Genomic DNA, 58,140 nt, shown 5'->3' with positions numbered 1-58,140 from the left:
GAATTGTGATTTATTTACCTCAACACACAACAATGTTGGAATAAGACTGGGTGGCTTCCAGCGCATATAAAAACATTAGAAAACTTTTTTTTTTAAACTTCCTGATACTGTATAAGAGGATTTGCATCTCAACTACGTAAATAAACTTTTAATACCGTCGCTTGTGCCTATTGTTGCTTGTTTCCTGGACCAGGTGCAAAGAAGCACCTGTTGTATATACATTATTACTATATGCATTATTCCTTCCTTCCTTCCTTCCTTCCTTCCTTCCTTCCTTCCTTCCTTCCTTCCTTCCTTCCTTCCTTCCTTCCTAGTGTGGTACATAAATGCATTTATTTTATTTGAAGTGTGGTACATCAAGTGCAATTGTTCTACATAAATAAATAAAACCTTAGTCCTACATTTAACTTATTCATTCATTGATTGTCTTTGACAATCAATTGATTTGACAATCAATTGATTTCATTGATTTGTCTTTGTCTAAAGGCCAGGCCTCCTCCCCGCCCAAGCTGGAACTCGCCAGAACCGGCCCCTCTCAGATGGGCGCCATTGCCGTTCTAAGAGAATGAGGGAGGCGTTCATGCTGAGTCCCAGCACCTCTTTTCCTAGAAAAATATATAGCACTTCTCAAGGCAAAATGGAATAAAAACAGCTTTAAAAATCAGTTTTAAAAACAGCACAGAAAGCAGATAAAAACAATACAGTGGTACCTCTGGTTACGTACTTAATTCGTTCTGCAGGTCCGTTCTTAACCTGAAACTGTTCTTAACCTGAAGCACCACTTTAGCTAATGGGGCCTCCCGCTGCTGCTGCGCGATTTCTGTTCTCATCCTGAAGCAAAGTTCTTAGCCTGAAGCACTATTTCTGGGTTAGCGGAGTCTGTAACCTGAAGCGTATGTAACCTGAGGTACCACTGTACAAGGGAAACACCCATGGCAGAGACCTATATTCATCCAGAAATGTCTTCAGTTGTTTCTGGGAAATGCAGAAAGTGTTGTTTAACTTACCCGTCAGTATTTCATGAGGGAAAATAGAAACATTTGTATACTTCCAGCACTTATTTCTATGCCAGAGTTGGGGAACCTTTTTCAGTTCAAGGACTCTCAGTTCTTTCTGGGCAACTTGATAAGTCATAACAGGTAACAGAAGCTCAGAGACAGTAAACCTCTCAGCAGCCAAGAATTGGGGACAAAAAAAAAAAAAAAAAGGTTGTGCCTTGTAGACTTAAGATGAAGTCCAGCCTGGCAGGGTTCCTTATTTTAAAATCAAACCAAGCAGTTGCTATGCCAATGGTTCGCTAAATCAAGCAAAGAGTATTATTATGAAGCCAGTCTTGTAATTTTATACTCAGCAAAAATCACTTCAGGCGACCTACTTCTGGATAAGACAGAGCACACGCTCAAACTGCTTTTTAACAATCACCATCACCAACGCATAGTAAACATAGATGAAGAAAAGTATCAGTTAAGAGGAGTTCCCGTGTATGGGCACTGCCCAGGTATCAATAAGTCGCCATTCCCTGTGTTTTTAACGGAAGCCAATGCGGTGAATTGTTTTGTGCAGTCGGTGTTAAGCCACACAGCAAGCAGCGTTGTTATTATCCCTTTTGGACTCCTCAAATTACAAGCTAGGCTGGCTTAGCTAGAAGAGAAGATCACCGAGTCATTTGGCAGAGCCACTCTCTGAGTCACAGCATTAACAGCCAATAATTTAGTGGTCTGGAACATAATGGCGAGTCCTAATAACCAGGAAGTTCATCTAGCTTTAGCAAACAAGTGTTGCTGATACAGGTTTTTGGGAAAAGATGCAGAAGGAAGGAAGGAAGGAAGGTGCTGACTGTGTGGTGCTTGCCGAAGATGGTTTGCTGCCTAAAGCTACGCCCCAAAGCATGTTTTTTCCCTGCTAGGGACAACACTTAGACAAGTCTGGCTGCACAATTTGGGCACCGATTTCTATCCCAGTACATTTCCAAGCACAATTCAAAGTGTTTTTGCTGACCTTTAAAGCCCTAAATGGCCTCGGCCCAGTATACCTGAAGGAGCGTCTCCACCCCCATCGTTCAGCCCGGACACTGAGTTCCAGCTCCGAGGGTTTTCTGGCGGTTCCCTCCTTGCAAGAAGCGAGGTTACAGGGAACCAGGCAGAGGGCCTTCTCGGTAGTGGCGCTCGCCCTGTGGAACGCCCTCCCATCAGATGTCAAGGAAATAAACAACTGACTTTTACAAGACATCTGAAGGCAGCCCTGTTTAGGGAAGTTTTTGATGTTTTATTGTTGTTATTTTTTAATATTCTGTTTGAAGCCATCCAGAGTGGCTGGAGAGGCCTGGCCAGATGGGCGGGGTATAGGTAATCATCATCATCATCATCATCATCGTCATCATCTTTCTTTGTGATGTCAGGGCTACTCTGGACTGTGTGTGGATATGCCCTCCACCACTGAACACAGGAATCAAGTTGGGGATGGGCTAAGTTGATTTATTTTACAGACCCTTCAAGTGTCCCTATTTTCCAGGGGCAGTCCTGGATTTACAGACACATCCTAGTTTCTGATTTGATCTCAGGATGTCCCTATTTTCATCAGAGAAATGTTGGGAGGTATTGAATTATGTGACACCCCCCTCCCCAAGCCAAGGAGATCAGTTAACTATACAGCCTTTAGAAGGCAGCTGAAGGCAGCCCTGTATAGGGAAGTTTTTAAATGATTAATGTTTTATTATGTTTTTATATATGTTGAAAGCCGCCCAGAGTGGCTGGGGCAACCCCGTCAGATGGGTGGGGTATAATAATAATAATAATAATAATAATAATAATAATAGGATGTACCTATTTTCATCTGAGAAAGGTGGGAGAGTATGCTTTTACACAGAAACACAGACACCTTCATCTTCCAGAGGCCAATACAGGAATGTGCAAATACAAAGAACCACCGTATTTCCATTTAGTGAATAATAATAATAATAGTAAATTAATCGCTTTGCCAACTAAAAAGACTCAAAGTGACTTACACAACAGCCACACAGTATTAACAATAAAACCAATTACAGCAAACAAACAAACAAACAAACAAACAAACAAACAAACAAACACCCCATACAAATAAAACCCAGGCTTACAGAACTCACCCCACTAATAGTATTTAAAAACCTTCAGAACCAAAAGGCCAGGTAAAAAGGAACTTTTTGCCTGGAGCCTAAAAAACAGATAAAGGTGGTGCTAGGTGAGCCTTCGTGGGCAGAGCATTCCACAAGCGGGGGCGGGGGGCCACCACCGAAAAGGCCTGTTCTTGTGTTGCCATTCTCTGGACTTCCCATCGAAGGGGGCACAAGAAGAAAATAATCACAGGGTCCAGCTCTGGGTCAGCAGACTTTCCCTGCTCCTTGCTCAACTCCTTGTTTTCTTCTAAATAAGCTCTTTTCCAATCTCTGTATGCTTTCTTATGATGTGTGAAAAGAACTCCAAACGGGAAGCAAAACTGCTGAAGTGCTTTTTCCTCACACGTTAACCTAAGGGCATTAACAGAGATTGCAGCATAAAATGAAGAAGAAGAAGAAGAAGAAGAAGAAGAAGAAGAAGAAGAAGAAGAAGAAGAAGAAGAAGAAGATAATAATAATAATAATAATAATAATAAGAGATATATATGTATCCGCATGCAACAAGCGTTCAGCCTCAGACCAAGATGGCAGGTGTATATGGTCATTTATAGAAATGTGTTCTCCCTTTAGCGCTTGTGAATGGCGGATGTATCGGAGCTGGTCTTATGTATATTGTTAAGAAGCAACAGAAAAACTCACAGGAGTCCCAGAAACAGTGCACGGAATGTGATATATCCACTGCTTTTTCTTGCATTTGCCGAACTTTGGGCTTCATTTTGTAATCCTTCCCAGACTTCTTAATTCTTATTGTGACCCAGAACCCTTTCTTGTTCATACGAGAACAGGAATAATTGTGGGAATGATCTCTCTCTGATCTAAGAGAAGTTGAGATCATGGGGAAACAGTCCCATCAGGATTTGTTGTACTGGGGCATCCAAGCACTTTATTCTACATTAATAGTGCAAACCTAAGCTAGAATTTTGTTGGCCAAAAATTGGCAATTACAAGAAGTACCAACAGTGGAGGAATGGCAGATGAAGATGATGGACTTTTGGGAGCTAGCCGACCTGACCGGAAGAGTCTGCGACCAGAAGGAGGAGGAGTACCAAGAGGAATGGAAGAAATTCAAAGACTATTTAGCTAAATATGTTAAGATAACTGAAATAGAACTACTTGCGAGTATCAGATTGGCCTAGGATTTACATATGTGATGTTGTAGAATACTATGTCAAAAGTTAAAACGAAAAGAAAGAAAGATGTTAATCGGCCAAGTAAATTGTATGTGAAAATAGTTTTGGAAACTGCTACAATGATTTATATGGAAACTCAGCCAGGGGGACTCGAGGATGTCACCTAACAATGTTAACAAAAGTGGAATTATTACAGTTAGGATAAATGTTTGCTTGTTTGTTTGTTTTTTAATGTTTTCTTTTTATGTTTGTGGATTTGTTTGTTATAAATTTGGAAAACTAATAATTTTTTTTGAAAATAAAATAAAATAGCACAAACCTAAAGATTTGCACTTGAATCCTTCCTACACAAATAGTAGCAGTCTACAAGCCCACATCCCTTAGTCTTTTCCTTTGGGTACCGCAGACCCTCCAAGTGTCCCTATTTTCCAGGGACCGGGCTGGAGGAAGGGGGGGTGCAGTGGGGGCGCCGAGTGTCACCACTGAGGGGGGTGACAAAATGCCTGGTTGCACTCACCCCGGGGTGTGATGGCCTGGGATTCGGACTCGGAGGCTGAACCTGAGAAATCCCAGCCTGCACAGGAGTCCCCGCCTCCAGAACCAGCTGAGCCGGGGCTGGGGCTTGAGCCTGAAGGGTCCTCACCTGTGCTGGATCCTCAGATGCAGGCATCAGCTGAGTCTGCTCTGGCCCCTGAGGTGATGGAGGACCCATCGCCTGCAGTTGCTCCACTCTCAGCCCCATCAGGGGAAGCTGAGGTTGCCTCTGGGTCCGGTAACCCTCCAACCTCTCCTGAGCTGCAGAGGCTCAGGGCAGAGAGGCAGAGGGAACTAAGTTCCCACAGGAGGAGTGCTTGCCTCCAGGCCAGGAGAGGCAAGTCACCTGTGGACCGGGGCCGCCCTATGCCTCGGGGCAGAAAAAAGCTAGCCAGCCCCAGTCCAAAGTTGCGGGAGCAACATTGTTGGTAGCCTGTTCCTGCCTGCACCCTGTCCTGCTCTTCTGCCAGAGTTCCTAACCTCACCCGACTCCCTGCATTGGACCCAGCTTCAGCTTTGACGGACAGCCTCCATACCGCACCCTCGACCTCGGACTGGACTCGGACCTCGCCTCATGGTTAACCCTCGGGACCAGCACACAGGGCCTGCAGCACGCCCAAGCCATGCGTCTCTCCTGGGAGTGACGTGGTGGCTTGGGCACCCACAGGCTCTGTGCTGCCCCAAACTGTCCAACCGCCGCCTCCCCCTCAGCTGTAGGGCGGCTGAGTGGGAGGTTGCAGGCAGACTCTTTGGAGGCCCTGTGGAGAGTTCTGCCCCAGCTCGCCCCGCCCCACGGGCTGCTGTTCCCACCCCTGGGCACAGGGCACATGCGCCGCCCCAGGCGCCCAATCAGCTTGCTCTGCCACTTCCAGGGGCGTCCTTGTTTTTGAGAAGCCATTCCGGTTTCTGGTTTTATCCCAGAATGTCCCACTTTTCCTTGTTGTTGTTGTTTAGTCGTTTAGTCGTGTCCGACTCTTCGTGACCCCATGGACCAGAGCACGCCAGGCACTCCTGGCTTCCACTGCCTCCCGCAGTTTGCTCAAACTCATGCTGGTAGCTTCGAGAACACTGTCCAACCATCTCGTCCTCTGTCGTCCCCTTCTCCTTGTGCCCTCCATCTTTCCCAACATCAGGGTCTTTTCCAGGGAGTCTTCTCTTCTCATGAGGTGGCCAAAGTATTGGAGCCTCAGCTTCAGGATCTGTCCTTCCAGTGAGCACTCAGGGCTGATTTCCTTCAGAATGGAGAGGCTTGATCTTCTCGCAGTCCATCACTTTTCCTTAGGATGTCCCTATTTTCATTGGAGAAATGTTGAAGGGTACGGAGCTATCTGACCCCCTGAGTCATCTGAAGGCAATCCTCTATAGGGAAGTTTTAAAAAAATGTTTACTCTTTTATTATGTTTTTTATATATGTTGGAAGCTGCCCAGAGTGGCTGGGGCAACCTGGTAAGATGTGGGGGGGGGGGGGGGGTATAAATAGTGAAAGTATCATTATGGAATGGGATGTCCCTATTTTCATTGGAGAAATGTTGGAGAGTATGGGTGCCGTGATACTACAAGTTGTTTTGAACTGCTTAAAAAATTGTGTTGTCATGTTGTGCTGTAATGTTGTAACCCATCCTAGGACCTCAGGGTGAAGGGCAAGTAATAAATTAAATAATTCTCATTTTAATAAAATGTTTACAGTGGTACCTTGGTTCTCAAATGCCTTGGTACTCAAACAACTTGGAACCCAAACACTGCAAACCCAGAGGTAAGTGTTCTGGTTTGCGAATATTTTTCGGAAGCCAAACATGCTCCGTTTTGAGTGCCATGCTTCCATTTTGAGGGTTACGCTGCAGTCTATCTGTTTACGCTATTTATTTTGTGTTTTTGTTTTTGTGGCTTTTTTGTTTTGTTTTTGTGACTGTGTGCACTCCATTTCATCTACTGATTGATTGATTGATTGTGTGACTGCAATACATTGTTCATTGCTTTCATTTTATGGATCAATGGTCTCATTAGATAGTAAAATTCATGTTAAATTGCTGTTTTAGGGGTTGTTTTTAAAAGTCTGGAACGGATTAATCAATTTTGCATTACTTTCTATGGGAAAGCGCTCCTTGGTTTTGGAATGCTTTGGTTTTGGAATGGACTTCTCAAATGGGTTAAGTCTGAGAATCGAGGTACCACTGTACCAGATAATCAGATTGTGTAGCTATTTGTTGGTTGGTTAAGTGCTTAAAAGAGCAGTATGCTTTGTACAAGAGTTGGGGGGAAACACAGATCTTTGCTGAAACAGGTCACAATCAATGGAGGATGATGCAAAAGGGCGAACAGTTGCACCATGATAATCCTTTTTACCTCATAGGGTAATCTGTGACAGACAAGGGAGGCCATTTATTTGAATTATTTTAACCACATACCTTTCTGTGCTTTGCCACTGGAGAAAAAGGTCACACCACAAGAGGCTGCAATTATTCCACAAGAGGCTACAATTATCATTGTGAAAATTACATACATAAAACCATGGCCACTATTGCTTTGCATTATATTGCAAAAGGGCGTGAAGAGTCGTTTAATAGCACCAGAACAAATATTTTGGTGTAGGCCTATATTGCTGGCAAGGCATGTGCGTTAAACATGAGTCATTTTCATGCACCTCACATGCGTCTTCAAAGCACTCTAACAGCTTGGATTGGGAACAGTGTGGTTGTATGACTGACTCCACAGTAACATGAAAAGGCAACAGAGATTTCCCTGGTTGTTGTTTTTTTTAAAAAAATGAATAGTTAAATGCTGTTAAAAGTAATGTGGGCCGAAACAATTCAATAATAGAACTTACATACAGTGGTACCTTGGGTTACATACGCTTCAGGTTACATACGCTTCAGGTTACAGACTCCGCTAACCCAGAAATATTACCTCGGGTTAAGAACATTGCTTCAGGAGGAGAATAGAAATCGTGATCTGGTGGAGCGGCAGCAGCAGGAGGCCCCGTTAGCTAGAGTGGTGCTTCAGGTTAAGAACAGTTTCAGGTTAAGAACAGACCTCTGGAACGAATTAAGTACTTAACCCGAGGTACCACTGTATGTAGGTTCTCATAATGCAAGAATTTGGAGCATCGGTTTCCTTGGCTGTCCTCAAATTTGTGTAAAGCTACTGGAGCAAAGGAAGAGTTCATTACAGATAGATAAAAAAACCAAAATGCAAAGCAACTTCCAAATATCTAGTACAGTGGTACCTCGGGTTACAGACGCTTCAGGTTACAGACTCCACTAACCCAGAAATAGTACCTCAGGTTAAGTACTTTGCTTCAGAATAAGAACAGAAATCGCACAGCGGTGGTGTGGCGGCAGCAGGAGGTCCCATTAGTTAAAGTGGTGCTTCAGGTTAAGAACAATTTCAGGTTAAGAACGAACCTCCAGAACGAATTAAGTACTTAACCCGTGGTACCACTGTACAGGGGTGAGGAACTCCAAGTCCACTTAACCCCAACCAGAAAGACCAGTGATCAGAGATGATGAGACTTGGTAGGCCAAACAACAACTTGAGGGACACACAGCTTCCTTCCCTCTGGTCTAGTGTGTGGATGGCATGCCTGATCTGCTGCCAGACACTGAGTCCTTGGAGGATGATTCCACAGGTTAAGGACCATGAGGAGCAGGCAGGGTCTCTTGGGACCAGTGCTGAGGGACCTTCTCGTGGGAGACCAGCTGAAGAACCCTTGGAGCTGTCAGAGGAAGAGGTGGAGGAGCCACCCCACAGTCCTCGAGAAGGCCTGCACCAAATGGTCTAGGCCCAGGCCAAAGAGCAACAACACAGCATGCGTCTTTGGAGCCAGAGTTGTCACGTAGTCATGAGTAAGTGGTCTACTTGTGAGCAAACAATCACTGGAATTCCTTTACTAGCAGCAATATAGGAGGCCACAGTATATAAGTTCTTTAACAGCACTTGAAAGTTACGCAGAACAAGGTATTAGATTGAGGTGTAGACTTCTGGACGCCATCTTTGTTATCTTTTTGATGGCAGGTGAAAACTTTTTAATTTCCCATGGCCTCTTAGTAGTTTTACTGCCTCTGAAACTTGGTTTACACTGTTTCTAATGCAGCTTTTATACCTTATGTAGCTAGGTTGCCTAGAAGCAAGCCCCATTTAAGTCAGTGGTTCACAAGTGAGTAGATATAAGTTCTGCACTCTACTGGATTGTAATATAAATGTATGGGTTGTATTTGATATTTGCAAACCACCCTGGGGAAAATCTTTTTGAATTATGCGTTTTATGACAAATTAATATTAATAATGTTGATAGCCAACAAGCCAGGAAGGCACTTAATCACATTCTTGAGATCTACAAAACTGGGTAGTTCACTTAAAATTAAGCCACTAAGCTTAATCTTGATGGATGCTCACACTTTGTTAATGATGAGCATGTGCTTCCTGCTTAAGGCTTAGTGCCATAATTGGTCGTGCATTTGATGGGTCACTTGGCAAGTTTTCTCTCCTCACAAATGAAAAACGATGAGTTGCGCATTTCAAAACTAAAGATGCTAGGTCATAATGTAAACCAACCAACCCAAACACATACATGTTTTGGGTCCTTTATAATTCACTTCTGTGAGCTGGGCAACTGGTGTAGTGGTTAAGAGCAGTAGTCTCGTAATCTGGTGAACCGGGTTCGCATCTCCGCTCCTCCACATGCAGCTGCTGGGTGACCTTGGGCTAGTCACACTTCTCTGAAGTCTCTCAGCCCCACTCACCTCACAGAGTGTTTGTTGTGGGGGAGGAAGGGAAAGGAGAATGTTAGCCGCTTTGAGACTCCTTAGGGTAGTGATAAAGCGGGATATCAAATCCAAACTCTTCTTCTTCTTCTTGTGACCTCAAGATTACACCAGAAGTAAAATGTAAGCTGGAGAGCTCCAGCAAATATACATAGGTATGCTATAGCAGTCCTTTTTGAGCGTTGCCATCGGTGCAGCAATCTTGGGCTCTAATCATGCTCTCTCCATGCTTAAATTCCAGACGAGGACTAGTGAATGTCCCAAATATGGTGAAAGTTGAAAGCAAATGCTGTAAACAACTGGAAATTCATGGACACATTGGTGAAAGTTACACTTTGAGCAAGTGCTCTCCAGAGGTTTTGCTGGCAACTTACATCAGCCCCCAGCCAGCAAATAACAAAGAAATAATAACTTATTTACTGATGCTGCCGCCACATATTATGTATGTATGTAATGTATGTACAGCAGTACCTTGTTGTGATTCCGCCCCGTTTAGCGTCCATTTTGTGGAACGTCCATGGCAAACCTGGAAGTACCAGAATGGGTTACTTCTGGGTTTGCCGCTTGCACATGTGCAGAAGCGCAAAACCGCTCATGCGCGTGCGCAGAGCATCGCTTTGTTGAGCGTCCCTTTCGTTGAGTGTCCAGGGCTCCGGAATGGATCCTGGACTCAAAACAAGGTTCCACTGTATAAAAATATATAATATTTGTAAAGCCAATGTGAATACCAAGTTTTTATAGAAAGGCAGAATAGAATACAGTGGTACCTTGGCTTCATTCCGGAGGTCTGTTCTTAACCTGAAACTGTTCTTAACCTAAAGCACCACTTTAGCTAATGGGGCCTCCTGCTGCCGCTGCGCCGCTGCTGCATAATTTCTGTTCTCATCCTGAAGCAAAGTTCTTAACCCGAGGTACTATTTCTGGGTTAGCGGAGTCTGTAGCCTGAAGCGTCTGTAACCCAAGGTACCACTGTAAACAATATCATTTCATAAAATCAGTGTACTGGAAGGTAAGTGGGATGGTCCTCAATGAAAATATTACAGGAGGTGTGGGTGTGTCACTGATGTGCACACACAGTTTATTATTGTTGACATGAATTAATGGAAACAGCTATTGTCTGGAAGAAGGGGGGGGGGGGCGGCAAATCAACAAAGCATTAAAAGTTCAGTAATTTATTATGCCTTGGAAACCCAGTTATGAACACATTCAACACAAATGTCCTGGCATGGTATCCAAAATATTGTGCTTGGCAATCTGACTGGAGCCTGGAACAGCTTTTGCCCATTAGTTGCTTCTTCCATTTCAGTGCTCTGTCTGCTGTGTGGGCACTTTAAATCACCGCAGCAGGAACTTCAGTCATGAGTTTTGGCATCTGCCTCAGCTCAACCACCTGAATTGCTAGAAAGGCACATATTGAGGAACAGCTGCTCTTTTTTTCCTTCGTCAGCGGAATCGATGTGCTTACACAAATGTTGTAGCTCAGAAGTATTGGCTCTTCCGGGTTAGCGCCAGCGTCTAATGGCGGATTCCCTCCCAGCTCCAGAGGGAATCGGCTCAACAGGAAGTATTGAAGTAAAAAAAAGTAAAAAAAGTAAGTAAAAAAAGTAGTATTGTTCTTTTGTGCAGAATTCTCTTCTGTTAATAATACAGTGGTACCTCGGGTTAAGTACTTAATTCGTTCCGGAGGTCCATTCTTAACCTGAAGCTGTTCTTAACCTGAAGCACCACTTTAGCTAATGGGGCCTCCTGCTGCCGCCATGCCACCACCACACAATTTCTGTTCTTTTCCTGAAGCAAAGTTCTTAACCTGAAGCACTATTTCTGAGTTAGCAGAGTCTGTAACCTGAAGCGTATGTAACCCGAGGTACCACTATAACTGCATCCACAAATAAAAGGGAGATGGGGGTAACTTCATGCCAATGTATTTTTATAGGGTGATATTCAACTAAACAGAGGGACGTGGGTGGCGCTGTGGGTTAAACCACAGAGCCTAGGACTTGCCAATCAGAAGGTCAGCGGTTCGAATCCCCGCGGCTGGGTGAGCTCCCGTTGCTCGGTCCTTGCTCCTGCCCACCTAGCAGTTCAAAAGCATGTCAAAATGCAAGTAGATAAATAGGGACCGCTCCGGCAGAAAGGTAAATGGTGTTTCTGTGTGCTGCTCTGGTTCACCAGAAGTGGCTTAGTCATGCTGGCCACATGACCAGGAAGCTGTCTGCAGACAAACGCCGGCTCCTTCGGCCTATAGAGCGAGATGAGCACACAACCCCAGAGTCGGTCACGACTGGACCTAATGGTCAGGGGTCCCTTTACCTTTACCTTATTCAACTGAATAATTGCACTAGCACAAGGATTAGCAGTAGTGCAATGGGACTTTCTCCTTCTCCTTGCACCACACTGTCCCCACATCTACTCTGGAGGGTTGGGGGAAACGCGTGAATAGATTTAGGGGGTTCATAGCGGAGAAAACATTCCATTGTGCAAGGAGAAATCCTTGTTCTGATGGCATGATTTGATTAGCACTGCGGTGACTACAATCCATAGTGGGCTGGCCATATCTATGCTGCTGGGTTTTTTTATTATTATTATTATTTAAGTTAAATAAATATTCCCAAACTAAAGCCCTGTGGTGTAGACTATCTTTTTTTTTTTAAGATAATAAATGACAAAACTGACTAAAAAGTCACAAAATTGCATGCAGAATGAGAGCTGCAGACAGGCTGATTTCACAGGCCATGTTCAGTAGGTTCCCATGCTACTTGTGCATCCATATTCCACATGGTAAGTCACAGTATATTATTATTATTATTATTATTATTATTATTATTATTATTATTATTATTAGCTGCATTTCTGGAAAAATGCTTTCTCAAAATGGCTTACAATAAAAGCAGTGCAAAACTGATAATTTTGAAAACTTAACACTACAGTTCAACCATACATGGCATTTTATATTTCGAACAGAACCAACATAACAGAGAAGGACCACCATTCATCTAATCAACATCATGCTTGGAGCCAGTAAGGGGGCAAGAAAGCCTCTGGGGCCTTCTGAAAAAAGAGCAGTGTAGAGATTTTGTGAAGGTCCGATGAAAGGAGGTTCCATAGCCAAGAAGACACCATACTTCTGAAGAAGAAGAAGAAGAAGAAGAAGAAGAAGAAGAAGAAGAAGAAGGGGAGTTTGGATTTGATATCCCACTTTATCACTACCTGAAGGAGTCTCAAAGCGGCTAACATTCTCCTTTCACTTCCTCCCCCACAACAAACACTCTGTGAGGTGAGTGGGGCTGAGAGACTTCAGAGAAGTGTGACTGGCCCAAGGTCACCCAGCAGCTGCATGTGGAGGAGCGGGGACGCGAACCTGGTTCACCAGATTACAAGTCCACCGCTCTTAACCACTACACCACACTGGCTCTCTTGTGGCAACCCACCTTCCTGACTGAAGGAATGAGAACACCAGGGCAGTCTTTGAAGCAGATCATAAGGAGCAGGCAGGATGGGATGGGTGCAAGCGGTTCAATAAACTGTTTAGGGCTTTAAAGGTTAAAAACAGCAAACTAGACCCCAAAATGCACTATTAACCAATAGAGCTGATACAATAAAAGGTGCTACATAGGCTGACTCTCTTGGCCCCAGAAGGACTCTAGCATCTCCATTCTGAACTAGTTGGAGTTTCTGAACTGTCTTCAAAGGCAGCCTCATGGTCAACGGTACTGAAAACCACTGAGAGATCTAGGAAGACTTATGGTGCATCCCTGTGTGGAGAGCCAGCGTGGTGTAGTGGTTAAGAGTGGTAGTCTCGTAATCTGGTGGACCGGGTTCACGTCTCCGCTCCTCCACATGCAGCTGCTCTCTGTGAAGGAGAACATGCTTCACTCTCCTACCTTCAAGGCCTGCCAGGTTCTGGGAGATGGCGGACCTAGAATGCTTTCTAGTGATAGTGTCAGCCAGCTGCTCTGGCTCTGCCTTCTCCTCCGCCTCTCCCATTATTTCCCAATTTCCCCCCTCATCTTCCTCTAAGCTGTGACCTTCCCCAAACCCCTGTTGTAATTCTGAACTGTCTCCTTCTTCTCTGGAAGAGTCAGGCTGGGGAGGCGGTCTCCACCATTCCTCCTCTGCCCAGTCCCCGACAGCAGGTCATAGGTCTTGCCGCTCCAAACAGTTTGTCCACCTCCTCAGGCAAAGCAAACTGAAAGTTATCTGTCCTAACAGTTTTAGATGGTATCTTGGTCCCATCCATACCTCACTCAGTCACAACAACAGCATCAAGGTCAGCCAATTTATCTGTGAAGCGCATAGCAAATTGGTCAAAGCAGCCCCTCAAAGATTACAGATGTTGCTGCTGCCTCTGATTGTTGATCCTGTCTCTGATGGTCTTGTGGCCACCTTATATTTGCCCACACACTCTTCTTGTACCAAGTCGGAACGGTCATTTTGCAACGCAGAGCTTTTCAGGTAAAAAGCCTTCTTGGTGCTGTTGGCTGAAACAAACAGTGCATTCACTTAAAACAACAGATTAGAAAGTCAAACAAATGGGATAATTTTCTAAAGAAAGTAGCTTAAAAGTCACAGTGCCATAACATCCAGCCCATAACTGACCCATGCCCAGCCTCAGAACTTCACTCGACAAAGTTTTATTTCACTGTGTAGCAACTCTGATAGCCACTATGTGGCAAGATTCTGTTAGAACAAATTCAATGAAGGATTGTGGGGAAGACTCTCTTACTGCCATGCTTTGGCTAGATAAGCCATTAAGATCTTGCTTGTTGGGTACAGAGTCCACTGTTGGGTTTGACTCTGTTGAAGAACTCAGTTTAATGAAGATCTCACCTATATAGCGAATACAATATACGAAGGCATGGGAAAATGCCTTAGGGGTTGTAGAACCTGTGGCCTTTCAGGTGTTGACGGACTCCTGATGTTGACTAGAAATGATGGGAGGTGAACTCAAGCAACATCTGGAGGACCACAGGTTTCTCACACCTGACAGAAAGAAATAAGTCCTATTGAATTGAATGGGACTTTCTCCCAAGTTGTGCTTTAGAGCCTAAGGAATGATTTTGGGTGAAGGCATGCTTCATAAACCTTGCTCCACTGTTTGAAATCCTTATTTCAGCCAGAAAAACTAATGCATGATTCCTTTTAAACATTTAACATGGAGAACATTTGCCAGGATAAGTTTTTAAAAAGCTTGTGTGGTAACTTCACTGTGGGCAAACATTTTTTAAAAAATCGGCTGACAGAAAGACCTGGAAAGTTTAAAATTGTCATGTTTCCTATTAAACAAGGACTTTGATTCATAGTGTGGCAGGATGTACTCTATTGACACAGAAAAATTAAGACCATCCCAGGAAAAATCTGCTTACCTAGCTGTATTTGGCCTAACCACAGACATCCAAGAATTTATTTTAAGTAGACCCAGGTGAGACACACCTGTTTCACTGGGTAGCACCTAGTATTTTAAAATATTGATTAATGTTAACATTTAGAACATTCTTACCAATTAAATGAATACATTATTTGTAACATGCTGTCAAGTTGTTAAGACTGTCTTTATTGGGCATAGAGAAATTCTTGGTAGCCTACCAATGATTTTACATAGTCCTCTTCTACATTTTGAATTCAGGTTACCATCATTTTTTTGCACTAAATTGACACCAAGGTTTCTTCAGTGCTGGCTGTGAAATGCAGATTTCAGTATAGTGGTACCTTGGTTCTCAAATGCCTTGGTACTCAAACAACTTGGAACCCAAACACTGCAAACCCGGAAGTAAGTGTTCCGGTTTGTGAACTTTTTTTGGAAGCTGAACATGCTCTGTTTTGAGTGCTATGCTTCCGATTTGAGTGCCACACTTCTGTTTTGAGTGATATGCTGACCTCTGTCTGTTTTTGCTATTTATTTTTCATTTTTGTGGCTCTTTTTGTTTTGTTTTTGTGACTGTGTGGAACCCAGTTCAGCTAGTGATTGATTGATTGATTGATTGATTGTGTGACTGTAGTACATTGTTTATTGCTTTCATTTTATGGATCAATGGTCTCGTTAGATAGTAAAATTCATGTTAAATTCCTGTTTTAGGGGTTGTTTTTAAAAGTCTGGAACGGATTAATCCATTTTGCATTACTTTCTATGGGAAAGCGTGCCTTGGATTTGGAAGGCTTTGGTTTTGGAACGGACTTCCGGAACGGATTAAGTTTGAGAACCAAGGAGAAATATACACGAGAGCTTTCAGATTCTTCCTCCATCCCCCCTCCCCAAAAAAGTTTGTTTCAAAATTTGCCACTGCAGTTTTCTCCAGTTTTATCACTGGCTTCTTTCGCCTCCTCTTCCGTTTTCCTTCTTTGTTGTATTCGCCAATCGTTGCCCATCAGTCATAGCTTGAAGAACAAAGTGTATATACACAATGTGCATTTTAAAACTCTCTTCTTTCTTTGTAATTTTATAGAGCTTGTGTCTGCAGTATTGTTTCAAAAGGAGCGACTAATGACAAGATTAAAGATTAGTCTCAAGCTTAGATACTGGTCGTTGGTGTTGTGTTTTTTTAAGTCATAATGTTTTGTTGCAACATTTCAAGTTGACAGGTTTAAATTAAGCCACAAGGTTTCCTGTGACTCATCAATGGCAGCTGATTTGTGCTACAAGGCGCCCAAAAATTATGTGACTGAAAAGAACGTCCTACAGTTGCTAGGCAATCATGACATGCTTCCCTCCACAAAGGAGTCAGGTGCTTTGAATCTGAAATGGCGATAGCAAAATAAAAGGGGGAAAGTTAGGGCCAATGTTCAGCCTCTGTCCAACAAACCAGACCATTGTGAGAAGGATTCAGTTAATATGGACTCTTTCATATTTTAACAAGGCTACTTGTATCAAGATTCTGTTCTTTTCTTGTATTTTCTTGCAAAGTTAGGAAACTTTATGATTATTACTATTATTTCTTAATAGCTCACCTACTTGCTGATTTAGAAGCAGACAGGCACCATAGTATCTGAAGAAGTGTGCATGCACACGAAAGCTCATACCAAGAACTAACTTAGTTGGTCTTTAAGGTGCTACTGGAAGGAATTTTTTTTGTTTAGGCACCATAGTGTTATGTGTGGATAATATGGGGAAAAGCAATTGCAACCACTGAACTTGACAACTTTTACCAGTTCGTGCTGTTGCGGCTAACACCCTGGCATAACTTCTAAAGCAGTAACATCATGGCTTACTTGGAATTCCTTAATCCTCCTGGTGTTTATGTTGAGACGGTGTACTGTGGAAAGGTTTTGCCCTTCAGTCGAAAATCCAGGAAAAACATTGCCTTCTCTGAATTTCAACAAGGGGGGCATTTTTTGAAATAGCCCTGAAATGTTATTCATCTTTGAGATGAGGGTAAACTGACCACATGCAAAGGAAGTTAAGTCTTCTCCTGTACTTTTAATAATTGGGTAGGAGAGAGAGAGAGTTCTGGCAGGTGTGGCTTGTCTATCAGGAGTTATGAAAACTGTAAATGCTGGATTTCTTTCTTCTGTAGCATTATTAGAGATGCAGATGTCTTGCACTCCTTTGCTTCTGTGTCCTCAAATAAAGGGCGAAATGTTCAGACCCTAAGAGGGGTCCTTGAGAGTTTTGTGAAAGGAATTTGTTAGGCAGAACTTATCCCCATTGTATTGGAAAAGACACACTTGGAGCAATTCTCTTTTTTCTGTACAACTCTTAAAGGTGCAGGTACTTTCTTGACGATTAGACCTGATCATGCTGTGTCAAAAAATTGGAATCAAAAAATTGCATTTGGGGGAAATGTACCAGAGGAAGGGTACGAAGCTTGCTGAAAATGGTGCCAAGTACAATGGTACCTCATGTTAAGTACTTAATTCATTCCGGAGGTCCGTACATAACCTGAAACTGTTCTTAACCTGAAGCACCACTTTAGCTAATGGGGCCTCCTGCTGCTGCCGCGCCGCCGGAGCACAATTTCTGTTCTCATCCTGAAGCAAAGTTCTTAACCTGAAGCACTATTTCTGGGTTAGCGGAGTCTGTAACCTGAAGCGTATGTAACCTGAAGCGTATGTAGCCCGAGGTACCACTGTATTATAACATGCTAAGAGTTGAGTTTTCTTGTTGGCCTAAATCAAGTCTTAGTGGTTGACACTAAGAAGCTATTTTAAACATCCCCTGGAATGGAAGAGAGGTCTGCTTTGAGACATCAAATTAAAGAAATCAAATAATTTAATATAGCTGAGATTGGATACAAATGTGTCCCATTCAGTAAAAATAAGTGAAAATTGGAATCCCATATTGTATGAATGAAAGCGCTTTCCAGTAAGGCAAAGTCAACATCAATCACAGCCTGCAATTTCTATATTCTCATCCATTTATTGTCATGTGTCTATGGTTTGCTCTTTCCTCAGCAGTAAATTCTGCCAGCTTTCTACTAGTCATATCAAGCTTCAGCACGGGGCTGTTTTTATAAAGTTATTTGTGTCAATTCGTACAGTATTTTCATCGTAGCCCTCTGGAAAAGCTCTGAACACAACCTCCTGCAATGCAGCTGGGTTATTATTACCTCTTTTAGCCTCGACTCCATTAACATGTGACGGATGGAAAAATAAATTTTGTAGCCCGTGCTGTCAGCAAAATCTGGCACTCACACTCTTAAGACAAATATGAAGAGGGAAAAACTGACCTCTAGAAGGAAACAGCAGATGACCGAAATTAAAATGACAGGCTCTTAACATACTGTCTTTGTTGAGACACTAGATATGCACAAATGGCCACAAAATTCTCCCCTATTTGTTGACAGAGAGATTTTACTGAATTTTTCCGTGGCAAAGATAAATTCTCCAACAGTGTCTTAGGGGTGAGACTCAACATTAGCCGAGGCAGTAGCACAGCTTCTTTCCTACCCGCCCCCTCGCCAAGACCTCCGTTGTATGTGTGTGTGTTTGTGGTGTTCCAGTAACTATCTTGTTAGTCCGGGGCACTGTTTGCACTGCCTGTTTTGCTTCATTCTGAGACATTGTGCGTGGGTAATGGCAAATGCCACCCCAAAAATGGAAGGCAACTATTTAGAGAAAATCCTGTAAGGTTGCTTTTTTGGAGGGAACTGTGTTGATGAAGACACACACACACACACACACACACACAGAGAGAGAGAGAGAGAGAGAGAGAGAGAGAGAGAGAGAGAGAGAGAGATTTTTCAGGAAAAAAATATTCTGAAGAATTTTGGTTCAGTTCTATTTGAGACATCATCTTTAACCTTGGCTGAGCTTTCTCCAATACTCAACAAAAGAAGATGAATTGAAACTGCAGTTTTGGGGTATGCAGAAAGGGTTTTGAAACCTCTGTCACTATCCTGTGAGGTTCAATACTTCAAAATAAGGCAGAGTCTTTGAAAAGGCTATGAAGCGGGCCTTTATGAGACTATATCACCTCTGAGTGCACACCAAGGAAAAACACTCAGCTGCTCTTGCACAGAAAACTATTGTGTGAGGTAAATAAATTCACCAGAAAGCTTTAAAAAAATACGCAGTGTGTGTGTGTGTGCGCAATACACACTTAAAACAACAACAACATTTCAAGGCGTTCTACAACATATGAGAATAAAATGAACCAAAAGTCCCATGCTGCATGGGTAGTTACTTGAGGAACAGTAAATGGCATTTTTTGGAACCTGTTGACACATACTGTATTTTTCGCTCTATAACACGCACCTGACCATAACACGCACATCGTTTTTAGAGGAGGAAAACAAGGAAAAAAATTCTGAATGAAACAGTGGATGTATCATTTTTGTGCTTCATGCTGTGGCCACAGACATGTGATCTGATGGTGAATTTGGGGTAGCTCAATGCAAAGATCCTGAAGATCCATGTGGATCCATGCTTTTTAAACACATTTTTGCACCATTGCAGCCCCAGGCAACAGTGGGTGTGTGATTTTTGGGGGGCAGGCTGCTATGTGATCTGATGGTGAATTTGGGGTGGCCCAATGCAAAGATCCTGAGGATCCATGTGGATCCATGCTTCTTAACCACATTTTTGCACCATTGCAGCCCCAGGCAACAGTGGGTGTGTGATTTTTGGGGGGCAGGCTGCTATGTGATCTGATGGTGAATTTGGGGGGGCCCAATGCAAAGATCCTGAGGATCCATGTGGATCCATGCTTTTTAACCATGTTTTTGCACCATTGCAGCCCCAGGCAACAGTGGGTGTGTGATTTTAGGGGGGCAGGCTGCTATGTGATCTGATGGTGAATTTGGGGTGGCCCAATGCAAAGATCCTGAGGATCCATGTGGATCCATGCCTTGTAACTACATTTTAAGTGGGGAGTGAAGGAAAAACACAGAAGGGACAAGAGAGCGGTGTGCAGAGAAGCAGCTGGCTAAGAAAGCAGGAGAGGGATTTAACGGGAGGGAGGAAAGAAAGGCAAAAGTTTCCCCAAACCGAAGCGAGCTCTCTCTCTCCTCCTGCATGTTTTCTGGCTGCCTGCGAGGAGCACGGAGAGGAATTAGAAGGAAGGACTCAGCTTTCCCCTCTTCTTGCCTGGAGGGGAGGGGATTTGCCTGCTCTTTGTTCCGTTTCAGCAAACACAGCAACGAAACAGAGGAGGGTGGGCAGTAAGACCCTGAGGCAGAATGCAGGAAAGCAACCACTTCCTCTTTTCAGGTTTCCCTCTCCGATTGATTTTTGCTGATTTTTGTTCCTGCGCTCCCCTAATCGGCTCCAGGGACCCCCCCACATTCGCTCCATAACACGCACAGACATTTCCCCTTCCTTTTTAGGAGAAAAAATCTGCGTGTAATAGAGAGAAAAATACGGTAAATGGCAATCTCCCTTGCTTTAACAAGTAGAAATCAAATCATACTTTTAAAATTCACCCACATCATCAACTTATGGCGTTTACTGCATTTCACAAACATCCATGTTTCAGTTGCAGTCAAAACTGAGAAACTAGTAGGTTTTTAGCTCGATAAGTATCTACAAGGGCGTTCTCCAAGCATGATAATTGTGTGTGTACTTATTAATGTATATAATATATCTCAGTATTTGCAGTACTTAAAAGGTGGTGGAAGTCTCATGCAGATGAAGGAGAAAGATCCAAGAATGAGGAACACTATTAAGCATCTTTTTTTTCTTGCTGGCTATATCATATACAGAGTTTCATTGATAATATGCCAAATTGCTGCATTCAAGACCAATCCAAAAATCATTAAATTTCTAAAGAGCGTTTCATGTAAATACTCTCCTGCACTGCTAGCGACTGAAGCAAAGGAACACACCAGAAAAACAAGTAGATAATGACAGACAGCCTGCAATTAGCTCAACACAACAGACACCACCCTTACAATTTCAATCGTGAGACCTGTGAGACGTTGCCAAATCTGTTAGCATCATGCTATTTTCTTAATTGCAGTTGTTTCAGTAAGCCCAGCAGAAGTTTGACTAGACCTTTGGATTTTTTGAGCACAGAAAAACAGATGAAGTAACCTCATGTACCCAACTTGTCTTATTGGTTTCTTCCTTCGCTTGCGAGTGTGAACCAATTAATAACACATCTGTTTTAAAAAGGTAAGAGAGGGAGACGTTAAGGAGAGCCACCCTGCCTTTTCTCCATTAGCATGGAAATTTTATTTGAGCTGATGGTTCCTTTGAATTAAGAGACTGGACATTACACACACACACACACACACACACAACTTTAGCCAGGGGCACAGAGAGTGATTTAAGCGTAGAGATTGAGCCAGGACTACTGGTGAACTCAAATGCCAAAATGCCATGCAACAATACGCAGCAACAGGGACGCGGGTGGCACTGTGGGTTAAACCAGAGCCTAGGACTTGCCGATCAGGTCGGCGGTTCGAATCCCTGCGACAGGGTGAGCTCCCATTGCTCGGTCCCTGCTCCTGCCAACCTAGCAGTTCGAAAGCACGTCAAAGTGCAAGTAGATCAATAGGTACCGCTCCAGCGGGAAGGTAAACGGCATTTCCGTGCACTGCTCTGGTTCACCAGAAGCGGCTTAGTCATGCTGGCCACATGACCTGGAAGCTGTACGCTGGCCCCTCGGCCAATAAAGTGAGATGAGCGCTGCAACCCCAGAGTCAGTCACGACTGGACCTAATGGTCAGGGGTCCCTTTACCTTTACCTAGCAACAGAGAAAGTGGTTTGAAGCGGAAAAGCAGAGAAAAGTGGTTTTAAACTTTATGTGTCACTTCCCTTCCCCACTTGCCCACAACTATTCCCACAAGTGAGGTTCTAGACCTGTCAGGTGTTTTGTGCTACCATTTCCACCAGGCCCAGCAGCTAGGGTCGGTGTATTGAAACATTCAATGCATATACTAATGATCTTTTTCTCCTTTTGCATGTCGGTAGCAAAATGCTATCTACTTCAGCGCATACCGTTTCTTTCCTGCTTTGACAATAAGATCTCCGCATGCAAAGAGCAGAGAGCTCTTAAAATACTACTTTCCACAGAAAAAGGAGACCAGAATTATGAGGGTCACCAGAACTGCAATCTGAATGAGAGGAGGAGATCTGTAAGGGGCACAAGTTTTGACAAGTTGGAAACAAACCTAACAGGAATGTTCTCCAGCTTCAGCCATCAGTTAAAGCAGCTGTTTAAAGGAATGGGGAACCTTAGGCCCGGGCGGCAAATGCCAGTTTTTCTGGGACTTGGCACTCTGCCCAGGCCACCTCCCTTGTTGCCCCTACTATCACCCATTTTGCCTAACTAGAATGCCCTTGCTCTGATGTTTGCCTGGATAGTGTTTGTCGAAATTTGTTTCACCCCAGCTCTGCAGAGAATGCTAGTTTCTTGGGTTTTGCTTCCAAGTCTAGAGCCAACCCAGCCTGTCTATACCAGAGAGCAGGGGCTCCTGGGATGTAAAATTGGACACCCATCAGCTCTAGTGAGCATGGCCAATGGTCACAGGTGGAAGTTGTAGTCCTAAAGCTGGAGAGACACAGGTTAGCACCCCAGCTCTGAACATCTATGACTTAAAAGTGTTGAGGAAGCAAGTTATATCCATGTATTTTATCATCAGGCATTCCACCTGGACAGCCATGAGGTAAAGTGCTGGTCTAGATGCAGTTTGCCCTATTATACAGAATTGTCCATACTGAAATTATTTTCCTCAGAAACACTTTCCTCCATAGCAGCTCTAGTAAAATAAATAAGTATGAGCCAATTTGGTTGCTACTCATGGCTTCCTCCTCAACAACATTTCGTCGGTTTTAATATTGAGCTGTTGTACTGTTAGTACAGTGGTATCTCGGGTTACAAACACTTTGGGTTACAGACTCCACTAACCCGGAAGTAGTACCTCGGGTTAAGAACTTTACCTCAGGATGAGAACAGAAATCGTGCGGCGGGAGGCCCCATTAGCTGAAGTGGTACCTCAGGTTAAGAATGGACCTCCGGAACGAATTAAGTTCGTAACCAGAGGTACCACGTATTCCTTTGCTTGTTGTGTAACAGTTGTACTTAAGATAGATGCTTCTTCAGAGTTCAACAGCACTAACATGCATACCTATAGACACATGCACAGACACACACTGGATTTAGAGTTGTTTGGGCTTACAGAAGGGTCTTATACTAGCATAGTGGAACTGTTGACATTGCAGTTTATCATGGGAGGCAGTGTTGTTTGAAATGGTCCCTGGGGTCCACAGTATTAATTTCATTATTCTTTCATCTTGGTGAGCATGCATATAATTTCTCCCTCCCAATGCTTTCTACTAAAAGGTTTTGAGCAGGCTATTTTGAGAGTTCAGAAGTGACTTATTACCCAGTGACCTATTTAGCTCCCGCTGTCTGCACTGGACAAAAGTGGATTTGTTTTGCGTCTTGCATTTCAAATTCTGCCTCAAGCGCTCCTGGACGTCTTAGGAATGTAGATTAATAAATACTTCCATTTCGTTCAGCAAGTTTGCCGTCCCTCCTGAAGGACGGGTGTCTCGTGCTATGATTGTTCACTGTGCTTTCAGAAAACAATAATGGCAAATCTTCCCATTTCCAGAGCAACTCCCATTTCAAAACCTCAACACTTTGTAAAACCGGTTGGACCTTGGATAAAACCTAGAGGTAGAAGCATGCAGTTGTTTTGAATTGTTTCCCCTACAAAACCACATTTTCTGTAAATAAACCATAAAAATGCTTGCTTCAAAGACTTCACTGCGGGAGACACTTGTTACAATTTATTCCAAGAAGTGAAGAAGCATCCTGGAAAATTGCAGTCCTTTATTTGAAAGAATGACATCTTGTGGAATTATTGGTAAGAAATATAAATACATGTAGTCCACAATACTATGTGTCTAGAGAACAGATGCCCAGCTGTAGTCCAATTTTCTTAACTGGCGCAGGTTTTTTTCTTGTTCTTTTGACAATTTAGGTGGAATGTTGTCCTCCAAACAATCTGTCGCCTGTGGTGCCTCTGAGTCCATTTTAGCAACTTCCGTGTCCTCCTCCTCCGATTCATTCTCGCTGTCGTCGCTTTCCATTTCCACTTCATTGGCAACTTCACTAGTGCTATAAAAATACAAATGGAAGGATCAATAGAAATGTGCATTTGAGACCACTGAGACATTTATAACAAGTCTCAGAGCTAGAATATTTGCTGGGTTGTAGATACTTTTCTCAAGATTCTCATGAATATGGTAAGTAAGCTTTAGTATGACGGGGGACGTGGACTTCTTAAAAGTGGAAAAAAGTTTCCACACAAGTCACCAATAAGAGAATGGGAATTATAAGGGTCGCAGAATAATCTGAAGCAGTGGGAGATCAGCAGGAAACACAAATTAGGAGGGAATTAAGCTTTTCAATGCATCCTGACACAAAGAAAATACTCCGTAAACAGGCACGGCAGGGAAAGGCCCAGAAATGTTCCTGAAGTGTATAGGCAGTGGAGGTGCCTTTAAAACTAGCCTTTGCTAAGATTCAGTTTTACACACCTCTCATAATAATACACACTAAACCTATCAGTATTTTATAAAATAGTTATACAGTGGTACCTCGGGTTACATACACTTCTTACAGACTCCACTAACCCAGAAATAGTACCTCAGGTTAAGAACTTTGCTTCAGGATGAGAACAGAAATTGTGCTCCAGCGGCAGCAGCAGGCCCCATTAGCTAAAGTGATGCTTCAGGTTAAGAACAGTTTCAGGTTAAGAACAGACCTCCAGAACGAATTAAGTACTTAACCCGAGGTACCACTGCACTGAACATGCTGGGCCTAGCCACACAGGTCTCAGGCTGTGTTGAGACAGCACTTAATTCCATTTTCACAATGTTTCCTTTACAGTCGTATCTTGGAAGTCAAACAGAATCCGTTCCGGAAGTCCGTTCGACTTCCAAAACATTTGGAAACCAAAGCCTGGTTCTGGTTGGCTGCAGGAAGCTCCTGCAGCCAACCAGAAGCTGCAGAAGCCCCGTTGGACGTTCGGCTTCCAAAAATAGTTTGCAAACTGGAATAGTCACTTCCGGGTTTGCGGCGTTCGGGAGCCAAAACATTCGAGAACTAAGCTGTTTGAAAACCAAGGTACGACTGTATTTACATATCTTACGTGATCTTTCACATGACGTAAAAGCCACTTTTGGAAACCTAGTGGAATCTAGCTAAAGTTTAGTGCTAAATTCTGTGTTACCTGTTTCCAGAAAAAAATACGTTTGCAGCCCCAGTGACCCAGAAAACTGCAGTTTTGCATTGTAATTCCATGATGAAATTTTAGGCAGCGTTCTGGCACACTGTCCTTTCCAAACATTTAAAATTTAGTGTGACATGGCAGTATATTGATCAAAAAGGCAGTGTTCTCTAATGGAAGAAAGTTATGCTGTGTCAAAAGAATGTAAGAATTGACACATTACCATTAATGATCAGGAAATGATGAAATAATGCCCCGTTTCTGAATGTAACCTCAGACATGAGATTCTCTAGCCCACCAGATATGTGTCATCATACCAGGTTCCCAAATGGGAGAATTATGTTTTAATACCTTCTCTTCTCACTCATTTTTTGTGTGTGAATATGGCTGTGCCTCCTATAGGGCAAGAGTCATTTTCAAAGGACACCTTGGTGTAAATGCTTCCGTTTCTATGACAATGGTAACGTGTTAATGCCCTCTTAACTCAGCTTCACGGACAACCACCACCTCACAATGTGAGCGGAGAGGGGGAAATGTTGTGCGCGACCTTCTTTTGTTCTGTAAAGTTCAGTTTTATTGTCGTCTCCTTTCGAAAACAAACGTTTAAAAAACTGAGGGCTTCTTACCTTTTATTGGCTTTGGATATCAGCAGTGAGTTGATAAAAATGGGGCACAGGAAAGAGGCAGATGGTAAGACATGAGCTGGAGTGTGAAGAAGCTGGGGAGCAAAGACAAAAAAAAGACACAATTAAGAAGGAAAGCTTGTTAAATGGTAGTCAGTATTTGCATGTTCCTGAACAGGCATCGTGTTTATTCTTACTTCTTTGACAGCAGGCGATTCTTGTGCAAAGTTCTTCTGAATAGGGAGTCTTCCAGTTTCTGTAGCCTCTTTATTCTGTTGCTGGTGCTTTCCCAGTAGCAGGTAAAAAGGAGTCATGGGGAAGCTCTCTTCAACTGCCAACTAAAAAGTGGTGATGGAGAAAACAGAGCCGAGTTAAAGAACAGAATAGGGTACTTAATCCCTGCCTCCCAGCCACCTTGGTGTCCAAAGTTATTAAATTAAAGGAGGAGGGAAGTGCAACTGGAGAAAAGTCAAGCAAACCCCTAGAATGCCCAACTTTTGGCTTGGGGCTAATGGGAACTGGAGTCTAACAATTTCTGGAGGGGCACAGGATTCCTAGGTTTGTCCCCAATGGCTTCCTTACATGACTGGCTTCTCTCATCTCTCTCTCTCTATCAGAACCATTAGAAGTTCTTGAGGGCAAAGCTGCAACGAGAATCCCCCTGAATTCAATTACAGCACACTTTAACAGCAAGAAAAACCCAACAGCTTCTTTTGACCCCCCCCCCCCCAGCAATTATTAGTGGTTGGATCCAGCCATATGCTATTCAAAAGTTAGTTATGCTCCTTGTTGTTGGCATCCGTCTGTCTCCAAAGACAGTGGAGTGTGCCTCCAGGGGTGAAGTCAAACCGTTGACCTCCTGAACACTGCTGGGGCCAAATGTCCCATTGGCAGACAGATCTGGCACCATTTATTTCCTGGCCCACTGTATGGCTCTAGGTGGCTGTATAAGGCTTTATGTTGGACTGGTTGTACCTTTTTATAAATATTGGGGGGCAATTACAAAAATATTTTATTTTTGCAATTGTAAAAATTAGAAAGGCGGGTATCTTTTTTTCAGCTCGCTTCTTATTTATGATTAAAGCATAAACAGAATTAAGTGCTCACTTCATCCTTGCCTAGGTGGACATAATTTAAATTTGGGCGAATGCCAAAAGCTTAGTTTTTCATGCATTTCTGTACTGATAAAGCAGTTTAAAGATAGAACTCCAGCCCCCAAGTCCAAGTGTGATGCAGATATATATATATATATATATATATATATATATATATAAAATAAGTAGGTAAAAAGTGTAAAGGACCCCTGGATGGGTAAGCCCAGTCAAAGGCAACTATGGGGCTGCGGCGCTCATCTCACTTTCAGGCCAAGGGAGCCAGCGTTTGTCCACAGACAGCCTTCCGGGTCATGTGGCCAGCATATCTAAACTGCTGCTGGCACAACGGGACACTGTGACGGAAGCAGGCTCACAGAAACACTGTTTACCTTCCCACTGCAGCTTTTGAACTGCTAGGTTGGCAGGAGCTGGGTCAGAGCAACGGGAGCTCACCCTGTCGCTGGGATTCAAACCACCGGCCTTCTGATCAGCAAGCCCAAGAATCACCATGGTACAATTAAAAAAGAGGCCCAAACACTTGTGTTTTCACCCAAGATGTGAAAAAGTTAAGAACACAGGCCTGTCGTTTTAGGGATGATAGCAAGATTCCTGGCATAGCCCTAAGCTACTGACAAGAATCTCTTGAAATGGGAATCTAGTATGACAGAGTTGACTGGATATATTGGGCCCAAGGATCTATTCCAAAGTAGATCCCTACCCCTGCAGATGCACTGCACACTACTCAGAAGGGGATCTTTGGATCCGAAACTTAATATACGTCAAACCGATTTTCAATACAGGGCAGTTCAATCAAATCACACAGAATGGAATGTAGACTCTTTTAGAATTCCTGTTCACTTCTTTTAAAAAACCAGTTAAGAAACCAGAAGCTTTTCTATTGGGTATGTCCGGCCAACTGGTGTTAAAGAAGGATAGAACATTTTTTATGTATGCTACAACAGCAGCAAGAATACTTATTGCGAAATACTGGAAGACAGAAGAACTACCTACTGTGGAAGAATGGCAGATGAAAGTTATAGACTACATGGGACTGGCAGAGATGACAGGCAGAATTCGAGACCAGAGAAAAGAGACGACGGAAGAAGAGTGGAAGAAATTTAAAGACTATCTTAAGAAGTATTGTAAAATTGTGGAATGTTAAGACGATGTTGATTTTGAAATTAAGTGGTTGTTTGCTGTAACCATTATGTAAATAAAGCAAAAAATTTTAATAAGAAATTATGGGAAGGATTTGTTGAAAAAAATTAACTTGAGATTGGAATGCAGTAAGGGGAGGTATGAGGAGGTCGGGAAAGTAAGGTTTAGGAGCATAAAGGAGTGAAATTATACATGTGTTTCTTTTTTTGTCTTTTTTTTGTCTTTTTTGTATGCATTGTTGTTTTTCTTTTTTGTGAGATATTGTTTTTGTTATTTTGCTGAAATGCCAATAAATATTATTTTAAAAAATAAAATAAAAAACAATTACCTGTCTGCTGGAAGGTGTAAGTCTCTCTTCTGGGCTCTTTGTGCTAAATGTCATCAATTCCTAAACATTCAGAAGGAAGAAACACTATTACGAAAAACAATCTTTCGCTAGGATTTCGGTGAGTCTTAAAATACGGCACACAATCCAGATAATTTATTTTGTAGCATATGCACTTAAGAAATATAAGCATCTACTCATTAAAAACAAAATCCAGAAGGGATATAACATGAAGCATGAAAGGTTTAATGCTGTTTGAAATGATTTCTCTTTTCTCTTCAAGGGACACTGGGGATATTCATTAATATTTGACAATATTGTTTGGGACCAAATAAAACTGTGTGATTTAACCAAGTACAAGTAAAAATGACAATATTATCGGCCTATATCCCTATCACCTGACAATTTTTTAGCTGATTGAAAGGTTTTAAACAGAAGTACGTATAAAATTGTGGAAGAAAGGCACCCCTGTAGTCAAGGCATTTCCCTCTCTTATTCTAGGAAGGAATCAACAAGAAACAATGTATGCCAGCTTTGTCAACATGATTGATTTTACCCTTATGAAACTAAAACTCACATGATTAGCTAACATTTAGACTAGAATAGAACAGAATCATATGAGTGGGAAGGGACCCCAAGGGTCATCTAGTCCAATGTAGTGGTTAAGAGCGGTGGACTCGTAATCTGGTGAACCGGGTTTGCTTCCCTGCTCCTCCACATGCAGCTGCTGGGTGACCTTGGGCTAGTCACACTTCTCTGAAGTCTCTCAGCCTCACTCACCTCACAGAATGTTTGTTGTGGGGGAGGAAGGGAAAGGAGATTGTTGGCCGCTTTGAGACTCCTTAGGGTAGTGATAAAGCGGGATATCAAATCCAAACCCCGAACGTGGGAATCTGTAGCCCATTGTGGGACTTGAATCAGTGACTCTGAGATTCAGAGTCTCCTGCCCTACCTACTGAACTATCGCCCATCTCCCCTAATAAGAACTAATTAAAAAGATTTCTCAGTTAAAGCAGTCTTGTCCAGAAAACTTCTTATACCAAGAAAGGGAGCAATTCATATGTACCGAAATCAGGCACAACATTGATTTCCGAAGTGAGGGATCCACGTTTAGCTCTCAACTGACTCAAGGTCCCCCTGTGAGCTTTGCGGCTAAATGATGACCTTTCATCCTGTCTTACCTTGTTAATGGCAGATAAGGGTAGCAGAGCTGAAAAGGGCTACAGAAATGACTAGCACGACAACTTGGCTTTCTGAGCTCTTAAGAACTCATTGCAATATTGTCCCAGATGCACATTTAAACACTTACAAGTGTTTCAGTCAAGAAGTAAAACTGAGATTGGCTGAGCCACTGGTATTTTTCTGAATGAATGGACTCGGGGAGATCTCTTGGAACAAAGACAGCACACCGGACTTGGCCTCTGCAGACCTTCCTGTGGATGCACAAAGGCTGCGGCTCACAGGGTTTGAATACAAATACTGAGGGGAAGAAAAAGAAGAAAAAGAGAATTTTAGTCTTTAAGAACCGCTTTCCGTGTTGCTTTTCTGAGGTCTGAAGTCAATGCATGATCAGAAAATGATAAAGAAACCCATACATTCAGTATAGCTCCTGGTACTTATATGGGAACCTATTAACGGAGTATAAATAAACCAGTCCCCTGTCTACAGAGTTCCACCAACAAAGAATAATATGGATAAAGATACAGCATGCTAGGCCTAGTTCTCAGTCAGGTGGTAAAACTGTCATTGGACTGTACCACCCCAGTGAGAAATAGGCTACAGAGCAGGGATGGGGAACTCCCATCAGCCTTAGGCAGTATGGCTAAATGCTGGGCATGATGGGAAATGTTGTCTGGCAACATCTGCAGGACCATGGGCTGCCCAACTAACTATAGAGTATCACACATTGCGGGATAAAGAACAGTAAAAAGGAACTCCTGAAATGGAAATAGGTTTCCCCCCCACCATAGACTTTAAACTCCCTGACAACAACCACCCCACGTACAGAAAACAAGGAATGTGAACAAGATATTATCGCTCACCTGATCTAGCCCAGTAGGGGGTGAGAGTTATTAAAAGGCTCTGCGGTGCCAAGACTGTCAGGTGGCCTTTTTCATTAAAATAGCTTTCTTATAATGAAAATCTACAACCCAGAAAACAGATCTCAGGGCAAGACTCTAAGCGACATGGTATCCCAAAGGTCTGCTAGACAGATTGCCCTACTTCGGTAATGGTAAGAGCACCTTGCTCTAGATCAGGCGCCCCCAAACTCAGCCCTCCAGCTGTTTTGGGACTACAACTCCCATCATCCCTAGGTAACAGCACCAGTGGTCAGGGATGATGGGAATTGTAGTCCCAAAACAGCTGGAGGGCCGAGTTTGGGGATGCCTGCTCTAGATAAAAGGGGTTTGGGCGCTAAAACACAAGGAAGCTCAGGCCAACCAATTCTGGGGCACTTGTCCTCTCACCCAGCAATCCCACCATGCTCCAGCCTGGTTCAGAAGGACCAGCGATCTTATAGATGGGCATTTTGGGGATGCAGTTGTGGGGGGAAAGAACAGCCTACTTGGTCCAGGATTCTGTTCTCACAGAGGAAAACCAGAGGCTTATGGGGAAGCCTGAAAGCTAGGTTTGAGTACAAGGGGGATGAGAAACACTCCGTCAGCAAACTTTCTTGCCTTAAGATCCAAACCATGATATAGTTTCCATGTAGACAAGAGCGGCCTATTTTAAAGAGTTATTTTAAGTGGCTTTCAAGTCCAAGGAAATAAAATATTTTCCTGGGCAGTATGGTTCTGCAGTTTTGGCCAGTGATCCTTAACAAAAATGAAAGAGGTCTTTATGCTCACCATCTGAGTATGCCGAGTGGGATGAAACCGCGACGATGTTCTCAGACAGACAATCTGGCTGCAGAACAATGACATTTAATTGGGCACTCCATTCCACTGAAAATCAAAATAACCAGATTATGAAGGAGAACCACAGACTCCCAAGGATATGCTTTGCAACGAAGGATGGAACTGGAATCAATTCAAACCATGAATGCAGCTAGGAGAACTTTCAAAGGGAAGATCTGAACTGGGGAGCAGAGGTCGGTTGAGGATTCAGCAACAATACCTGCCATATAATTTTATGCGATACGGTTCCAACGACTGGATAAATAAAAACTAAAAGTATTTGGCGTTAAGCTGAAATATAAAGCAATTTGCCTCCTTGGGTTCTCTTAGAATGACCAATTTTTAATCAAAGGAAGGAAGGAAGGAAGGAAGGAAGGAAGGAAGGAAGGAAGGAAGGGAGGGTGATAAAATGGTCTTACATGTACAGCTCAGCAAGTTCCAACAGCACAAAAATCCAGTGTTGGTGGTGCCAAGAAGGTATTTTGAACAACTCTGCCTCCCAAAACACAAGTTTCTGGAAGAATAAATAACAAAGATAATGTTAATTAGTCGTGTCCATGAGATATTTCGCCGTAGGGTCACTATATAAGACAGGCATGGGCAAACTTGGCCCTCCAGATGTTTTGGGACTACAATTCCCATCACCACTGACCACTGGTCCTGTTAGCTAGGGATGATGGGAGTTGTAGTCCTAAAACATCTGGAGGGCCGAGTTTGCCCATGCCTGCTCTAAGGCAACCCTAGCTCACTTCAGGCAGCTATTTCTGCCATTTAACTGTCCATGGTTGAAATGGTTACAGGAGGGAGGCCAGCCATGTTTGCCTTAGGTGCCATGCTGCATTTTCCCCAACCCTCGCTCAAGCGCTCATACCTCACAGACAGGTAAAAGATGGGAATCTACCTTCTGCATGCTTTAGTATAAAGTTTAAGCAAGTAATTTTAAGTGAAAGGCTATATGTGTGCTCAAAAGAAAGCGCTTTATTACCGTTTTGGAGACCTAAAAAGGTAAAGGGACCCCTGACCATTAGGTCCAGTTGTGGCCGACTCTTGGGTTGTGGCACTCATCTCGCTTTACTGGCCGAGGGAGCCAGCGTGCAGCTTCCAGATCATGTGACCAGCATGACTAAGCTGCTTCTGGTGAACCAGAGCAGCGCACGGAAACGCCATTAACCTTCCCGCCGGAGCGGTACCTATTTATCTACTTGCACTTTGACGTACTTTTGAACTGCTAGGTGGGCAGGAGCAGGGACCGAGCAATGGGAGCTCATCCTGTCGCAGGGATTCGAGTCGCCGACCTTCTGATCGGCAAGTCCTAGGTTCTGTAGTTTAACCCACAGCGCCACCCGAATCTCTTTGGAGACCTACCACACATTAAAAAGTGGGTCACAATGGGCACCACTGATGCCTAGGCAAATCAGCGATTCAAGAGTCAGGACTGGCCGAAGTCTTTCCATTAAACCACCACACAACCTTTCTCTTTCTTCTCGATCTCAAGAGCAATTTTGTTTGCGCTCTTATTTTATGACCCTCTAATTCCAACAAGAGAGATCCTCCCCCCCTTACAACCAGGTAAATGTTTACTCTAAATAAACAGAGAGGCATTACTCGGCTAATTGTAGAGCTTACAGCTTCTTAGCAAACCCGTTCTGTTGTAATCCCCCTTAAGATAATACTGGTGTGGGCAGGTGCTAAAAAAGCAGGGCAAGATTTCTTTAGGAAACTTTTGCAATAAATAAGCTAGACAGGGGAAGCAAGCAGCTTACAAGGAGGTATTTCCAAAAGCACAAGGTATTTTTGCAGTCTTGTTGAAATCAAGCTGTAGGCAACACTCAATGTCACATGACAGAACTTCCACTTCCTACTCATGGCCCAAACTTCCATGAGCCCAATAATCTGCTCCAGAGGATTGAGGACCACCTGGAGCAAAATTTGAGGGAAGGTTGGTGGCTGCAGGAGGGAAGATGGGTGTTTGTTTCCCACCCAATGCAATTTCTAGTTCTGCACAGATTATTCTGGACACATGTAAAAAATAAGCTGATTATGTTACAGAGCTTTGTTGCTATTTAAAGATCTTTCCCTCAAAACCAACGATTCTTGTGAAAGCTCAGAAGGGCCCAATAAAGAAGTTTCTGATAGGAAAATATTAAGGATTAATGCTTTAAAAACTTTGGGGGAATATTAGGTTAGTTTCATTACATGCTTAATGAATCTTTTTTTTTTTTTTAAACTGATTTAAAATAAAGGAATTCATGGTTACTTACCGTATAGTCCCAGGAAGATGGCAGAAAGTACATTTGAGATCCCACAGTTCCGAGTCCCACACAGTGACTATTTTGTCAAAGCTGACTGCAAGCAAAGAGCCATCTTCGGAGAAACAGCAATTTGTAGCTTGATAGTTGTGATAGCTTCCTACAAAGTCGCAGGCCCAAGTTATGCTTTGATCTGTTAAAGAGAAAGAAATCCCACACGTTTATAACAGGACAGATGTGTTAAAATTGAGTAACATGATAAATAGTATGAAAGAATATTAAGGCAAGGGTCCACAATTTCCATTTGGCTTTGGTACCCAAGCCAAGAACTATGATCACTTGTCTCACCCATTGAAAGTTTGGATGCATCATGTGGCAAGGCGATCCAGACGTTCGGTGGAAAAGGGAGGTTTCCTGGTCTCTCATTGGCTGCAGAAGACCAAGAATCCTTCATTGCCTTTTCCATAAGGGGAGGCGGGGCTTACACATTTGGGCGCCGCATTGGAGCAGCAGTCTTCCACCACGTCTTCCTTCTTAGGGCAGCAAGTGGAGTGGCGGGGAAATGCTTAACTGTTTGGACCTGTGGCCACAACACTCCCCACCTTCTTCCTAACCCTGAAACTGGGAAGAAGGTAGGGCAGGCACCCCCAAACTCAGCCCTCCAGATGTTTTGGGACCACGACTCCCATCATCCCTAGCTAACAGGACCAGTGGTCAGGGATGATGGGAGTTGTAGTCCCAAAAAACATCTGGAGGGCCGAATTTGCCTATGCCTGGGGTATGGGGATTGTTGTGCAATTGCTGAGATGACCCTTGCCCATAGCTGAAGCTTTTGAGGCTGGGATTTGCCATTGTCACCAGACAGCAGTGCCACACTTCCTGTGGGCAAGCAAAAATGCTGGAATCAGGTGAGGGCACTTAGTTAATACCTAACTGTGTGTGCTCCTTGAGCATTTAATCAAATGTTAAATAAGCCATTACCTTATTTAAATTGCATATTTCTGCTGACATCAACTTCAACAGCAATTCTGGGATAGTGATCACAAATGTGTAGGCTTTTCCTGGTACAAAGATGACTCATTGTTTTGATTAGAAGGAAGTACTTAAATCCTGAAAAAGGATAGTTGAGGTGTGTGACCACCTCAGCTGTTTTTCCTGGGATGTGTCCAAGGCCAATTTCAGACTTGCGTTGTAGGAGTCATCAGGACCACATTAAAGAGGCACTATATTCTTATACCACATTAAATGGATACTATATGTCTTTCGCTGAATGCCAGACATAGGAACATACGCCTTTTTGTTCGAAAACAATCCCAGATTTGGCTTCCGGTTCCGCTCTGCCTTAATAGATTGCAGGCAGGAGATTGTAGGTGAAGGAAAAAGGATGATTGAGGGTAAATCATCCTTGCAAATTCCACCCCCAGGGATAGGAGGAATGGGCTTCACTTGGAGTTTGTCTCGGTACCTGGCTCTCGCTCTGGCATGGAATGCGGGGGGCAGAGAGGCGCTGAGTGCAAAAGCACTTTGCCTGGTGAAAACCCCAATGCCGCCATTAAGAAGCAGAGGTTCTCCTGTTAATTAGAGCTTAATTGGGCCAAAGTACAGGTGTGTGGTAGAAGAGATGAGAGCACAAACTGTGGAACAAACCAACTGCAAGGACTTTAAGGTTTAAATTTGTGATAATACTTCATTTGATGCCAAAGATGGGGGGGGGGGGAGAGCCTATGGTTTCTTTATTTAAAGATTTCTTCTCTACATTTATGATTCGGCAACTCTCCTCTGAAAGTTAGTTCAATTTATACTTCCAACATGTATCTGATTCCGCCTTCTAATTCTTACCCAACCTACTCAGACTTAAATACCATCTATGAATATATTCCAAGTAGTTCTTTCTCAATGAATAACATGCAGTAAATTTCAGGTCGCTTTTCCAAAGTTTCTCCCAGAGGTTAAGATCTATGTTGTGTCCTATATCTATTGCCCAGTATGTCACTGAAGCTTTAACAAGCTCGTCTTTTGTTTCCCATTGTAATTAAAAATTATACATTTTAGAGAGAGTTTTACCCTTATGTTGTAAGAATTTTTTTTTTTTTAAATTGTGAGCTTTGGTCCAAAAATCAATTCTTTCTATCTAATTTGTGTATTTGGTGATATTGCAACCAATCCATAAGTTGGCTCCTTAAGTTTTCCATTGATTTCAGTTTGCCCCCCCCCCCAGTAAAACCCAGCAATTCCCTGTAAATTAAAAAAGGTAAAGGTAAAGGTACCCCTGCCCGTACGGGCCAGTCTTGCCAGACTCTAGGGTTGTGCGCCCATCTCACTCTATAGGCCGGGGGCCAGCGCTGTCCGAAGACACTTCCAGGTCACGTGGCCAGCGTGACAAGCTGCATCTGGCGAGCCAGCGCAGCACACGGAACGCCGTTTACCTTCCCGCTACTAAGCGGTCCCTATTTATCTACTTGCACCCGGGGGTGCTTTCGAACTGCTAGGTTGGCAGGCACTGGGACCGAGCGACAGGAGCGCACCCCGCCGCGGGGATTCGAACCGCCGACCTTTCGATCGGCAAGTCCTAGGCGCTGAGGCTTTAACCCACAGCGCCACCCGCGTCCCTCCCTGTAAATTGGTATTGTTATAATCAGGCTATCACTGGACTGTAATTGAAAACTAATAAAAACAATTTATTAACCAAAAAGAAAACAATCCCAGACTTGCCCTGTGTTTTCTGTGGGAAGCTCTTGTTTCTGACCTGAGGATGAAACAAACACAATCTAAAGGCATCAGAAGCACACTAGGTGAATCTGTGAAAGGATAAAAGTGTTGCTCTGCCTTGTTTCAAGTCCCCTGCCCTTATCAGTAAACAGAGAGAAGAGGATTTCTCCCCTCTCTATGGTGAATAAAAGCACCATGTAGTATTTTACAGGTACAACACCATCCTTTTACTCACTTTCACCATCATTGTCAACCAGTAGCATCCAGACTTTGAAGTGCCCATCGTTGCCAGCTGTTACCAAAGTCGGGGTTATGTTTTCAGATGTGTCTGTGCAACGGAAACACACAGCTGTGACACAATCCTCATGCGGCATGCTTATTCTTGTGTTCAGAGTAAAGCTGTAAGAAAGGAGGAGAGAGATTCCTTGAAGCCACTGTGCTTAAGGCCACCTAATCTACATTATCTGAAACAACCGGCTTTCTGCCAGCTTGCTAGACAATGCAAGCGTGAGTACCTTTGCTTTTGCTCATCGTAAGCCCAGAGTTTCATGTACATTTCAAGGTCGCTGCTGCTTCCTTGCCGCTGTTCTACAGTAGCCAGCCAGTTGCCTTCGGAATCAAAAGCAGCCTTCACTAACTCAATCTGGTTCAGCCCGTGTTCATGAATATACTCCTGCTGCACAATATCCAACTGCAATTTTTTGAAAGAAGAGATGAAGTAGGTTTATGGGCTCATGCACATTTGGAAGGTCAGTCAGTCAATGAATAATAATAATAATAATAATAATAATAATAATAATAATAATAATAATAAATTAATTAATTATACCCCGCCCATCTGGCCAGTCCTCCCCAGCCACTCTGGGTGACTTCCAACAGGTTATTAAAAGAACAATAAAATACCAAACATTAAAAACTTCTGTAAACAGGGCTGCCTTCAGATGTCTTGTAAAAGTCAGATAGTTGTTTATCTCCTTGACATCTGGTGGGAAGGCGTTCCGCAGGGCGGGCGCCACTACCGAGAAGGCCCTCTGTCTGGTTCCCTGTAACCTGACTTCTCGTAGGGAGGGAACCGCCAGAAGGCCCTTGGAGCTGGGCCTCAGTGTCCAGGCAGAATGATGGGGGTGGAGACGCTCCTTCAGGTATACTGGGCCGAGGCCGTTTAGGGCTTTAAAGGTCAGCACCAACACTTTGAAGCCAGCTACTGGTGAAGAAACACATATGCACTTTGCACCTCTTTATTCCCATCACCCACTCTCATTCCAATGCCATCTGATATGCTTCTTCCTGCCCCCGAGTTGCGCTGCTTTCCCCACTACCTCCAGCAAAGCCTTTCTTGAATTACTTTAGCCTCATCCTACCTACAGCAACACTGCCACCCCACACCTTGTGTTCACTACTTGTTCTCCAGCAATCTGGGCCAGGGTTGTATTTAGGGGTGGGCGATATATCAATACATCGCGTATATGTGTGTGTGTGTATGCACGCTATGCAAAATCCACGATGTGGGGAAAAACGTGAAGCTAGCCAATGTCTCTACATATCTCCATCCTTATTACAGACATCATGATATACAGTGATACCTTGGTTCTCAAACGCCTTGGTACTCAAACAACTTGGAACCCAAACACTGCAAACCCAGAAGTAAGTGTTCCGGTTTGTGAACTTTTTTTGGAAGTCGAATGTGTTCTGTTTTGAGTGTTAGGCTTCTGATTTGAGTGCCACACTTCCGTTTTGAGTGTTATGCTGGGGTCTGTCTGTTTTTGCTATTTATTTTGCGTTTTTGTTTAGGCAGCTCTTTTTGTTTTGTTTTTGTGACTGTGTGGAACCCAGTTGAGCTACTGATTGATTGACTGTGTGTGTGACTGCAGTACATTGTTTACTGCTTTCATTTTATCTCATTAGATAGTAAAATTCATGTTGAATTGCTGTTCTAGGGCTTGTTTTTAAAAGTCTGGAACGGATCAATCCGTTTTGCATTACTTTCTATGGGAAGTGCGCCTTGGTTTTGGAATGGACTTCTGGAACGGATTAAGTTTGAGAACCAAGGTACCACTGTATCAGTACACAACGTTTACCTGGTGATATATCATGATGTTGAAAACCAGATACCGCCCAGCCCTAGTAGTATTTTGTTTCTATGCAGAAATTATATGTCCAGTTAATGTTAAAAAAAAAACCAACAACCCCAAACAGCAGCCACAACTACTGCTGCTAGACCTCAGCCTTATTTGCCACTGTGACGAGAGCACAGATAACACATACCAAGTGGGTCCTGAGCTACCATTAGATCATCACTGGCCTAACTTACATTGTAAAGCTGCTTGTCATTTTGCAGCGAATAGAACTGCAGGTGGCCTGGTTTGCCGTTCAGAACCAAAGCTTTCGTTCGAGGGTCAACCATCAAGCCGGCCTTGACGTCACTGCCTGAAAGGAAACAGATGGCTTGAGCTGCAATGCAGTTTCTTTGGAGAAAAGGAGATACGCAGGTATATAAATAAGCTCTCTGAAGCAAACATACCTCTGCTCAATCCTTGAATGACTGTGGAGACCTTCAAGTTGCTGTGTATGATGATGATTTCTACAGGAGTTTTAAAAGAAAGTTAATAAGGTCAAGAATGAAAGCTGGCAGAGCATCAAAAGGCCTATTGTTTACCAAATGATGATTCAGAATCTGCATCAGCCCATAGAACAGGAGTGGGGAACTTGTCATGCAACAGCATCTAGAGGGCTGCAGATGGCCTTCCCTGGGCATAAAACGTTTTGTTCAGAAAAAAATGGTGCACTTCAAATGGCCAGTTATGGCTTGCAGCTCCGGAACATTATTGGATGCAGAACTCCACTTGGTATGGCCAAGACTGATGTGGTGGTCAACAGCACATATGGTCAGCCTTAGTTAGATTTGCCCGTTGATATTCCTTCCTTAAAAAGCAGAGACATCACCTTGCCGACAAAGGTCCATATAGTGAAAGCTATGGCTTTCCCAGTAGTGATGTATGGAAGTGAGAGCTGGACCATAAAGAAGGCTGATCGCCAAAGAATTGATGCTTTTGAATTATGGTGCTGGAGGAGACTCTTGAGAGTCCCATGGACTGCAAGAAGATCAAACCTATCCATTCTGAAGGAAATCAGCCCGGAGTGCTCACTGGAAGGACAGATCCTGAAGCTGAGGCTCCAATACTTTGGCCACCTCATGAGAAGAGAAGACTCCCTGGAAAAGACCCTGATGTTGGGAAAGACTGAGGGCACAAGGAGAAGGGGATGACAGAGGACGAGATGGTTGGATAGTGTTCTTGAAGCTACTAACATGAGTTTGACCAAACTGTGGGAGGCAGTGGAAGACAGGAGTGCCTGGTGTGCTCTGGTCCATGGGGTCACGAAGAGTCAGACACGGCTAAACAACAACATCCCTTCCTTGAAAGGAGGGACTTTAAAATGTTTGAACATGCCCTAGTAACTAATGGGCAAGGGGCTGAGGCAGATTGGAAATCACAGTTACTTCAGAATGAGCCTGGTATGAGATACAAGGAGCATGCCACACCCACCCTAGATTTGCTTCCCTGGCTGCTGTGCTAAATCAAAAGTTCTGGTGCTTATCTTGTAAGCCTGTTAATCAGTTTCGCTAGGGAACAGAGAACTCTTTCTCCCATGAGTACTTCCCCAATCTTTTCAGACGGGCTGAAAAGGCTCCATTAACTATTAGGGCTGGGAGTCATTCTCGAACAAGCTTCTTCAGCAGTGGCCCCCAAGCTCTGGAACCACTTTCCAGTTGGGAGAGCACCACAGCCTCGCCATTAGAAACATTGTTCATTCATATGTACAGCTGCTTAAGGGTCTTTTAAACCAGTACCAACCCCGGGCATACAACTGGCACTGAAAGAAAGCCAATTCATCGTTGGGTTTGGACTTAATTGAGGCAGGAAGATCCTCATGGAGCGACAGGGGATAAAAATATAAATCCAGAGACAGCAAGCCTTCCCCTCCCCACAAGCCCTATAGAATTAACAGAGAGATGCCAATCACAAAGCAGGGAGGGAAAGGGCCAGAGGGTGGGGTGGCTTCAGATGCTGTTGAACTACAACTCCCATCATCCCTGACCGCTGGGGCTGATGGGAGTTGGTAGTCCTACAGTACCTAGAGGGCTATTGCCGGTTTCCAATCCATGGCTCAGGTGCTCATGGAAATTTGAAGCTGGAGGTGCTTGGATATAAATGACTGATTTAAGGAGGTTATCACCTTTCAAAACCCAAACAGCCACGGTTGTTTGACATTATAAAGAGGTAGGTTTCTCTCCCCCATTTGGACTTACTGTTATCTGCATGCGAGGTACAAAGGAAGGCTCCATCTGGAGAGACGGAGATGTGCTCTATTGTGGATCCCAACCGGGGCAAGAATTCCTTCTTCGCATCCGACCCATCTCGCCACTGCACTAGGACAGACTCGATTCCGCCACTCAGGAGGCTAGTTCCTATCAAACCGAACAAAATGTGTGTGCCTTAGAAATGTAGCAATTTACACACACACACACACACACACACACACACACACACACACACACAGCATACTGCTCAGTGCAACTGGAGCAATGTGACTTGCCACAGATCTGGTTACTCTCCATGGATATTACAGTCTCGGAGGGCATCATTACCTGTTGCCATATACATTAATCTAGGACAGGGGTGCACAATCTCCGGCCCTCCAGATGTTTCTGGACTACAACTCCCATCAGCCCCAAACAGCATAGCCAGTGATCGAGGATGGTGGGAGGTGTAGTCCAACAACATCTGGAAGGTCACAGGTTGTGCAACCCTGATCTAGGTTTAGATGCTGAAAAGGACCAAGGCTGCAGTTCTATACACGTATACCTAGGATTAAGGCTCAGTGAACCCAATGGGATTTACTTCCCAGTAGATAGGCCTGCACTGAGTTTGGTGCACAATTGCCATATGGACACAAATGCAAGTGTAATAAATAAATATAGACACATGTGGACACAGACTGCGTGGGCTCTTGTGTGCCTGACTATAAGGACTGAAAAAACCCAGCAACAAGAAGATCAGGAGCAACTGGATTGTGTTTATGAAGCAAATAGTTATGTTGCAACACAACAAAATCCTCCCACTTGCCATGTCAAACTGCTTCCTGTTTCGGAGAGAAGCCAAGAATAAAATAAACAGTGCGGTGGGTCACTTCAAGTTCCCGCTGAGGTCAACAAGATTTTATCTGCACAGCTTTCAACATAGAAAAACAATTTTTATTTAGTTCCATTTTGCGAGAGGATTAAATTCCTACTTCCTCTGCTTGTTGAAGAACCGAAACAGTTTACTTCTGCCTGTCAACTCAAAGGGAGTGGGACGAAGCAGGTTCACATTAAAACTGCTTTTAATGTCACTTTTATGCAGGGGTAGCCAACCTTGTGCTCACAATATGACTACAACTCTAATCATCCCCAAAAACTGGCCACGGTGGCTGGAGCTGAAGGCACCAGATTAGTTATCTCTGTCTTTACGCAACACACAGACAACTCTGTTGCTTTTGCCACAGTCCCATCTCTAAACTTCCACACTTTTGCAAGATGCATCGAGGAGATCTAACTCTTTTGCTTTGACACTGCTGTGCATTTATATAGCGTATTTCAAATATCAAGAGCAGTTCACAAGTGTTTTCTGAAGAGAATGTTGGGAATCTGTTGAGAAATTCTCTTAATTGCTTCATATTCAAAAGGACCTCAAAGCCACATACAGACAACAGAAATCAAATACAAGAGAGTAGAATTTCAGAACTATCATATTGCAGACGGGTGAATTTGCGTGGGGAGAGACTGCCAGAAAAGTGACTTGCTCAAGGCCACTGGTGAGCTGATGGGAGAGGTGAGAGAATTGAAACAGCAAATGTTCCTAGCTTGGGTAACGTTACCTTCAACAGTGAAAGCGAGATCCATAACTTCACCGTGGTGCCAGTGCATTGTGGAGTACGTGTAGTCTTTCTTGTGATTAAAATTTCTCCTAGTGCGGGGGAAAAAACCCATTCAATTTAGGGCAAACTTTCCAAGTTAGGGATCTTGAGGAGGAGGACTGGTGCACAAAGAGATACATGAAGCACGTTGGGAAACTGCTAACCTATGTTAATTCTTGGGTTCTAATTATATTCTCCTGTGCTTTGCATACAGAATAAAAACATGGCACTGAGATTCAGCTAAAGAGCTCTGTTGGCATCAATAGGCTTTCACACGGGGACTGCTCACCAGAGAGGAAAATGCAAGCCTAAAGGTGATGGCGCATTCAAAGCCCAAGTAAAATGTGGTCCACCTGCATTGCAGTCCTTTCTAGTGGGATGTACATCCCAAGGTGTATTCCAATACACATGGTGCATCCATCCTCTCCCTCGGTTACTTACAACTAAAACTGGATTAACTAAAACATCCTGAAGGTCCCAGGCCACAGAGAGGCTAGGCTGGCCTCAACTAGAGCCAGGGCTTTGTCGGCTGTGGCTCCAATCTGGTGGAACGCTCTGTCACAAGAGACCAGGGCCCTGCGGGACTTGACATCTTTCTGCAGGGCCTGCAAGACAGAGCTGTTCCACCAGGCCTTTGGTCAGGGCACAGTCTGACTCCCTCCTTTGGCAATCTTCACAGAACTCTGGCCCAATGGTTGCCATCAATTTGATTTGAATTACTTTTATAATGAAATTATTTTAGAATGTTGTACTATTTTATTGTTGTTAGCCGCCCTGAGCCCGGCTTCGGCTGGGGAGGGCGGGATATAAATAAAATTTATTTTTATTTTTATTTTTATTATTATTATTATTATTATTATTATTATTATTATTATTATGGCCAGAAGCCTCAATACCAGGTTTTTACCAATAACCATGGGAATGGTCTGTAGGCAGATGGTGCAGCCCTACTACTGCAACTAAGCAGGTTTGGTCAAGTCAGGGGCCCCGGGAACGACATGTAAGCTACTCTTGAGTTCTTTGGAAAAAGACTGGACTATACATGTAACAAATAAATAGCCCTTGCTCACTTATAGATATGCACTCTTGCATATTCAAGTATGAAGACTTAGAGTAAATATTTCCAACAACTATTAAATTGTACAGCAGGCCTCTTCTCCTTTGCCTCCAGCTGCCCCAAGTATATCTTTACCACTCCATAATCAACACCTTCTAAGACAGAAGCTTTCTCTGCTGGAATCAGAGGTGCATTTTATCGCAAGCTTTGGCAGGGAGGAGAGGCCGAAACGGTGCCTTTGCACTGCAGACTTACACTGCAAGATTACAGCAAGGAAGGATATGCATGCTTATCAGAAAACCACTGCCAATCGCAGCAAACGTTTGTCTCACCACAGCCGGATTTTGCCATCGCTGTGTCCGCTTGCTATGCAATCTTCCTTTGGGTGGCAGGCTACGCAGGTGAAGAAGTCGCTTATTCTGGATTTCCCATCTACAGAAAAGCTTCAAAAACAGGAGTCATGGCTTTAAGTTAGTTTGGCTGGACTGAGCTGAAAGAAATGTCAACTAATCTCCAGCTGCTCAACAGTGCAAGGAAGGTGGATGGGGAATACCTTTCCATTTCTGGGATGTACTAGCAACCATCGCATAAATCTCTCCCCCCCCCCCCCCCAGCTTTTCTGCTGCAGTAATATCTGCCACCAGGAACATGCAAGAGCACATGCTCTTTCTGTATCACTTCAGCCGTTTTCCTTTCCATTGTGCTCACTCTGACAAAGTAAAGGTAAAGGACCCCTGGACAGTCAAAGGAGACTATGGGGTTGCGGCGCTCATCTCACTTTTCAGGCTGAGGGAGCCAGCGTTTTCCACAGACAGCTTTCTGGGTCATGGGGCCAGCAGGACTAAACTGCTTCTGGCACAACGGGACACCGTGACGGAAGCCAGAGCACATGGAAACACTGTTCACCTTCCCACTGCAGTGGTACCTATTTATCTACTTGCACTGGCATGCTTTCGAACTGCTAGGTTGATGATCTCCGGCGGGCTAGGGACAAAGGTGAGAGCTGTTTCCTGGTTCTGTTGGATCTCTCAGCAGCTTTTGTTACAATAGACCGTAACATCCTTCTGGACTGTCTAGAGGAGCTGGGAGCACTGTTATACAGTGGTTCCGCTCCTTCCTCTTGGGCCGTGTCCAGAAAGTGGTGGTGGGGGATGAATGTTCAGACCCCTGGGCCCTCACTTGTGGGGTGCCTCAGGGTTCTGTCCTCTCCCCCATGCTTTTTCACATCTAGATGAAGCCGCTGGGAGACATCATCAGGGGGTTTGGACTGGGTGTCCATCAATACGTAGATGATACCCAGCTCTACCTCTTTTTTAAATCAGAACCAGTGAAGGTCCTGTGTGAGTGCCTGGAGGCAGTTGGAGAATGGATGGCGGCTAATGGATTGAGGGTGAATCCTGACAAGACACTGTTCTTGTGGGACAGGGGGCAGGCTGGTGTGGAGGACTCCCAGTTCCTGAATGGGGTAACTGTGCCCCTGAAGAACCAGGTGTGCAGCCTGGGAGTCATTCTGGACTCACAGCTGTCCATGGAGGTGCAGGTCAATTCTGTATCCAGGGCAGCTGTCTACCAGCTCCATCTGATACGCAGGCTGAGACCCGACCTGCCCGCAGACTGTCTAACCACAGTTTTGCATGCTCTAGTTATCTCCTACTTGGACTACTGCAATGCCCTCTACGTGGGACTACCTTTGAAGGTGATCTGGAAACTACAACTAATCCAGAATGCGGCAGCTAGACTGGTGACGGCCACCGAGACCATATAACACCGGTCCTGAAAGGTCTACATTGGCTCCCAGTGCGTTTCTGAGCACAATTCAGAGTGTTGGTGTTGACCTTTAAAGCCCTAAATGGCCTCGTCCCAGTATACCTGAAGGAGCGTCTCCTCCCCCATTGTTCTGCCTGGACACTGAATGAAGGCTTTCGCTGAAGCCTGGAGAGCGAGAGGGGTCGGTGCGCACCGACTCCTCTCGCTCTCCAGGCTTCAGGAAGCTATCCGCAAGCCCTGGGAGCCCGGCGCGAAGTCACGCAGCTCTCCCACGGCTTGCGGAGAGCTGCCTGCAGGCTTCGCGCAGCTCTCCGCAAGCCTGGGGAGACTGGCACGACTTCCTGCTGGGCTCCCTAGGCTTGCGGATAGCAGCCTGTTCTGGGGGCTGGGGTCGGGGGAAGCTCGGGCTTCCCCCGCCCCAGCCCCGCGCCTGGGGGGGAAATAAATTTTTTTTTTATTTCCCCCCCAAAAAAACTAGGTGCGCCCTATGGGGCGAAAAATACGGTATTTTTAAACTTTGTTGGAAGCCACCCAGAGTGGCTGGGGAAACTCAGCCAGATGGGCGGGGTACAAATAATAAATTGTTATTATTATTACTCAGTCTGTAGGAGCTGGAACAGAGCAACAGGAGCTCACTCCATCATGGGGATTCGAACCGCTGACCTTTTGATCGGCGAGCCCAAGAGGCTCAGTGGTTTAGACAACAGTACCACCTGTGTCCCTACAAAGTACAGGCTGTAGCTCAGCAGGACAGCACATACTCTGTATGCAGAAAGTTCCAAGATCTCCAGCTATGGCTGGGAGAGAATCTGGTCTGGACGTATGAAATGATTATATAGAAGGCAGCTTCTATTGCTCCTCCAAGCCTTATCCTATGGGATTTACAATACTATCACTGGTTCATTTTGTTGTTGTTGGCATTCATTTGTCTCAAGAGACAATGGAGTGCGCTGGGTGTGTGTGTGTGTATGTGAAGTCAAACCTGGGTAGTGTGTATGGAGATCCTGGACAGCCCAGACGACAAGACCCTCCCCCCCAGCCTTGCTGTGGTCCAAAGGAAAGCAGAGCAATATGTTTGGCACCAGTTCGGCTGCAGGAGATGCCAGAAGGAGGCACACAAGGCACCATCCACTTAGGAAACTCCACTCTGGATTTGTGTAGGGTTTACTCCTTAGCAGATAAAAGGAGCAGGGGGGACGGACTGTTGTCTAAACCACTGAACCTCTTGGGCTTGCCGATCAGAAGATTGGCAGTTTGAGTCTGCACGACGGGGTGAGCTCCCATTGCTTTGCCAGCCTAGCAGTTCGAAAGCATACCGGTGCAAGTAGATAAATAGGTACCACTGCAGCGGGAAGATAAATGGCGTTTCCTTGCACTCTGGCGCTCATCCCGCTGTCCTGTTGCACCAGAAGCGGTTTACCTTCACCTTTTCCTCCTTAGCCTTTCCTTCTCCAAAGATATTAATAGCTGGGAGATATCCAGCTAATTCATATTCAGAATAAATTCCCTAAAGTCAATAGAATTAAACACATTGATTCAATTGGTCTACTCCAACTACAGTTTGGATATCACCATCTGGGTTTTTCTTTTCTTCATTAATAAGCATAAGTGTTATCAGGGCTATGGACACTTCTGTAAGAAACAGCAAATTCCTGGCCAGTTCAGAAGCAACAGATGCATATTCAAAGCAGCAAAGCAATTACTAGCTGGAGTTGTCTGCCCTCACCTGTAAAGCTTCTTCTTCCTGAAGAAACAGACGACGAGGTGACTGCCGTAAGCAGATACCACATATTCACCCTGTTATAAACAAAATATAGTTTAGTACATACCAGAGTCCAAGTGGATTAAAATGTATGATTTAAAAAAATTAAAAATTAGAACATGTGATGGGCAAACTGCAAGAGACAGACAACTGCTATGCAAGTCAGCTAAAGCAGCACAATGATATATCTGCAATCAGTGCTTTTCCCCTTCTAAATCAAATTCAGACATTTCCTCCATGGCTTTTACTCAGAGTGATCTAAAGAGAAATGATGGCTAATTCAGGTGCGCTGAGATCTGGAGTTTAAAGAAACATAGCAAAGATGCTGAACACGGGTGAAGTCAGCCTAGCTGCTGGCAGCAAACCACAAGGTTGAAGCTCTTTTGGCTCCACAGAACTGGCCATGTGGTTCTTGGTATCCTAAAATAGGAGTGCACCCAAAGCAGTTTTGGAATTGCGTTTTACAAAAACATGCCATACACCCCACTGCCTTTTGTTAACCTGTTTTTGGAACAGGGAAGTGTTTCCAAAACAGCCTGAAAAGCAAACCTCATATAAAAGTGATAAATTCCTTTGAGAACACAACAGGTAACAGATAAAAAGGTAGCTCTGTGGATACCCCCTTAAGGCAGAGAGAAATACAGGTATTTTGTGTCCAGGGTCACAAATAAGGAAGTTTTAGAGAGGAATTTCTTCCCAACTGTACAGAATATGACAGTTACAGCAGAACACCTACGCTATACAGTGGTGCCTCGCAATACGAAAATAATCCGTTCCGCGAGTCTCTTCGTCTAGCGTTTTTTCCGTCTTGCGAAGCAACCCTATTAGCGGCTATTAAAGGCTTAGCGGCTTAGAAAAAGGGGGGGGGGAGCGGGAAAAAAATCGCAAGCCGTTTTCGTCTTGCGAAGCAAGCCCATAGGGAAAATCGTCTTGTGAAGCAACTCAAAAACGGAAAACCCTTTCGTCTAGCGGGTTTTTCGTCTTGCGAGGCATTCGTCTTGCGGGGCACCACTGTAATGCGGTAAAGGATTTTATGGTGGCCAGAAAGCCGCCCTGGCAACGATTGCCTAATCTGTCCACATGTCATGGAAAAGCAGAGAAAGCGGAAGGGCCTCTGCATTGGATTGGCTAAATTTCTGAGATTTTACAGTGGGCAGCCAAGGCAAAGAGGCTAGGAATGCAACGAGTAAGGCTGTGGTTGGAGAACAGGCTAAGAAGAGGGTGCATGCTCTAAGAGCTGAGGAAGTAAAGAAGGATGATTTGACATCAAGTTTGTGCATGCAGACCTCTAATATGATGAAAGAAAGAAAGAAAGAAAGAAAGAAAGAAAGAAAGAAAGAAAGAAAGAAAAGGTATATACTTCTCTTCCAAGCGCTGTACATTTGGGTGACTGGCTTACACCATCCAAAATCAATTCCAGCTCATTGGCTTCTACTTCCTGACCTGGTGTTTTGGGGATTTTCAGTGAAGCTAGCTGAAATGGACCTGATGGAAACAAAATTTATTTAAGTTTTAAACCAATTATTCTCATATAGATGAAATAATAATAATTTTTTATCACATCTAACTTTTATCTCATTCATGAGTGCAATTAGGCTACAGTGGACGCTCGGGTTGCGAACGTGATCTGTGCAGGAGGCACATTCGCAACCCGCAGTGCCGTGTCTGCGCACGCGCGGGTTGCGATTTAGCGCTTCTGCGCCGAAACCCAGAAGAGACCCGTTCCGGTACTTCCGGGTTCGGCAACCCGAAGCGTCTGTAACCCGAGGTATGACTGTATTTTGATGTATGGCCTTTATTTATCGTATTTGCACCAGGTTGTCGTCCCCAGAACTCAAAGCGACATCAACAATGCTGCCTCATTTTATTCTCCTAACAAGCCTGCGCAGAGACTAAGTGTACTGTGAATTACAGTGGTACCTCGCAAGACGAATGCCTCGCAAGACAAAAAACTCGCTAGACGAAAGGGTTTTTTGAGCTGCTTCGCAAGACGATTTCCCCTATGGGCTTGCTTCGCAAGACGGAAACATCTTGCAAGTTTGTTTCCTTTTTCTTAACACCGTTAATACAGTTGCGACTTGACTTCGAGGAGCAACTCATAGAACGCGGTGTGGTAGCCTTTTTTGAGGTTTTTAAAGACTTTGGTGATTTTTGAAGCTTTTCCAAAACTTTCCCGACACCGTGCTTCGCAAGATGAAAAAAATCACAAGACGACAAAACTCGCGGAACGAATTAATTTTGTTATACAGCACCACTGTATAGCAGCATTTGTGGTTCAGTGGCATAATTCTTGCCTGCCATGTGGGAGGCCTAGATTTGATTCCTAGCCAATGCAGCAACATGCCTTATGAAACTCTGGGATAGCTCAGTCAGTAGATCATGAGACTCTGAATCTCAGGGTTGTGGGTTCAAGCCCCACGTTGGGCAAAAGATTCCTGCATTGTAGAGGGTTGGACAAGATGACCAACTCCTTCCAACTCTACAATTCTATGGTTAAATAATATTTCCCCCCACAATGCTCGGCAGAAATTAACACGCACTGTGCAAACTTTTATAGTTACAGACAAAATTATGGCAATGTATATCTCCCCAACCTGATGCCCTCCAGCAGGTTGGCAAAAGCTGATGAGCACAGTGTTTCATTTTAAGCATGACTGCCACACTAAGGTGAGGAGCGTTAAATGCATTGGGGCCAGCCATTCCTACCTTTAGTTCTTTTAATCTGCGGTTCATCGATCCTCTAAATAAAATACCTGTTTGTGATACAGCAGCTTATACTAAAACACCTAAAGCATTCTTCCCGTGCTGGGAAGTGAACTGGAATAAATCTGTAATCCCACTAATTCGGGGTGGGATTTGCACTCACGGTAACAGTGCACCTTGTCCCCTATTCGCAAAGCTGTTGCATGCAGTTATGTTAACAGATTCTGGGCTGTGTAGTCCCAGCCCACTTATTCTGCACTGATTAGGCTTTCCTGTGTCAGCATACCAGAGATAGTGCTGATATAGCAGTCACTGGATATCACCCTAACCATAAATGCTTACCAGCCCGAAAAAACAGTTCACGGGACTGGGCTTCAAGTTCTGAGCAGCATATAAGACATCTATGCCTCCACGCTCCATAAATGTCCAAATCCAAAACAACAGCATTTTAAGAAGTCTGCTTAGCATCTTTTTCACAAATTAAGAAACCTATTTCTACTCCTCTGCTGTCCTACAGCACAGGGTGGTCCAACTTTTCATACCCAGTGGGCTGCAGTAGTGCTGCCACACACTGAACTAAATTTCCATATTGTAAATTGAAGTGTTCACAATACATTTAATATTTAATATACACGATATATGTAATTAAATATATTTAATTAATATATGTGTCAGGGGTTCAGGGACAGAGGCACAGGTGAGGGAGGAGACGGAGAGCGAGGGGGAAGAATCCCAGGGTAGCGAGGAAGAGGATGACAATGACTTGAGGGATTCCATGAGTCTTTCAAGTGAATCGGAGGATTCCCAGAAGGGGGCGCCTGTGGTCAGGCCAAGGGGAGTCACAGGGGGGACCCATCAGGAGCAGGGGACCAGCAGGGGAACCCAGAGTGGGAGCTGGGAGTCGGGACCGGCTTCTCCGCCAGAGCGCAGTGAAGGGGGTGGAGATTCCAGTGTGACAGGGGAAGCAGGTCCGAAAGCAGAGAAGGAGGGAGGATCGGAGCAAGACATCCTCCCGGAAAGGGAGGGAAGTAGTGCAGGGACTAGTGTAACTGTCAAGAGGAAGGTCAGAGGTTGCGAACGCGCGCCAAGTTCATATGTGGAGGTGCGCGGAAGTACAGGGAGCCCGGGGGAGGAGCCAGGTCCCAAAGCACGCAGGAGGGGGGAAGAGCTGTCTGGGGATTCCGCTTCAGGGGAATCCAGGAGGGGCGAAACCCCAGGGGGCAGGAAGACCCTGCGGAAAAGGAAAGAAAGGAAGAGGTGGAGCAGCACAGCCCTCTTAAACTGGTGCAGAGGAGGGACTGACTCAGAGGGGACTTCAGCGGTCTAAGCGTAACAGACGTGGGGCTGCGCGCCTCGGCTGTGGAGCGGTCAATACATTCCAATAAACATCTTTGTATATAAACTGGACTTGGCGTTGGTCTCTTGTGAGCTGGGACCTGAGGGAGCCCTGACAATATGTAATTAAATACATTTAAACACACAATTAATAGATCTAATTACCACACAAATTTAATACGCAAACAGATGTGTGTGCTTTTGTTAGCAAAATATGACACACTTTTTAAAAAAGGTTTTAAGATGTTATCTCTTGATTGTTGCTGATGGCTGCCATTAAAGGCAGACCACCCTGCTATATCAGGAGCATTCAAAACAAACAGGGGACCAGTTTCAGCATTCTCTGCCAGCCTAAGGGGTGTTGTGCTGGTGTAAGGGCGAGAATTATGGTTGCACAATATAAAATACAGCGCAACCATTGTGCTAGCGGAAGCCTGTTGTGCAACAGGTATTGGAGCTGCAACCAGACATTAGAACCATGCTGGCTTCCTATGTCTTCTCTTGCGCAAACCATTCCACTACCACAGCTGGTATACCATTAGGGGACTTAGTGATACATAAATTTCCTCTCTGGGAATTTATTCCTTATAGGGATTCTACCCCATCCCCCATCACATACAAAATTCTATTTTAGGTATACTTTTATGTTGAGCATTGAACTCACGTATACTTTTATGTGGAGTTTACATGTATTTTATTTTGTTCACTTTTGATATGGTCTGTACTAATAGTCTATAATAAATAACCAATCCCTAAGATGTGACGAAGCTCCTATGTACCCCACTTTTTCCCCCCAAGGGCAAGAAAAAAACAGCAACAAAAGGGGAAAACAATTTCTTTATCCTGCCTTTCTACTTAACAGTAAAACCCGCAAAAAGGCTCACAGTCCTCATGTTAAGAACAATCATAAAAAACAAGATGTACAAAATTACAAGAGCACCAATTATGACATACCTGATCTTTCATCATTATCTTTTGAGATGATAACAAATACCGAATTCTCAGATCCCGCAAGTGCATAGAATGCAAAGAGTTTGAACCCAACCACCAAGGTCTGTAAGAGAAAACACACACATACACAAAATCAATCTCTTTAGTCTCATCTAAAAACTAAGATGAAAAGCAAGTTTATACAACCCTGCTAGTTAGAAGGTGCGGAACGGGTTTTTAATTAGGCGCAATTATCAATAAAGTTGTGCATACCGTTCAGGGATGGAGAACCTGTGGCACTCCACATGTTTTTGGACCACAGCTCCCATCAGTCCCTGTCAGCATGAGATGATGGAAGTTGTAGTCCAACATCATCCTGATGACCACAGGTTCCCCATCTCTTATGTAGCTCATCTCAGTCATGAATCATCAACAGAAAACACTGTCCATTCTAAGCCTTCGTGGATAAGAAGATAAGAGATCCTGCTTATTAGTCTTTGAAGCTAGACACTCGTATGCTGAAAAGAGCCCATTCGCCCCCCTACTCCATTGCAATGCATTTACACTGCAATCCTATACACACTTGGCTGGGAATAAGTCCTGCTCAACTTAACAGTCTTAGTTTTGAGTAGCTATATTGAGGATTCCACTGTAGATGCCGTTAGTGATGACTCGTATCAACCAAGATGCCACAGTGCAGTTTGCATAGCAGTGGCAAAGCCTATCCAGGTCTGCAAACAGAGCATTTACTCACGAATCACAGAGATTTGTTTTATTCACTCCAATGCATACCATTTCATTAATCTAATGAGAAGCCCATGGGCTGCTATGGAGAAAGAAGAGGTGCAAAGAAAACATAACAAACCTTGATGAGAATGCCATCCATAAAATCCCAGAGTTTAATAGTGCCATCTAGAGACCAGGAATAGAGCTGGTGGAGAAAAAAAAGACATATTAAAATGATTTGTAAGGTCCTATTCTGGTTTATCTACAAAGCATTTTGATTCTTAGCAGTGCTGATTACTCCCTGTGTATGACAAAAATGCTAACAAAATGTGAAGTGGTTCTAACACCTTTGAAAATTACTACTTATTTAATTAAAACTGCACATACCATGTTCTCTGCTGAAGATATAACACACAAACACATTTACGAGAAAAACAGCCCAGAGATGGGATGATAATCAAAATCAACTATGATGCAGACAAAACGATTGCGACTTAAGTCCAAATAAGTATGTCCTAGCGCCGACCGCTCTTAAAAGGGAAGAAATGTATTCCATGAGAAACCAAAATACCAGCAGAGATGTAGCTAGTCACATCACTGAGCAGAATGTTCCACTAGTTGTGTCTGTCACGTAAGGGAGATGCAGCTTTGAGTCCTTTCAAATTCTTATGTCCATAAAGGACATAAGGACATATGAAGCAGCATCTCCATTATAGATCTGCACATGAGGGTGAGAGAAAATGTTATCTAAGGTATGCAGACCTTGGCCCAGGCAGGGTTTTATAGGTTTTCCACCAGCATTTTCAACTGGGCCAGGAAGTGCTAAGAAACTATTGCAGAATAGGTATGATTTGCTCCATTTGAGCTATACTCATACCTGGCCATAATCATGGATTTGGCCTGGGATTACAACAACAACATAACACAACAACAACAGCAACAATATATCAAATTTCTATGCTGCCCTTCATTCAAAGATTATAGGGCAGGTCACCGTTAAGCACCAGCAAAATTACCTAGGATATTTATCCCAGTTTCCCCTTGAGTGCCAATGTGAGTGTTGGTGCCCTGATGTTGATTAGAACCCTGGCGTATGTGGGGAGGGAACTTAAATCTTTTGCCCTCTGCTATGGTCCCTATGTGGTTCTGAAATTTTGCAGTGAAAAAAGAGGCGGGGGAAAGTTTGCACTTAATGACAATTATGTTATATATGCTGCTTGTAGTTTAGCTCTAAGATAGGACTAGCATTGCCAAAATTTTAACAACCTGTAGATGGTTTTGGGGATTCAACTGGACTCCTGTCACTATGTTGCTGTGACCTTGGAGAACATGCAGACATTCTTCTGTAGCTGTACTGTAGACTTTCACATAGTCACCAGAAGCACACAAAAGGTACCTATAAGCAATAAAATCAAAGCCAGAAATCAATTAAGAGGCATTTATAGTACTTGACAGAAACAACATAGGCTAACTTGGAAAATTCTAGAAGCATATTAGATAATATTTATCCATTTTCACATCCAACATTACATGCAAAAGACCAATTCCCAACCGCCAAAGTTACAGGAAAACCAGACTATTTTTCAGTATGGTCCAGTTCATATCTAATGCATACAATACCAAACCATGAATGTGCAGATATGCAAGTATTTTACTCCTCTTCCAGTTCTCCTACTGCCATGCTATCTGGAGCTAATTTTGGGTGGGAGTTAGCAACTTAAGTCATCATGGGCCCATAGCTTGTCACCTCCAGACAAACCGTACATGGTAAGCAGAACAAACCTTGGCTAAACCAAACCAAAGCTGAGTTTGGTGCAGAGCAGGACAACTGGGGGAAAGGACCGATGTGGCCATGATTCCTGCAATCACATTTTAACCATTGGTTTATCTTAATGATACACATGAACCAGGTCATGTAGTATTTAAATGCCACGTGTAATGACATTTAAATACTATATTAAACACAAGCTGCCATGTGTGCCTAACATGGAGACAGAAAAGTGAAATATAACTATTTAAAAATTATATAAATATTTCTGTATTTTGTTTCTCCAAATGATAGCAATAGACCAAAACATGCTTTTTAAATATATTGGCATTAATATACACAGTGCTTAGAGTAGCATAAAAAGAGTTTACAGCTCAAAATTTTGATTGGGACAGGGATGAAACATGTTGACAAGAGGAGGGAATGGAAGCAAAAGATAACTGGAGAATGAATTGTGTTGCATTTATTACCATGTGGTTTAAACACATTTTTGTCATACAGTGGTGCCTCGCAAGACGAAATTAATTCGTTCCGCAAGTTTTTTCTTCTTGCGAGTTTTTCGTCTTGCGAAGCACGGTTTCCCATAGGAATGCATTGAAGATCAATTAATGCGTTCCTAGGGAAACCGCCTTCAGACCAAGTCCGGGGACAGTCTGTCCCCCGACCTCTTCTGAAGGCTGGGGGGGGGGAACAAGGGCTTCTGAAGGCTGGGGGGGAACAAGGGCTTCGCTGCCGACCCCCAGCATTTTAAAATCTCACCGGGACATGGGGAGATTTTAAAATGCTGGGGGTCAGCAGCGAACGCTTCGCTGATCCCGGGACGGCAGGCAGATCTGCACCGCCATCCAGAGCGGGGCGGGACTTAGCGCCCCGCTCGGGATGGCGGCACAGATCTGCCTGCAGTCCCGGGACGGCAGACAGCTCTGCGCTGGCATCCAGAGCGGGGCGGGACTTAGCGCCCCGCTCGGGGTGGTGGCGCAGATCTGCCTGCAGTCCCGGGACTGCAGGCAGCTTTGCGCGGCCATCTGTAGCGGGGCGGGCTTCGCCCCCGGCTCCCGATGGCCGCGCAGAGCTGCGCTGATCCCGGCACGGCAGACAGCTCTGCGCCGCCATCCCGAGCGGGGCGGGACTTCTCTGCTGTCCCGGGGAGATTTTAAAATGCTGGGGGTCGGCAGCGAACGCTTCGCTCCCGCCCGCCAGCATTTTAAGATCGCCCGGGGCAGCGGAGAAGTCTCCGCTGTCCCGGGAAGGCAGGCGGGGGGGGAGCAAAGACTTTTGCCCCCCGCCGGCCTTCAGAAGAGGTCCAGGACCTCTTCTGAAGGCCGGCTGTGGGTGAAAGTCTTTGCTCCGGAGATTTCCCTATGGGCTTTCGTCTTGCGAAGCAAGCCCATAGGGAAATTCGTCTTGCGAAGCGCCTCCGAAACAGAAAACCCTTTCGTCTTGCGGGTTTTCCGTCTTGCGAGGCATTCGTCTTGCGGGGTACCACTGTAGTTCCAGGAAGTCTAAGGACTATTAAAAAGGCCAGTTTATCAGAAGCCTCTTTTACTCTGGATTGTTTGTACCACATAATATATGCACTTTTCAAAACTCTAAGGGGGAAAGGTATGGGCTCAGTGGTAGAGCAGAAGGCCTGGGTATAAGACAATTTCTTATGCTGATCTAGTGTAACACTCCTCTCCTCATTCATTACTTTTACTGTTATAAAGATCTTAAAAGCTTGCTGATAAGGTAAAGGTACCCCTGCCCGTACGGGCCAGTCTTGACAGACTCTAGGGTTGTGCGCCCATCTCACTCAAGAGGCCGGGGGCCAGCGCTGTCCGGAGACACTTCCGGGTCACGTGGCCAGCGTGACATCGCTGCTCTGGCGAGCCAGAGCCGCACACGGAAACGCCGTTTACCTTCCCGCTAGAAAGCGGTCCCTATTTATCTACTTGCACCCGGGGGTGCTTTCGAACTGCTAGGTTGGCAGGCGCTGGGACCGAGCAACGGGAGCGCACCCCGCCGTGGGGATTCGAACCGCCGACCTTTCGATCGGCAAGCCCTAGGCGCTGAGGCTTTTACCCACAGCGCCACCCGCGTCCCCAGCTTGCTGATACTGGGGCACAAATCCCCATGAAGAAAAATTCACTGTTTTAACAGAACATACCTCCTATCCCTACATTTAATTGGCAGAATCAGCACTACCACAGTTGCCACACAATGCCCGTTCTGCATTTGCAATTATAATTTGATAGTTTAGTGTAGCAGCGCCTGCGCCTTGAAACTCCCTGCCTGTTGAGAGCAAACAGGGGCCTTTGCTGTACTCATGCACCGGTGCCCACTAAAAATATTCTTGGTTGACAGCTGGGGTCATCTTAAACTTGCTTTAATGTTTTAACTTTTGTGTATCTTAGAATAGGGCAGTAAATTTTGCTGGGCATTCTTCTCTTTTTTAAATTGTGGTAGTCGTTGTCTGAAACCATATTTTTTAGGAAATTAAAAAGGGGAAAGATTGGAACAAAACCAACCTGAACAGTGCACCTCAGACTGTGTGCGATCCTACAGCCCACTCGGCCTTATTTAGAAAAACCCACAAAACACGACGGGTGTGTGTGTGTTATTGGGTTGTTTTTATTTTTGTTATGTATTTTGCGTTTCTATGTTGGTGATTTTATGTTGTAACCGCCCTGCGACTTAATGGAACAAGGCAGTATACTATTAATTATAGCAATTATATCTTGGCAATTATTATTTAAGGGACCCCTGACCATTAGGTCCAGTCGTGACCGACTCTGGGGTTGCGGCGCTCATCTCGCTTTATTGGCTGAGGGAGCCGGCATACAGCTTCCAGGTCATGTGGCCAGCATGACTAAGCCGCTTCTGGCGAACCAGAGCAGCGTGCGGAAATGCCGTTTACCTTCCCGCCGGAGTGGTACCTATTTATCTACTTGCACTTTGACGTGCTTTCGAACTGCTAGGTTGGCAGGAGCAGGGACCGAGCGAGGGGAGCTCACCCCGTTGCGGGGATTCGAACTGCCGACCTTCTGATCGGCAAGTCTTAGGCTCTGTGGTTTAACCCACAGCGCCACCCAATAGTAATTATTATTACAACAACAATAAAGATAATGAATCTCACCGTGTGTCTTATAAATAATAAAGTGTCTCAGCGTTTGTCTTAATAATAATGAATAATAATAATAGAGTCTTGGAGTGTGTCTTAATAAAAAAAAAATAATAGTCTCAGAGCATGTCTTAATAAATAATAATAATAGTCTCAGCGCGCGTCTTAATAAATAATAATAATGTGGAGTCTGAGCGCGTGTCTTAATAATACTAATAATGTGGAGTCTAGACGCGTGTCTTACTCGGGAGTAAATTCAGCCGCGTTCAACGGGGCTGACGCCGCCGCCCCGCGGCTTAAGCGGTTGGCATTCCTGAAAAGCCCCCACTGATCCCCTCAGCGCCACTCACTTCGAATCGGCCGAAAAGACCGCGCGGCTCCCGCTCAGCCAACTGCCGCCGCAGCGAACCACGCGGAGCTGCTCGCGCGCCACCATCTTCCCTCGACGACCTCCGACCTCTGACCTCCCCCGACCCTCCTCGCTCCTCCGGAAGGAAGAGTAAAAGCTCCGTTGCCGCTCTAGCCCAAACCTTCCCTTAGAACTCAATAGCACCGCCCTCCTCCTCCTCCTCCTCCTCTTTCCGCTCTCCTGTCACGACGTTCCAAGGGGTTAGACCCGTACTTCCGGTTTTCTTGCAATTGAAGCAGATAGAAAACAAAAAAAGGGGACTATAGAGATGGAAAGGAATGGGATAGAAAGAGCTTTCAAAACAGAAACCGGAAGAGTGACGCTCCTCTTTTTCTAGGCTCTATGGACTGAAAGTCCGCGTCAGGGTCTGGCAATCGGCTCCC

At 44.4% G+C, this 58,140-nt stretch overlaps 1 protein-coding gene across 2 annotated transcripts; it reads right to left on the bottom strand.

Moving 5' to 3' along the window:
- Positions 1 to 23,773: 23,773 nt before the first annotated feature.
- Positions 23,774 to 57,842, bottom strand: WDR75 (WD repeat domain 75). 2 transcript variants are annotated; one of them, XM_077917259.1, is made up of 21 exons: positions 57,699 to 57,842; positions 53,747 to 53,876; positions 52,620 to 52,685; positions 51,779 to 51,878; positions 48,147 to 48,271; positions 46,751 to 46,821; positions 43,590 to 43,700; positions 42,162 to 42,250; positions 40,555 to 40,713; positions 38,767 to 38,826; positions 38,557 to 38,672; positions 36,761 to 36,936; positions 36,481 to 36,644; positions 33,549 to 33,729; positions 31,707 to 31,801; positions 31,240 to 31,335; positions 29,700 to 29,869; positions 28,394 to 28,453; positions 26,011 to 26,151; positions 25,817 to 25,908; positions 23,774 to 24,076 (listed from the first exon to the last, which is right to left on the bottom strand). In XM_077917259.1, the coding sequence occupies exons 1-21, from the start codon at positions 57,782 to 57,784 to the stop codon at positions 23,863 to 23,865; spliced, it is 2,502 nt and encodes an 833-aa protein (XP_077773385.1). In that variant the 5' UTR covers positions 57,785 to 57,842; the 3' UTR covers positions 23,774 to 23,862. The 2 variants fall into 2 exon arrangements, with proteins under 2 accessions (XP_077773385.1, XP_077773392.1); XM_077917266.1 differs by lacking the exon at positions 57,699 to 57,842 and adding an exon at positions 57,593 to 57,692.
- Positions 57,843 to 58,140: the final 298 nt, after the last annotated feature.

Source organism: Podarcis muralis, chromosome 1 (assembly GCF_964188315.1).
Source record: "Podarcis muralis chromosome 1, rPodMur119.hap1.1, whole genome shotgun sequence".
In the NCBI taxonomy this organism is placed as follows: Eukaryota; Metazoa; Chordata; class Lepidosauria; order Squamata; family Lacertidae; genus Podarcis; species Podarcis muralis.
This window is presented reverse-complemented; position numbering and strand designations above follow the sequence as displayed.

What these genes read in the sequence shown, in the direction of transcription:
- WDR75 (XM_077917259.1), bottom strand. Translation starts at nt 57,784, where the DNA reads ATGGTGGCGCGCGAGCAGCTCCGCGTGGTTCGCTGCGGCGGCAGTTGG. An exon ending in GTACAGCGCTTGGAAGAGAA is followed by an intron (nt 46,822 to 48,146) that starts GTATATACCTTT and finishes TGTTTATAACAG; the next exon opens with GGTGAATATGTGGTATCTGC. An exon ending in ATGACAAGCAGCTTTACAAT is followed by an intron (nt 36,937 to 38,556) that starts GTAAGTTAGGCC and finishes AAAAAATTGCAG; the next exon opens with TTGGATATTGTGCAGCAGGA.